The sequence below is a fragment of the Eucalyptus grandis genome, chromosome 4 (assembly GCF_016545825.1).
Source record: "Eucalyptus grandis isolate ANBG69807.140 chromosome 4, ASM1654582v1, whole genome shotgun sequence".
Lineage (NCBI taxonomy): Eukaryota > Viridiplantae > Streptophyta > Magnoliopsida > Myrtales > Myrtaceae > Eucalyptus > Eucalyptus grandis.
The window spans coordinates 6,928,854-7,000,942 of record NC_052615.1 but is presented as its reverse complement, the minus strand read 5'-3'; the positions used below and the strand labels follow the sequence as shown (position 1 = coordinate 7,000,942).

At 37.7% G+C, this 72,089-nt stretch overlaps 1 protein-coding gene and 1 pseudogene across 1 annotated transcript; both read left to right on the top strand.

The window, feature by feature from the left end:
* The first annotated feature begins 15,332 nt into the window (after window positions 1-15,332).
* On the top strand, window positions 15,333-16,603 carry LOC104442551 (purine permease 21). Its single transcript, XM_010055967.2, is given in 2 exon segments — window positions 15,333-16,170; window positions 16,173-16,603. Coding segments are annotated over 2 exon segments (1,149 nt in total). The 3' UTR covers window positions 16,484-16,603.
* A 3,806-nt stretch (window positions 16,604-20,409) lies between these two features.
* On the top strand, window positions 20,410-43,348 carry LOC104442550 (annotated as a pseudogene).
* The last annotated feature ends 28,741 nt before the right edge of the window (window positions 43,349-72,089 follow it).

Sequence of the window (72,089 nt, the reverse complement as noted above, 5' to 3'; positions counted from 1 at the left end):
TATTTATTGGAGAATAATATTGAAGATGGCTATTCAATTGTGGACCCAAACTACTGTGGTTTGCTCTAGTGGGCACGCTGTCCACATACAGGGAGGTGGGGGTTTCACATCCCCTACTTTTTGCAGGGGGAGGGGGGATGTTAGGATGCGGGCAATTTAGTTTTAGATGTAGGTTTCGACCTCCGCGCTCTGCAATAGTACATGACAAAAGTATAAAAGTGAACATTACAATAAGAGTATAGAAGGACTGACAAAAAAAAAAAAATACTAACACAGAATTCGGGGAAGTGATTGAAAAAGTGCATTTCATGTCTTTCCCTGTGTCCTTTTCTAAGTTTCAACCTTTTTTTGTCTCTTCAACTTTTGGAGGGGAAGGATTTGACCTAGATCTCTCCCTCCCCTCCCTAATTTTCATTTGTCTCTCTCTTATATTCTTTTTTTACTCTCCCAATCTAGTTTTAGATCTAGGACTCCCAATTTTATATCTGGAAGCTTTTCTCTTTAATCTTATTCTAGATTTAGGAGTATTAATGAATGAATGCTCCACCTCCAATTTCAATGGTGCTTACAACAATATGGTGTGCTTGTTCAATGTGTTTTTGTTAAAAACTTTGGTAGCTCGCACTTATTAAAGGACTTGCTCTCATAGGTGACAGATTTGAGCTTGTTCAATATATTTGTATTTATGTTGTCTTTGTACGATAATGGTGTTGGGATGCCGAATCTAGGTGCACACTGTCTAAAGGTAAAGTTGTAACTACAATTGGAGGCCTTGGCATGTGCTTATCACTAATAATGATGCGTGATTCGCTGATCGGCTGTCGATCTTTTCACTTGGATACAATCACAAATTTATTCATGAAGGACAAGTGTATGATGATCTTTGCTAGCCATGATTTGATGATGTACCTTGATTTCTAGGAGCTCTACTTGTTTGTCTTGTTAGGTTGACTTTTGAGATTTCCTATAAATCGTGTCATATATTATTTTGGCAATGAATGGAAATTTTTTTGACAAAATAAAATTGCTGTAGAGACCGATAGAAAAAGAAAAGAATTGGCTGATGCAAGCCATCGCCCTCATATTACGCAATGAGATGCGAACCGGTCAATCCGATGTGACATTATCGTTAGAACCCTAAAAGGGATGACGTGGGATTGCCATAGAATTACCAGTCTTAGAGACTAGCTCAGAGGCCGGCGATCCCCATGCGCCTCATACATAGCTGAAGGGTATCGTATACAAAAATTGAAAATTGATTTCCTTCATAAATTAACATCCGTTTATTTGGCAAAGTATGCGTAGCGAATTCGATATCTTTTATCCCGAATATCATCCGTGCAATGCGCGCGCAACTCCTGTGCAGCTTACACGTGCGAACACAGTCTCATTACATGTAGAATTGATGGGCAAGGCGGTGCGAGCGGAGCACAAGCCCTTTCTACTTTGATCAGAAGGAGAATCCCCGTGGTGGCTACCTGAAAATCTTTGAGAAGACGTCGGCTGTGCGGTCTATTGTCATCGTGCCCTTCCCAGTCCATAGGAATTTGGATTTTGTTAGCATAACAGTTTTTAGGTACCATGAGAATAATAGTTTACTCTGAATCACAAATTCCATCGTTTATTCACCAGTGAATTGAAATTCGGCCATTACTTTTTCCATCGATGATTGGGTCCTCTTCATTTTTAGCGACTCTCATCGGAGAGGCTCTGAATTCAATTGGCAATCTAGCTTGGACCATATTAGAAAACTTGCCGTCATTTTGAACCTTATCCTTTTGACAACCGGCTCCTTCGGCTTCTTTACTTTTTTCTCGGGTGTTGATTGGTCTTCGGGTTGACTCCTCCAAACCAAAATTTTCGATCTAAATTTCTTGAGATTTAAAGTTGCTGTCTGAAATTGATTCATTTGATCAGCTTGATATAACTATTTGAGCATTTGTCTTTTCCTCTGCATCCTCCTCCTCTTCTGGGTCACTGTGAGGTTCCCCGTTAGCTTCTCACTGATCGAAATCTACTGCTCCTCTGGTGATTTTGAGGCACTTCGGTGTTGCGATAGATTCAAGAAATAATGCATTATCAGTTTAATTTTATAGAAGAGAAGATTATTTGAAAATACCGTATCTAATAATTAATTGTTGTTATTCATGAGAAATCAAAATGGTATTTTTTCCCCTGTGTGAATTTGATATTATACAACTATCCATATTTATGTTCATAAATGATAATTGATACTTTATAGGAGTGAGCATGGTTCTAGGTTCTGACAATTGGACTGGTAGGAGCCTATCCAATTTTAGGTTCCAAGATAACCCCCAACTCTTTATTGTCTTGAAAATTCAACTCCAAATTACTGGACCAGATACTTTATTCCATAACATTACCTTTACAAGATAATCTAGTCTAGTATGAAGTGATAATGGCAGATGATGATGAAGACATGGAATCATTTGTAGAAAATCATTCGGTCCATCGGAGAAGTTGTGGATGAGGCAATTGCTTTAGTTTGGGAAATGGTGCAATTAGCCTCACAAAGGAGTCAAATTGAAAGATAGATGTGTTCTAGGCATTACTGGGTAGGGCTAGTGGTCCACATTTGATGGATAGATTCCAAGTTTTAGGTTGGTGGAACCTGAAACTTAGAGCCTAGAATAAATTTTTGTATTTTTCTTGGTTTATGTCTTCGCGTGACCCTGCAATATTCCGTGGCATTCGACGATGATTGTATAATCTGGAACACTAATATGAAATTCCATTTTATGACCGAGACTTTTACTTTGTTTATTTTTATATTTTTCATGTGTCTAAATATAAGTCATGATCAGTGAATTGTAGTAGCAAATGGTAGTGATTAAATGTGATAATTCACTATAATTGTTCAAGTGGAACTTGGGTAGATCTTGGAACTAACTCTAGAATCTGTGACAACATAGATTTCAGGTTCTAGGATATGCAGAGTAGATTCTAGAATTCAAAAAATGAGGAACCTGTTCTAACGAACAGATTTCATGTAGAACCTATAAGAAACCTGAAATTGATCACCCTAATATGTTACATAAGGAATTAACAAATAAAATAATATGAAACAAGTGCAAAAAAAAAAAAATTGAAATATCTTTACCCGTTTTAATTGGTTCCCAAAGGATGATCATTTTTCCGTAATTTTGCAAGAGTGTGGGAGATGGATACTTTATAAAAAAATATGCGTGCATATTATGTAAAGTGAGAGTACTTTACTATGATGGATGCCTTTTAGCCTGGAAAAACTTTTGTTTTGTTTGGTTCTTGTTTGCCCCGTCGTGGGGTTGCGGCGTTCGGCGTAATCAGCTAAATCCAAGCAGATCCCACAAAACTTGCCTCATGATTGAATTTCGATACATCTTTTATGTTTTGCTAAGACACTCCCTAAATCCGAAAAAATTACCCGATCAATTCTAAATAATTGTTAGGATGTCAATTTAATCATAAACTTTTTAATTTGGACAATTTAGTCCTAAATTTTTGTATGATATTCTAATATAGTCCTTTCAATCATTTTTCGCTGAAAATCAATAATGTGATAGTTTAGTTATCATTGACCCTTCTACATAGCACACTAACACATCAACAATTTATTGTGAAAATTGACAGGAGACTATATTGGAATTTCGAGCAAAAGTTTTAGGACTAGATTGCCAAATTTGAAAAGTTTAGAATTGAATTGATATTCGTATAATATGTTTAGGACTGATTAGGTAATTTCCATTCCTTAATACACAATGGAATTACTCAATCCAACCCTGGCGATATGCTCTGTGATAATTATGAATACTTGAACATAATTCAACGAGGTAGGTTTTGAGTGATAATTAATGATTTCTTTTTAATAGGTGATAATATTTTTTACTTGTAATTATTTTTATTTTGATATCCAATTTATTTTTCTTTTATTATATTCATGAAAATTGATTGTGTGGGCCTTCTTACAATCTTATCTTTTAATTTAAGCTTGCAATAAGAAAACATCAAAATCAATAAAGGAAAAAGAAAAATAGGGTAAAAGATGAAACCGGTTTAATCAGCGTTTGACCGTCACTTCGTCATTTTACGTGGGAAGAAAGAGAGTGGAAGTTGCCACTCATCTTTATCGTGCCTCTTGCTGTAGAAATCTCCTCAAGCCCCACAAAAAAATACACATTCTAAGATTAACAAATAACATGTGCTTTTGTCAATCTACCGTCTTTATCTTCCATTGATGAGTTGGCAAATCTCTATTTTTTCTTAAATGATGTTGATTCAACACTTAGTAAAATCTACAATAGTTGCCGGTGATTTATTGATTTCTTTTGACTAGTTGGTTAGTGAAAGATTTTTTCATCGATAACTCAAGTTGACTGATGAAGGATTTCATTGATGACCTGTACTATGAATGAGCTTATAGCTCATTGATTGTTTTGTTCACCGATGATTTATATTTTAACCAAATTTTGATCTCATCAAATGTATAACGCAACAAGAAAAGTAACAAAGTTAAAGCAAGGTGGTGATTATAAGCATTCAGAATATTCGCTCAAGTAGTCGGCTTGAAGATTCCGCCTGTGAAGTAGGGAATTACTTAGCATTTTCCGGCAACTTTTTGTCATGATGACAAAGGGGGCGCATGAATTGCTCATCAGTCACGCGGATTATACATGACGCATATTGGTTAAATAACGACAAGTTGAAATGGACCTCGTGGAGTCAACCGAGGCGGAAGGAAAGAGAGTCAATATGGCACCTTTGTGGCAAGGAAGACCTCATGCGGAAAGAGAGTGGAAGGCACTATTTATCATATTCATGAAAATTGATTGTGTATGTTGAATTTTAGTAAGGCAATCAGAAAAGAACACAAGGATTACGAGGTTCAGCAATGTGCATACGTCCTCGGACAAAACTCTCTTATTTTTGTCATAACATTCTTTTGCAATTTGTACATAGGGTTCACTGCAACAAAAAAGGGAAATTTCAAAAATAGGAAAACTATCAATGTAGAGATTTGCCCATAATATGTCCTTTCCTTGAATAAGAGAGCAAATCTCGCCAATATCGCCAGTACTCCCCCTCAAGTTGGAGCGAAGACATTGTCAGAGGTCAACTTGTTCACCATATCCTAAAAAACTCCCTTGGGTAAAGCTTTGGTAAAGACATCAGCAAGTTGATCCCCACTACGAATATATGGTGTCTCTATTGTCTTATCTTGAACCTTTTCCCTTACAAAGTGACAATCGACCTCTATGTGTTTGGTCCTTTCATGAAAGACCGGATTTGAAGCAATGTGTGTTGCCGCTTGATTATCACAAAATAGCTTCGTAGGTTTAGACATGGCATCACAACCTAATACTTGAAGCAATAGACGAAGCCATACGATCTCACTAGTGGCAGTAGCCATGGCTCGATACTCAACTTCCGCACTAGATCTAGCCACAATTGTTTGCTTCTTACTTTTCCAAGTAACAATATTTCCACCAACAAAGGTACAAAAACCTGTGGTAGATTTTCTATCCATGGGGTTCCCAGCCCAATCAGCATCAGTAAATCCCACAATCTCTGTATTACCATTATTCTTCAACAATATTCCTCTTCCTGGAGAAGCCTTTAGATATCGAAGGAGCTAATTTAGCAACTTCATATGTCCTTGTGTAAGTTTTTGCATAAATTGGCTCACATAGCTAACATAATAAGCAATGTCAGGTCTAGTAATGGTTAGGTAAATCAATCTCCCTACCAAACGCTGAAATTGCCCAATATCCTGTAATGGTGTTTCCTTAGACATAGTCTTATTGTTGTAATCCATAGGAGTGCTAGCAGGTTTAACACCTAGCTTACCAGTATCTTTCAATAGATCTAGGATATATTTCTTTTGAGTCAAGAACATACCTTTGTTAGAACTTGCTACCTCTATCCCCAAAAAATGCCTCAATTTTCCAAGATCTTTAATGTCAAACTCCTTGCTCAACAACTGTTTAAGTTTTGCAATACCTGCTAAGTTACTGCCAGTAATAATAAGATCATCAACATAAATGATATTAACAACAATACCTTCACTAATTACTTTAGTAAACATCGAAGAATTAGCTGCACTCCTTTTGAAACCAAATCTAATGAGTGCAGAACTTAGTTTGCCATACCATGCTCTAGGTGACTGTTTGAGACCATATATTGTGGCACCCCTGAACCACCTAAGGTCACCATAGTTGCCTATTGCTACACCTAATGTTCACTAGTTACATCTCTTAGTAGAAGCATTGTAGTTCATAGTCATTTTTTTTTTTTGAAAACGAAACGGTCCCAGCGCAACGTATTAGCGGAAGCATATCTTAATGTCACCATCTCTCCCTCCAAACAATCATGATACAATGCACACCACTAAATACCATAGGAAAAGATAAAGCCGAGCCACTTTTATTTACATATTTTCATGATGGATTTTCTCGGGTCGATATAACAAAAGAAAGCCAAGATTTCTAGCTAGACTTGGCCATATCCCAAAAGGATATTTCGACCCCTAAAGTGATCACGTGTCGTTCTCCATCTAACTGTGGCGGTTATTTCCAAAAAGAAACGTCAGCTCTCTAACCCTCACGTGGCCATCACACCCATCCTAGTGCGTCGGGCGGTGGTGACGGCAACATCCCCCTAAACACTCTATCTCGGCGGATATGAACTGACAGAAACTCCTGGATGACAGGGCCCTCAACCAGGCCTACATCGTACATAACCAGCACTCGCACTCGCACAAATGTCAATCCAGGGACAGTGACGCAGTCAATCTTTGTACACTCTACCTCTACACCCGATGGAAGGCCATAGAAGGTGCCCCGCGTGACGATAGGGAGTGGCATCTTTCTAATCTGAAATGTTGGTCCTCGAAGGGGTGAGTACAGCCACTCAGCAGGTAAAAGATCCAATAACCACTCAATGCATCACACAGTTCAATCATATCATAGTACATGCCATTCATGCATCCAAGCATAACTTACCTTGCAACCATGCATATGCAATCACACTATATGTACATACATTCTCATATCATACACATATCATCATGCCATAGGTGATCATCATCATATCTCACACACATCATCATGCCATATGTGATCATCATCATATCATACATGCATGTCATCATGCCATAGGTGATCATCATCATATCTCACACACATCATCATGCCATAGGTGATCATCATCATATCATACATGCATGTCATCATGCCATAGGTGATCATCATCATATCTCACACACATCATCATGCCATAGGTGATCATCATCATATCTCACACACATGATCATGCCATAGGTGATCATCATCATATATCACACACATCATCATGCCATAGGTGATCATCATCATATCATACATGCATGTCATCATGCCATAGGTGATCATCATCATATCTCACACACATCATCATCATATCATATATGCATGATTCAATTTCCACTTTTATCTTTCAATTCGATCACCACATCTCTCTTTTCCGGGATCAGTAATTGCATCCCATACTTAATCACTCGCACCCCAACCTGGCATCGCGAGAAAACCTCCGGCACACACCACCGGGCATCCGGTACCCCCACATTCCGGGCATCTCGCATCCCAACTGGCATCACGAGGCATCCCCTCGGGCACAAACCTCCGAGGCTTCCGGCACCCAACCATTCCAGGCATCTCGAAACTCCCGAGGCCATCCGGTTATGTATCTCAATACAATCCGGGCATCCGGCACCCCCCATCCCGGGCATCCTGACACTCCCATGGCATTATCATCCGCCTCCAACAGTTTCCTCATTTAACATAATTCACTTTATGTCTCAACATCAACATGGCACATAATGCAATGGCAACCAAGATCACTTTCATCATTTTAATTCTTATATGCATTTCCAATCATCATCATACATGCAGCAAGATATAATTACTAATGACAATACAATCCATGGAATCCATACAACTTAGAATAGTCCATAAATCATGCCTTTTTGAACTTCACTAAATTTCAGCTTGTACAATTTTGGAAAACATTTAAATTAAATATCCATATCATCTTCAAAAATCACAAAATCAGAGAATATAATAGAAAAGACATAAAGATAACAATTTCATGAAGAACACATGCCCAAAAGAGCTTCACACAAAAAGATATAGTTCACATATTGCAACATGCAGAATTCGGACAAAGTCAGATTGCACAGTTTTTGAAATATTTCGATTAAAATACCCTAATGACCTCCAAAACTTCTGAAATTTTACCAGGTTATATTTGAGACTCTAAATTATATTTTTCATGAAGACATCTAGGCTATATTCGTTCTAGATAATTTTCTATAGGCGGTCGAAGCTCCTGCTTCTAGCACCAAACGGTTCAGTTTAACTATCTCCGAAAAATCGAGATTTCATCTACTTATCTTTCTTCGTTTCCTCTGAAATTTTGATATGTTTTGCTTCAAGAGGTCCCCTACAACTTTAATTAAGGGATCTAAGTAAGATTCTCAAAGAATAGTCTCCATGTAGGTCTAGGAAGTCTCGGGTATCCAGTACCGTGTTTCCAGATTTACCGTCTTCAAAGGAAAATTGTTTCACTAGGCTACACTTGCTCATTTTACCTAAAATTTGAGTATGTTAGTCTTTAAGATATTCTCTACAACTTTCATGAATAAGTAGAAGTGAGATTCTAAATAAAAAGCAACATGCAACACACAAAACCACCAAGAGGTTGACAAAACAGTTCCAGATCTAGTGTCTTCGTAGGAGGAGGGTTTCGCCCCTTAAAACTCAACCTTTTTGTCTCAAATTTTAGTATGTTATACTTTGAGATGTTGTATACAACTTTCATGCAGGAATAGAAGTAAAAATACAACTCAAAATATGCATGAAAGCCCCTACAATATTCTGGGTCGGGCGGTATACACGCAAACAGCAAACCATTTCAAAAACGAAGCATTCTAGGTTCGGTTTCTCACTCCTAATCACCCAAAAATCAACACCATTCCAAACATACATGCAAGAAACACATGCAAGAGTAGAAAGTGGATCCTAACTTGCCTCTAAGATCAAGCGAACGACGGCACACGGACGGCGACGGGCGGACGAACGGCGAGCGGCTCCTTCTTTCTCCTCTCTCGGTTTCCCTCTCTCTCTTGCAACTTCCTCTCTCTCTCTTGGCTTGGACGAAGCCCTCTCTCTCCCTCTCTTTCTCACCTTAACCGGCCACTATTCCCCCTAATGGTCTTTCCTTCCATCATTAGCAATGATTGTTAATTGCATGATCTACACTTGGCAATTTGGGAGAGACACATGGTCTTCTTCATGCAAAAATGGGCCTCATCTCTCGGCTGGGCTTGGGCTAGCAAGTGGGCTGGCGACAACTCCTCCTTGGGCTTCAATGGGCCGGCCATTTTGGCCCATCAAAGGTCCATGCTATTGGGCCTAAGGCCCAAACCTAATTAAATCCCAATTTTACTTTTAATAATTCACTTTTAATTCTTTCTTTTATAGATTTCAAGTTTTAAATTTCACATGGCCAAAATCCTGTAACATTTAATCTATAGGGATTAAATCTAAGAGGTGCATAGCCAAGAATAAATTCTTCTTATTAATTTATCCTATAATACTAATTTTAAGAACTCATGAACACAAGCATATAACACTTAGTCTTAAGAGAAAACTAATGGCAAAAGCATAAACCATAGGTAATTTCATTACCTAATCATGGGCTTTAATACATCTTAGAGCTTGTCTTGAATTTTTGGGATGCCACATATATTGCCTTCTTTAATTTGCAAACCATTCCCTTATTATTCTCTAAGGGATGTCCTGGAGGAAGATCCATATAAACCTCTTATTCTAAGTCTCATTGGAGGAAAGCATTCTTCACATCCATCTGAAACAATGGCCAGCTACAGTTAACTGCCACTGATAGAATGACACGAACAATGTTCATTTTCACTACAGGAGCAAATGTATCCTTGTAGTCTATTCCATATGTTTGAGTATACCCTTTTGCAACGAGCCGAGCTTTGTACCTCTCAACCGAACCATCACTATTGTATTTGATTTTGTAAATCCACCGACATCCAACTGTCTTTTTCCTGTTTGACAATTTAACAAATTCCCAAGTATGGTTACGGTCCAATGCTTGAAGTTCTTCTTTCATGGCATTCACCCACACACTACTTTTACATGCTTCCAAGAAGGTATTGGGTTCCTGTTGATTTTCAATGGTAGATAAGAAACTTAAATAATTATGGGAAATTCTATCATACCCAATAAAATCTTGAATAGGATGCTGAGCCATATGATATGTTACAAAATCACGGAGCCGTGTTGAAGGCCTTGGAATGCGTGATGACCTGCGGGTTGAGGCTGAGATATTAGGTATCGTATCTACTGGATCTACCTTTGTTGCATTTTCAACCTCTACTTCCAAATCAGCCCCATATGTTGTAATGGCAGCTATATTAGGAACGACATCGACATTAGGGACAAGCTGACTCCCTTGAACAACCGTTGTTGGAATTTCCTCTTGATCCAACATTGAATCCCCGATAAGTAGGATAGGAAGCCAAAATTCAGAATAGTCATCTTGCTCCCCTTGAATTTGATTCCTAGCAAAAAACATGTGAGCCTCATCAAAGACAACATCACGAGAAATATAAACACGTCTAGTACTTGGTTCATAGCATTTGTATCCTTTCTTGACATTTGAGTATCCCACAAACACACACTTTCGAGCCCGTGGATCCAGCTTGTCACCAAATTGAGAATGCACATAACACACATCCAAAAATTCTTAGGTGAGAGATACCAAATTTTCGGCCATATAGACTTTCAATTGGAACTTTATACCCCAACACTTTACTAGGCAAATGATTGATTAAGTAGCAGCTAGTAAGGACTGCATCAGCCCAATATGTCTTGGGTAAATTTCCTGAGAATAACAATGCTCGGGTAACCTCAAGTAGATGCCTATTTTTTCTTTCAGCAACTCCATTATGCTACGAAGTTCCAACGCAGGAGGTCTGATGAATGACTCCCAAGCTACGTAGGAACACTTGAAAAGCCCGATTGATATATTTAGTTCCATTGTCCGTACGAAGAATCTTCACCATAGTGTTAAATTGATTTTTCACCATATTGCAAAAATCTTGAAACACAGTCATAACTTCACTCTTGGATTTAAGCAGATAAAGCCATATAGCTTGAGATTTATCATCAATAAATGTAACAAAATACTTGAACCCCTCCTTAGAGTCAATAGGAGAAGCTCCCCAAACATCTGAGTGAACTAAATCAAAAAACTGTTCTGATTTATGTATACTATGTGGAAAAGGTAACCTATGCTGCTTAGCATAATGACAAGGATCATAGCAATTGAAATCATAACTTAAAGTCATATCAATAGCATGTAACACCCGATCAGAGGGATGACCTAGATGCCAATGCCACAACCGGGAAGTGTCAACAGTCTTCCTTTGTGCCATCAACGCTTCGTTGTTGAGGTCCACCATATACAGCCCATTCTGCAACCGCCCTTCACTAATCATCCTCCTGGTGGTTCGATCTTGAAAAAACACCTTTTGAGGAGTAAAAATAACATTGCAATTCCCCTGATTAGTATATTTGCTAACTGACATTAAATTTGAGGATAATTCAGGTACCAACAATGCTTCAAAATTATTTGAAAATAAATTAATTTGTCCAACACCACTAGTTGGAACATACCCACCATTAGCAATAGTAATAGGTGGATATGAGACACCTGAAGTAATATTGGATATCAAGTTTGAAGAACTACACATGTGGTCTATAGCCCCAGAGTCAACAATAAACTAAGTTTTGGATAAAGCTGAGTAAGCATGGACATTAGCAGGCGTCATAGCCAAATTTCCGGTTTCGATGCTAGAAGCGTTCGTTCCATTGCCATGTATCTGAAGTAATTGCTGAACTTGTTGAGACAAAGCCTCCAACTTGGATTGAAAATCGTTTGGATTTTCTTGGATTGCCACCTTAGCTTCCGAACCCCTGTCTTTGGAAAGACGCAAATGTGGATGAAGAACCCAACACCTCTCTTTGGAATGACCATCGTGATTGCAATGGTCACAATGGAACAGTGCTGGTTTCTTAAATTTTCCTTTGGCAAACCGAGCAGTGGAGTCTCCTTGCTTCGTGTTGATAGCACTATGGGCCGATTGTTCACCAAGCTTTCCTGATGTAATTGGAATTGAAGGCATGACGCGTCTCCTTGTTTCCTCACTTTGGATTATGGCACAAACTTCATTGAAAGTGGGCAATACAGGACTCATAAGAATTTGACATTTGGTGTCCTCAAATTTAGGCCTGATACTTGCTAACAATTGAAAATTTTTATCTTGCTCTTCTCGATTGACATAATCCATCACATTCTGGGTCGCAGGTCTATACTGACGAAGCTCATCCCATTGCTTCTTCATTTTTCCCAAGTGTTCAGTGAAAGATTGTGTTGCGCCTTGCTTAGAAGAAGCAAGTCCTTGTTGCAATTCAAAGATCCGAGATGCATTCCTAGCTTGACTATACATCTCGTTTATCGAATCTCACAATGCCTTGGCTGACTCTGAATATGCAAATATCTCGTAGATCTCTAGTTCCATGGAATTGAATATCCAAGACATCACACTGTGGTCATTTGCTTGCCATTCATCAAATTTGGGATCTGTCACGGGAGGGGCTCTAATCTTCCCGTTGATGTGACCAAGCTTCAATCTACCCCCGAGAGCAACAGTTATAGCTCATGACCAAGGAAGGTAATTTCTTTCATTTAGCAACAACAAAGTCAACCGCTGATTGTTTGTCTCATGCACCTTTGTTGTATTGGATGCATCTCCTGACTTCTTTGACCCATCCATGACGCTTTGCTAGTAATAACAATGATATGACAGCAACAAAGAGAGGAACAAGCACTAACTGAAGAATACAGTTGGTTGTAGAACAGGAACAGTCTCGAACATAAGCAGATCAAGACAATCAGATGTGTAGAAAACAAACCAAAAAAAAAAAAATCACAGGTTGAATCAAACCTGCTTTGATACCTTGTTGAATTTTAGTAAGGCAATCAGAAAAGACCACAAGGATTACGAGGTTTAGCAATGTGCCTACGTCCTCGGACAAAACTCTCTTATTTTTGTCATAACATTCTTCTGCAATTTGTACATAGGGTTCACCGCAACAAAAAAGGGAAATTTCAAAAATAGGAAAACTATCAATGCAGAGATTTGCCCACAATATGTCATTTCCTTGAATAGGAGAGCAAATCTCGCCAATATCGCCAATAGTGTAGACCCTTTAACGATTTTATTTCTCAATTTAAGAATGTAATAAGAAAACATAAAAATAAAAAAAAAATGAAAAATGAAAAATAAGGTAAAAGTTGAAATTGGCTGCAAAAGTCAACCAATTTCCTCAAAACCTGTGTGGTTCACATTTGACCATCACTCCGTCATTTGACGGAGGAAAGTCAATTAAGCTTTTTCCTTAAAGAAAAATAGGGTATAAGATGAAACTAGTTGAAAAGCCCGGATGGTCCACGTTTAACTGTCACTCTGTCATTTGACGGATGATGGCCATCTAAGCTTTCTCCATCAAAATATGTTCATGTTTCTAACTTTCTTGCATTCTCTGCATAATAAAAAATAATTTATGGGTTGGACATATGTTGACATGATTGCCAATTTTGTATCTTATGTAATATGCATTCATCTTGTTTAATGTTTAAATCATAAAGTCATTCAATTTTAATTGATCTGTCACATCACGTGTCACTATCATGTGATGTAACTGTAATATGAAATAATTATTCTTATATGGTGAACTCACCGGTCATTGCCACCAATTTCATTCAAGTCATGCAACACCACTAAGCGATGATCCTCCCCTCTCTATGTTCGCAGCAAACTCCTTGAATCTGAGTCGTGACCTCAAATCCAAGGTTTCTGGTCTTAGGCGACTCCAGATCAGACCGGCCCCAGTTGAGTCGGAGAGAGAGAGAGAGAGAGAGAGAGAGAGAGAGAGAGAGAGAGTTCAACCCAATAATTTGCATTAGCAGATCTAGAGTTTAACCCTATAATTTGAAGCTGTGCATGTTTCAGGGAAAGCGACTGGCAGTACGGGACAATTCTCCTATGCCAGGGAAAGTGGCATTTGGAAGAGTTTCATTTCCCCTTGAATAATAAATAACCTTTTTTCCTCAACGAAAATATATATTTATCAGGTATATATAAGTTAGAAAATGTAGCACGCGGGACGGCGTGCTTGCATAGAAACCTCCTCTTCTTCTTTCATCTCTTGTTGGTTTCTTGTTGACACTCCCTCAGCTTTTATAGCATCTATCACCCTGTTCTGGGTTCTCTCTCTTATCTCCGACATGGGAGAACTAGCTCATCATCATCCTCAGGAACTGCAACTCCACATCTCGGGTAAGTCCAATTTTCGAGGAGTTTACCAACATCTGAATAAATTGACTTATGCAATGGAATTTACGCATCGATCATGAGAACAAAAATGATGCGTCGAATAGAGATGGGCACAATAGAAGGGGGAGAATACAACCACCATGCATATATTCACTTCTCTCCTGCAGCTCTGTGTTTTGTTTTGTATTGTGTTTTGAAGATCCAGATGTTTAAATGTTTCATTTGAACAAGCTGAAACTTTCAACACTAGAAGATCCTACTCCAGGACTTTTGATGAATCCTAGGACGTTTAATTTCTGCTTCTTCGCCTGGACAAGCAACATTACAAAAGTGCCCTTTTGACCTGAAATATTTGATCATCCTTCATTTTTGTTTTTGTGAGTCTACCATATTTATAGTGAATCACGCTGTTAATGCCGACCAAAAATCAATATCTACATCAATTTGAAATTCTATGGTCCCACATGTGATTCTATATACACATCATGGTGAATCTAGTGAATATGGAATTGCATTTATCAATACTAACTGTTCTCCAAAAAAATAAAGGGTCTAGATCCTAGCGATTTCCCCAGAAAGATGAAGCTCTAGTTCTTCGCACGAAGAAAAATGAATAGAAAGTAAATGTTTAACTTAAACACGTTGTCTTGACACATGTTACTTTGTTTGCTCAAATTTAACAAGTATAAAATTAGGTAATTCATACGTTTGATATAGACACAACTTATTCGAAATTATGAAATTGGTTATAGTCGAAATAGTAGCATTTCTGATTCATTGTGACTAGTCGTTGAATTTATTTGGATTCCACCATTTTTAGTGTCATTTATGTTCTTTCTCTCTTACCAATTGAATTGCTGTCCAACATATGACAGATAATCAAGAAGCCAAAGAAGGGAATTCATTCGAGCCCACTAGCATCATCACCGATAGTCAAGCAACAATAACTTCTAAACCCAAGAACTCCTGGTGGTGGATTAGAGTGGCTCTCTACTCACTCTTTGTTCTCTCTGGCCAATCGGTGGGCACTCTTCTTGGGACGCTATACTACAAAAAAGGAGGCAACAGCAAGTGGCTTGCCGCGCTTGTCCAGCATGGGGCCTTCCCAATCCTCCTCCTCCTCTACTTGATCCCCACACCCAAACAACCATGCGACCCTAATAACCCACACATCCAAACAAACCCACAAGCTCAATCTCAAGCTCAATCACAGGAGCCATCTCTCAAGGGCCTTGCCCTTGTTTACCTCTCTCTAGGAACAATTGTGGCCCTAAATGGCTATTTATACTCAGTTGGCCTCTTGTACCTCCCTGTCTCCACCTACTCCCTCATTTGCTCCTCCCAGTTGGCCTTCAATGCCCTTTTCTCCTTCTTCCTAAATGCCCAAAAGTTCACCCCCTACATCATCAACTCTCTAGTCCTCCTCATAACCTCCTCAACCCTCCTCGTGTTCCAATCAAATTCAGAAGACCCCAAGGGGGTTTCCGCAGGGAAATATGCACTGGGGTTTGTGTGCACCATTTTAGCATCAGCTGGTTATGGGCTTCTGTTATCCTTAGACCAACTTTGCTTTAGGAGGATCATAAGAAAAGAGACGCTTAGGGCGGTTTTGAACATGATTGTGTACCCATCTTTAGTGGCTAGTGCGATTTTTGTGGTAGGGTTGTTTGGGAGTGGTGAGTGGGAGCATTTGGGGAGAGAGATGGACAGTATGAGCTTGGCAAGGTGAGCTATGTGATGAACTTGGCCGGGACGGCAATTGCTTGGCAAGTGTTCACCATGGGCACAGTTGGGTTGGTATTAGACTCGTCATCTTTGTTCTCAGACTCGATTAGCGTGGTGGGCTTGCCGATTGTGCCCATTTTTGCAGTCATGTTCTTCGGGGACAAGATGGATGGGGTCAAGGTAATAGCTATGATCTTGGCCATTTGGGGGTTCGTTTCTTATGTCTACCAATACTATTTGGATGGTGCCAGGTTGAAGGCTCAAAGGACGAGCGTTGGTGGGGATGGAAATTAGTGTGAGATCGGCACTAAATGTTCCAATTGCAAGGGTTGGTGGATGATTAAAGATGGTGGATTGTTTTAGTTTGTGTTTGGCCAAGTTTAAGTAGAGAGAGGTAATTTCTTATTGAAACCATATGGAGATAAAAAAACATGGAATAGGTTAAGAAGATTGAAGATGTTGATAATATCTGATTTCTTCACTATGTTTTGATTACAATAAAGGGCATTATGTCTTTAATGCCCAATTTGCAATTTCATTCTGTAAGTTACGTAGGTATATGTTATTTCACTAATGTGACCGTACTAGCTAATGCAAATTATTGGTGCTTACTAGGATTATGTTATCAAATAGAGGACAGGAGATACTTAAATTGCTTCACACGCAAAAAATTAAGGTTGCGTTTTGTCACGCCCCAAACCTCTACGGCCGCATGACAACCCACGCCCATCGAACCTTTACTTATCCTTTGGTCATTCAATTGTGATGTCCCAGGAGGCATCGCTGACCCAAATCGTAATAACATTAAAATGCACAAGCTGAAATGTGAGCAAATCTCCAATCATCACATAGTAGGGATAGTTAAAACATAGTCATATCTATATATAGAAAAGCTTCATGAGTCATCATCTCATACATTGTGAGTTCAAAATTAAACAACCAGCTTCACATATCCGACACACCTAATCGCTTCACCACGACCTCCTTCAAAAATGGGCCTGGGGGTATACCTACGCCTCTAATATGACAAGGGTGGTCCAAAAAGTGCGAAAACCTCTCGTTTACCTATGCCCCAATGGCCTCCAGGGTCCAAGCCTCCCACACGGCAACTAGTGCGAGGTCGATCTCGAGGTCGGACACCTCCCCATCGGGAATGTTCCCATCCTTGGCATCCCAGCTGATGCCGCCCCTAGATCCTCCAGCACTTGGGGGACCATTGAAACTACGAATGGGACCATGGCTCTCGCTGCCTACCGAAAAGTACTTGGCCACAAATCGGTGTGGCATGTGGGTAGGTAAACCCTCATCGACCCAAATGGTTGTGACATATTGTGTATAGTGTGCCTCGGCTGCTCTCACTACCAAGTACTCCATCACCACCTGACTACGCTCGATAGGGAGGCCAAAACGAATTTGACAAAATGATTAAGCCATTTTTAGGGCTTGAAAACATTTCAACAAACAAATATGAGATAAACTCAATGAGTGAACTTATTAGACTTCACATAGGGAAGTCGTTCACCTCGGAAGCGCCCTAAATGTACAATTGTCTATTGATGGAAAAACATGGCAACACACTTCTCGCTTTACTCTTATCGATTTCATAACTTGTATACCTTATAAGGTTATCAAAGAAGATGCATAGGCAATTTCATAACATGGACTTTATGTTCTCGAGCCAAACATAGGAATATACATTATGATCTACGTCATGCGCTCATGCTATGCAATAATCTGAATCTCATCACATACGAATCTCATGCACTTCCCATACACATTTGTCCAGATTATTACGGCCACTCAAGATCTAAAGAACCCGAAGGCTCGCAAATCATCCAATGTAATTGGGTATCATCTCCCCCCATCGAGCACGGCATCCCGTTGACTTGGGGTATTCTTGTAAGGAGTTTCGTTCCGAAATCCATCCGCGAATACATCCCGTTGACTTCGGCGCATCCGAACTTAATCAGGCATTGTCCCATGTGAAAAGCCTCAGGACTGGTTCACGCTCCGCGTAAAACGCATCAGGGTCTTAGGTGATCACATGGGCATACCATCACATACTCAATTTCTTATCTTTCTCATTTAACCTATGTGATGCTCATGCGATATGCAACTTCCCTTGCCAAATGCCATCATTCCATACACTTATATCACTTATATCACACACATATGCACCATTCACTTCCCAAACTCATGACGCATACATATCATGTTTACCTATTAATTCACATGGCACATATTCCATTTATCATTTTTAACCATCAACCCACATGGCACATCATCCAATTGACATGGATGACCACTAAATCGCATGTCACACAATTCAAACAACATGTTTAACCATAGAATCACATGGCACATAACCTAAATAGCATATTTAACCATAGAATCACATGGCACATAACCTAAATAGCATGTTTAACCATAGAATCACATAGCACATCATCCAAACGACATAGATTACCACTAATCCACCCTAAACTACTCCCTAAATGCAACAAAAGCCTTAAACGAAGGCTAGAAAGCCACTCACGGACGACTCGGGCTTCGGAACACGTTGAGGGGAACAAGACGGAACAACAACCGTGGGCTGCTGGTCGCACGTCCTCTATGTTGGATGATGGCTGGTCGTAGCTCCGGTGGCGGCCCGGTGATGGTTTAGTGTTGGCATAGCCTTCAGGCTTTGCAAGGGACTAGATAGGAGAAGAAATGAGCGAGAGAGAGCTTCGATGAGGGCTGAACAACATCGAACAGCCCTTGAGGAGGTTGGTCAATCGGCTTTGAGCAGTAGGGTGGTGATGCAAACGGCGGTCCGATGGCGAGGGCTCAACGGGTGGTTGCTGGTGAAAAAATGTGGGAGAAACAAGCTTGAATGAAGATGAAAATGGCTTGGGGGTTCAGCTACTCAAGGTGAGGGAGAGAAAAGAGAGTTCAAGTGAGAAAATGAGAGAGAGAGAGAGAGAGAGAGAGAGAGAGAGAGAGAGAGAGAGAGAGAGAGAGAGAGAGAGAGAGAGAGAGAGGTTGTGAGGGGGGGGGGAGGGAGGAGCGAGAGTGGTCTTGTCCCTCATTAATGCTTCGCCCCCCAAATCTTCCATATCTCTCAACCCTAGGCTTCCATTAAATGAAGATGTGACATTTTGAAGAGGGAAAAGTGAGAGTGAGGGGATGAGGAGAGATGGCCGGTGTGAGGAAGAGGAGGGAGAGAGAAAGGAGAGGTCTTGTCTCCACAAATGCCCAACAACTTCCTTGTCTCTTGTCCATCAAGGGTGGCTTGTAAAATAAGAAAAATCTTGGCATTAAATGGGAGGTAGATCACACTCAAGTACTTAGGTTAGGTCTAGATTAGACTAGATAGCCTATGATTTCCCCTTTGGGTAGCCCACTTCATGGGCTTGGGCCCTTAGGTTGCCTATTAAGGGTGTGGGCCCAATTAGGCCTTGCTCCACGGGCTTGGGCCTGTCAGGTAGCCCAACGTGGGCTTGGGCCCACTTGGGTCCTCGCTTGTGGCCCGCTTCCACTTCTCCAAGCTCGTATGCCCTTATCGAAGAAAGACCAAGTTTTTCGCCCCTAAAATAGCCTTTCCCGATGTCCTTATGGCCTATCGATTCTCAAGACACTCTCGTCTGACGATCACTTGTCGGAATAATTCCATTATGAAAAACTGGGTCAGAATGAGGATGTCACACATTTGGTGGGCTACATAGAACTCTAGCTATCCAGTGTTTGGAGTGATGCAAAATCCAAATATGACCAGATATAGCCCGGATAAAAAAAATCCCTCCTAGGGGGTGGGATGGACTCGAATAGGATATATGAGCAAGAAAACTCATGAAAAAAAAATTCACGCTTTCTTTCCCATTTCTATGCTCGCGGATCACTCTTCCTCTCTTTTGCCCAATGGCACCATCATCTCTCTCTCAATTTTGATTTATTTCACTAAAATTGCCACTTCTCCTCCCATTGGCGACAAAACTTAGTTCCCACCTTCAGCCTCTGGGAAAAGCGGTGTCGGATCTTGCTGGCTTTGCCTCTTCCTTATGTTGCTCAACTCCCTCTTGGCAAGGAACTTCGTGATCCCGATTAGAGCTTGACACCTCCTTTGTTGAAGATTATAGCCGGAGCGATAGAACTCCTCATTCAACAAAGGCATAGGGAAGATCTTAAGGTGAACGAGATTAGAGGAAGTAGCAGTGATAATGAGGGAGAAGAGGACACACATGGCGTTGGAGGCCAAGGTGATTCGATTATAGCCATCATCTCTCAAGTGTGGCCATAGGGTTATAGGTGGCGTTTACTTATGGTTTTAGTGAGATAGATTTCTATTGCTAATCAATAGGTCCACAACGACGCTGTGGTATGACAAAAAGTTGCCATGTTCTCGAATCCTCATTACTTATTTGGTTTTTGGATGGTGTATTGATTGCGAAGGAGGTTTTATTGATGAGTCCTGGTTTTGGCCTTTGTTGGCTTTTGGCAGCAATGTTGGATTTAATCAAGAGGCTTCAATGTAGTATTCATGCTTGTTGAAGCGGATGGATTCGCTGTAGAAGAGGAAGACGTCGACATCGGAAATGGTGGGACTGACAAAGAACTTGAACTCACGGTGGTCTCAAAGCGGCAAAGTCTGATGTAGAGCTGGGTAGAATTCATCAGGTTGGTTGAAGGCGGCGAAAGGGATGTCATAGAAGGAGAGGTTGTCTTTGTCATCTTCGAAGTCATGGGGAAGAGGGGTGTCTGTCAAGGATGGAGAAGCATAAAAGAATGAATAGTCTTTACGACTTCCTTGGTTTTGTTTTTAAGTTTGATCCAGCAAATCAAAATCATTTGGACTATATCTGAACATCAAGTCCTGTTCTATCTTTATCCAATATGACATTATCCAATCTAGTAAAGAAGTTCGGACTATCAAACATGGCTCAAGAGTTTACTAAAGTCATTGTCTCTAATTTTTTTTGTTTCCTTGGATTATATGGTTAAATAGCTTCCCTTCACTTTTTTCCTTTTGCAAAAATGTTCTCTTACCTTTTGAAAAGTGCCAATGATGGTCCTAGAATTGGTCTATCGATGGACATTGTTGATATGACATTAATGCCATTAAATAATTGTTGATTTGCAATTTGCCTAATGGTGACACTTTTTTATAAGTAAAGGAACATTTTTGAAAAAAGAAAAGTAAATACAATTTGGATTTTCAATCATAAATTTTGACCTTATTAGCAACATCAATCCTTTTCTTTTTCGGAGATAATAATATAAATGGTTCCTAAACTTTCATTGATATTATTTTTGTCAATGAACTCCTTTTTATCTTATTTAGTCTTGAACTTTTTAAAATTAACTCAATATAATCCTTCTATTAAATTTAAAGTGTCAAATGCTAGTTAATTTGAACACTATTACCTTTATGTGTTTTCCTTATAATCTCTCTCTCTCTCTCTCCCCCCATCATCTTCCTAGTCCTGCCCCAATTGCATATGCTTGCTAGCTCCTAGCCCACACCTTTGCTAGTACTCTTTTCCGCCTGTAACTACAAGTGTCCATCACACCCACACTCGATCACCACCACAATGAAATCAAGTGCTACCACTGACGAAATTGGCTGCCTTAACAATATCACATTCAGCAACCACCACATGCTCAATCCCCCACTAGGACTACTGAATCCCATTAACAAAGCTAAACTTCTCCACCACTACCATAAATATGACCTGTTGGCCCTAGCCAACCTAACTCATCCAATTTGAGGATGGGCCCCCAAGTCTGAGCACGCATCCTTGGATTGGAGCTTGCATGGCCTCCAATTTATGTCTAGCAACCTTAGCCATCATAGTGACCTCTATTGGGGGATGTCCAATGAGACAATTGTAATATAATGTGAAAAATAACCAAATTCTACAGTTAAATCGATGAGAAATTATAGAGAATTAAATGAAGAATAATAAATAACACTAGAAATTTACGTGATTTAATATAAGTACTGGTACCTATTCCACAAGAAGAGCTACTTGCAAAAAATTCACTATAAATCTAGAGAATATATAGTTTATAATCACTCACACACCTTAAGTGTTTTTCACACATGAGTATAGTCGAAAGTAAACTCACAACTATTATCTCACAATCTCTCACAAAGAACTCTCTTAAAAAACTCATAGGGATAAAATCGGATACTCCTCTTGTTTGCTCTATTTTATCCAATATCATAGTAGTGTATATATATATATATATATATCATTTCAAAAATAGGAAACCTTTTTTGATCTATCTCAGCTCTCCCACCACCTTAAAGGCACATATCTATCAAGGATGTTTGTTAAGCCCTAGTTGAGCTTAGACTTGTCTAGAGGAATCAAGTCGGTCCACATGACCGTAGAATCCTATACTGCAAGAAACTTCTTCATAGTCACATTCTCTTTTGACGTGGTAATTCTAACACACAAATTTCGGTCACCAATGAACTTAATTCTCTAGTGATATCTTTGACTTCTACCAAACATCACTTATTAAATCATTAGACCACACCGTCTTTTCAGCTCCTTTCATAATCTCTATGTCTCTCCATGACATCTTCCAATATATAGCACAACTAACAAAAGTGAAGGCATAACTACTTAGTAATAGACCATCTTATAAGTTCCCTACATGAACACGGGTTCACAAACTTACTTAATGCCACACTACCTAAATTACATCCTCCAAAACAAAACCCAACATCTGTCGTCCCCAATAAAATTAGGAGGATGCACTACACAACATTGTAGCATATACCTAGATTAATGATATACATTTTAATACTATCCATGGGATAACTCAGACAACCAATCTGACATGTGAAGCATGGGATAAGTGCTCCACCTCCATTTAAGTCCATAGTGACAGTCTAGACAATTTGTCATATACAACAAGTGGGGTACTTACAGAATTTCTCAACCACATGTTGAAACGCATTGACGCTTTTCTCATGTGACTCTTTCGAGTCACTCACAACATTCCAACAGTTTCTCTCTACACCTTCATAACTAAAATTGTCTCCACTGCACCCGAATTATCAATATCAATGTTGGAATATAATACGCGGAAACGACAGGATATTGCAATTTACGTCAATGTGAAATCACTAGACAAATAAACGAGAAATAATAAGGACACTAGAAATTTACTTGGTTCGGTCCGAGTATCGGTACCTACATCCACGGGTAGAACCAACAGCAAATAATCCACTATAATCAGAGAATCATAGTTTACAATCACTCGCACACTCGAGTGTTTCCCACACTTAGATTTAAGTCCAAACCTAAAGTGTTTAAAAATAAACAACTCACTTAAACGTAAACTCACGGCACAAAATCATCGCATGTTTAAGCTTAAAGTAAAACGCTCTACATATGCCAAAACAAGAACTCGGGCATCCGTCTTTTCTCCACGTATGTATAGCTTTGCGTTCTCCTTTCAAGGCTTGTGCAGCGTCTTCATAGCTTTTGTGACTCCACACAGCCATAAAAGAAACCCTAAAGTTTTGCCTTTATATGTGTGTGTGCCTGAGTCAACAATTTGACATGGGCCCACCGTGTGCTCTTCAATACAAATTTGGCTTCATCTACATGAAAAATGAAACCCTTACTCTATCTTTTATATTATTTCCTCTTTTGTCTTGTAGTGACAGATCAATTTATTTCTTTTGTAAGTCCAAAAGAAAGTCTAACAAGAACAAAAACTTCTTCATCTGATTTGTAATTTACTTGGGAAAATCTTTCTCAACAAATTCAGTTAACAAATCATTATCCGAATTCAAATTCGATACATTAATTTAACAATTCTCCACTTTAGCTCGACGTTTGAAGCCAAGTTATAGTGCTCATCATCCATGTTGCTCTCCCAACGCCCCGACGGCATTCACTCTTCACAGACGCCCATAGAGCTCAAGCAGAGCTTGAGCTTCGCCAAAGGAACATACTTAGTCATCATGTCTACCAGGTTATCTGCTGTAGCAATCTTTTTTACAACAACATTACCCTTAACTAAGACATCTCGGATGAAGTGGTACCTGATGTTAATATGTTTCATTCGCTTGTGATAAATTGGATTATATGCCAAATATATCGCACCTTGATTATTATAATGTATATCCACAATTTTCTGTTCTAACCCAAAATCCGAGAGCAAACTTTGTAACTATATCGCCTCTTTCACCACAAAGGTTAGTGCCATGTACTCTGCCTTAGTCGAAAATAAGATAACGTGATCTTGTAAAGATGCTTTCCAATTGACTACATCACTTATTAGTATAAACACGTACCTTGCTAAAGTTTTGCAATCATCCAAGTCAACGGCGTGATCTGAATCTACAAAACCATTGGTCTCATATCTATTGCTATTCCTCCGGTACACTATACCCACATCTGTTGTCCTATTTAGATATCTAAGGATCCACTTCACAACTTTCTAATGAGTTTTACCAAGACGCTTCATATAATGACTAACCACACTTACAACTTATGAAATATCAGGTCTAGTGCAAACCATAGCATACATAATACTACCCACGTCACTAAAATAAGGAACACGGGACATATATTCCTCTTCCTCCTCAGTTTGTGATGATAATTTATTTGAAATTTTAAAGTACTTCGATAAAGGTGTATTTACAGATTTTACTAATTGCATATCAAAACATGCCACGATCTTCTTAATATATTTTTTCTAAGACAGACGTAAAACTCCTATAGTCTTGTCACGCAAAATCTTTATATCCAATATTTTCTTTGTAGCACTTAACTCTTTCATCTCAAATTCAGCATTTAACTGCCTCTTCAGTACATCAATATCAGACATATTCTTAGCTGCTATTAGCATATCATCAACATATAAGAGTAGATAAATCAAAGAACCATTCTCCAATTTCTTAAAGTAAACACAGCTATCCATCTGACTTTTTGAATAGTCTTAACTAGTCTAAAAGCATCAAAACGCTTATACCATTGCCTATGAGACTGTTTTAGTCCATACAAAGATTTCTTTAATAAGCAAACATGATTTTCCTTACTTGGAATAGCAAATCCACCTGGCCGCCTCATGTAAATCCCCTCCTCCAACTCACCGTGAAGAAAAATAGTTTTCACATCTAGTTGCTCTTACTTGAGATCCTATGAAACAATTAAGGCAAGTAAAATATGAATATAAGTATATCTCATCATAGGAAAGAACACCTCATTGTAGTCAATGCCTTCACGCTGTGTATATTTCTTTGCCACAAGTTTCACGTTATACCTCGTCGTCTCGACACTAGGAATGTCCTCTTTCCGTTTAAAGAACCATTTACTTTCAATAATCTTATGGCTTTTGGGTACTTTGACCAACTTCCATGTTTGATTCCGATGGAGTGATTTCATTTATTCACTTATAGCCCCTAGCCACTGCGATGACTTCGAACTAGCCATCGCCTTAGAGTAAGACAAAGGTTCATTTGTCTCCACCTCATCACCTACAATCAATGCATAAGCAATATCTATGACCATAACGTACCGATGATTTAATTTACCTTCTCTGTCTGTTTGCAACTATAGTGTGCTGTGGCTTTGCTGGTTGTTCACTATCACAAACTTCAAGAACTGTAGCCTTATCTACAGTCTTAACTTATGTTACCTTTGAGATCTTCGGAATCTCCACCCGAAACTCCACCTCGCTAATGATACCATGATCTATTTGCTTTGTTGGTTGTCTCTCTAAACTCCTCTGTTGAAGTATTGCAGTCTCATCGAAGATCACGTCTCTATTGATTAGAAAACCGGGTGATCTGAGATTGGTGCACCACAACCAGTAGCCTTTCAACTTATGTGCATAACCTAGAAATATGCACTTCTTCACCCTTGACTCAAGCTTACCATCACTCACATGAGGATACGTCGAACATCCAAATATTCGTAATTTGGAGTAATCCATAGATTTCCCTAACCATACTTCCTCAGGAGTCTTCCACTCGATAGCATAAATGATGGAGATTAATGAACCAGATAACATGCCATGTTCATTGCTTTGACCCAAAATTCCTTACCAAGTCCTGCATGTGAAAGCATATATTGAGCTCGTTCAAGCAAAGTTATGTTCTTCCATTTTGTCATGCCATTCTACTATGGTGTCCCAGGTGTTGTGCGGTGTCTCATAATCTCTTCTTTCGCGCAAGAACTAAGTAAAATTTTTACCACAAAGTTCGATGCCATTATTAGTTCTCAAGCATTCGATTTGTTTATTTGACCGTTCTCAATCATTGCCTTAAATTACTTGAACCAATCGAACATTTCATTTTTATGCTTCAAAAAGTATATCCATACCTTCTCTGAATAATCGTTGATAAATGTTAGCATATATCGGGCACCTCCTTTCGAAGGAATCGAAGACAAGCCCTGGATGTCTGAATGAATGTATTCAACTAGTCGTTTGGTCAAATAAATAGCTATAGTAAACTTGATTTGGCACTACTTTGCATAGATGCAGTGCTCACATAAGTCCAGCTTCCCTATCTTCTGATCTTTCAACAATCCTATTTCACTTAGCATCGTCATACCTGCCTCACTCATGTGCCTTAAACGCATATGTCATAACTAAGTCAAGTTAGAGTCTGATTTACTTGATAAAATTGCAGCAGTTCCAGTCACAGTCTTTCCGAGTAGATGATAGAGAGTATTCATTTTCTTCCCCTTTATTACTGTCATGGCGCCTCGAGAGATCTTTAGCACTCCACCTTCAGAGGTGTACCTACACCTGACAAGTGTCCCCAGAGAAATAAGATTCTTCTTGAGCTCCGGTACATGCCTCACATTTGTCATTGTGCACACCACCACATCGTGCATCCAAATCCGAATTGTCCTTATTCCTACAGCCTTTTAGGCTACATTATTCCCCAAAAGAATGCTGACACCATTGGCGGTCTGGTAGATAGTAAACTAATTTTTATGAGGCGTCATATGATAAGAACACCCCAAATCTAACATTCATTCGTCTCCTGACAAAGTAATAGTCACACAAAATAGCTTTTGCATCACTAGTGCTCCCATCATCAACATTTGCCACACTACTTGTGGCATTCTACCTATCACCTTTATTCTTCCGCTTTGGACAATCTCTCCTAATGTGCCCCTCCTTGTGACACTCAAGGCACTTCACATGTCTTTTGGACTTTCTATGGCGTGATTTCAATTTGCTTTTACCTCTACTATTACTAGGCTCTTGATGTTGTTCTCTACCTCAAATTGTCAATGCTTGCGCTACTCCTTGCGCCAAACCATCATCTCGTAACTTTTTATGCCACTCCTTAGAGAACAAGGCAGATCTTACCTCTTTTGAGGTAATTGTAGTATGTCATTGCAATAGTGAATCGGTAAAGTGCTCCCATGACTTTGGTAAATAAGCTAATAACATCATGCCATGTTTTTCATCCTTAAGTATCTTACTAACGTTCTTCAAATCCATCATGAGTTTATTGAATTCATTTAGATGGGTTCTGATAGATGTACCTTCAGCATATCTAAATTGAAACATCATTTTCAACATGTACAAGTGGTTGTTCAAACCTTTCTTCACATAGAGTGCCTGAAGTTTTACCCATAATACTATTGCATCCTTCTTCTTGATAACCTCTATTAAAATCTCATCCGACAAGTCCAACAGGATTGTGCTATTTGTTTTTTTCCATTAGCTCTACTCTCTTAGAGGCTTTCATTATAATCAGCAACTCATTTTCACCATCTTGTGCTTTGGCCAAACCTTGAGTTGTCAATAACACCTGCATTTGATGCTCCATAACCCAAAGTTGTTCCTCCCGTTAAACTTTTCAATTTCATATTTCCTCTCAGATATAATTGCAGTAACATAATTTTTAGATAATGATTTGACAAGCAAAAGCTTCAAATCACAATCAAGAAATCTAATCCCAAGCTTTGATACCAATTGTTGGAATATAATATGCAGAAATGACAGGATTTTGCAATTTATGTCAATGCAAAATCACCATAGAAATAGACGAGAAATAATAAGGATACCATAAATTTACTTGGTTCGATTCGAGTATCGATACTTACATCTACGGGAAGAGTCAATAGCAAATAGTCTACTATAATTGGAGAATCAGACTTTACAATTGCTCACACGCTTGAGTGTTTTGCACACCTAGATTTAAGCTCAAATTCAAAGTGTTAAAAAAATAAACGACTTAATTGGACATAAACTTATGGCACAAAATCACCGCATGTTCAAGCTCAAAGTAAAACGCTCCATGTATGCTAAAATAAGAATTTGGGCATTTGTCTTTTCTCCATGTACGTCCAGCTTTGTGTTTTCCTTTCAAGGCTTATGCGGCATCTTTACAGCTTTTGCAGCTCCACACACCCAAAAAAGAAAACCCAAAGATTTGCCTTTATATGTGTATATGCCTTGAGTCAACAATTTGACCTGGGCCCACGTGTACTCTTCAATACGAATTTGGCTTCATATGCACGGAAAGTGAAACCCTTACTCTATCTTTTATATTATTTCCTCTTTTGTCTTGTAGTGGCAAATCAATTTCTTTCTTTTGTAAGTCCAAAAGAAAGTCTAATAAGAAGAAAAATTTCTTCATCCGATTTATAATTTGCTTGGGAAAATCTTTCTCAATAAATTCGGTTAATAAATCGTTATCCGAATTCAAACTCGAGACATTAATTTATATATACGACTATTGGCCTATCTCATTTAGCATTGAACACCTTGAAGCTTGATCAACTATGACCTCGAAACAATTGTCAGCTACTTTGGAATCTAGTGACTCTACAAAAATTGTTACATCTACTATACTTGAACATTTATAGCCTCTCCTTGAAACTCCACCTATTTCTGAACACTTTCTAAATCTTCCTCCACATTAATCTCTCACTCCTCTTTTGAAATATAGCAAATTTGTTAAAGGTAACTTCTCTGTTGAACATAAAACTGGATAAATCATCCTCAGTGCACCATAACTTGTATCTTTTCACCCCATGTGCATAGCCTAAAAATATGCAGTTCATTGCCGCTGGCTCCTACGCACAATCACTCACACGAGCATATGCTGAGTGACCAAACACTTTCACTTCGATGAAATCAATATGTTTATTTGACCATGTTTTCTTAGGAGTTTTCTAATCAATTGTTGGTGATGGTAATCTATTCTTTAACCAACAAAGTGGTATTCATTACTTCAAGCCATAAATATTCATCTAATCTGGTGTTAAAAAGCAAAGAGCAAGCTCTCTTCAATATAATTCCATCCATTAGTTTTGCAATTTTGTTCAACCATAGTGTATTGGCAACAGCGTGGTGTTTCATTATATCTTTCTCTTTGTGAAATTAGCCAAGCAAATTAGAACATCATTCCAACCCTTTATTAGTTTTAGACACATGATGTGATATCCTAAAATTTTAATTTTGTTTTCAATTAGATAAATCAGGCCTTTCATCGACGCGCCTATAGTGCTATTCTCAGAGCTGATTACTCCTAAGATAACTAGACTATCTGGGAAAATCATTAAGAGATTTTAATGCAATAGCATTGAGAATTCGACTAGGAATCGACTACTTGACTATTATGGCTCAGTTAAAAATCGATTAGAAATCAAAGATAGGTCAGTTTGACTGAGATGTATGGCTAAACGTGGATGATTCCACCAAAGTGCAAAATTCTCGTCGATCGGTACTGAACTGATTTTTCTATCATTTTGGTACCCTATGTCCGTATTTGAAACCTTGAGATTTTCATGACCACCGAGCATCGCCAATGTGTTGAAGAGGTTCATTGTGGCTCGAAGAAAATCGACCACGGGTCATTTGCACTAAAAATTTCTGAAAGCTACCTGGTAGGCTAGGTCACGCTAAATTGCGCAAGATTGAATTTTAATTGTGAATTTGAATTCGATTTTAGAAATTAAAAGTTTTGTCATGTCATGAGTCATTTTAGAAACGTCGACTCATCCTCCAAAGGTTTTTTGCAAATCAAGATTTTTGGCGAAAAGTCGATATAGGGCCGCTTTCGACCGGAAAATTCAAAGGACTGTTTTGAGTGCACATTTGGGATGCAAGTTGGTTCTATTGAAGTGGAAAAATGTCGATTTGATCGTGAGTACCTTGGTTGAATTTTTGGAAGCCGAGTTGAGTTAATTCAAGTGAGGATTGAATCCAATTTGAGGGAGATACCTTCAAATTCATAGCCCCCCCTTGCCTTAACCTTTTGGACCCTCTCATTAGCTTCCTAAGGAAGCTTTGTGGCTGCTTTCGGTTGAGGAAGATAGCCCATCCATGGTGGGGCATGGTCAAGGGGACAAAGGGGTAGGATTGAGACCAAGTAGCTCCCTCAAGCTTTGTTGTCTCCCTTCTCCCCAATTCGGTCGACCACCCCTCCATTTCCAACTGCTTGAAGCCTCTAAGAACTAGAGAAGCTGACCGAAACCCCTACCGTCGCAACCACCCGCCAAGTCGTCGGACTGCCATTCTTGCTTGTTGTGCCCAACTGCGAGCTTGCCAGCTCGTCGCGCGTCCTTCCACCATCTCACCTGTGTTTGGGCCTCCTACTCGTGTTCCCTACCATCCCAAGCCTCCTCAGGTCACTGTTGAATCTGTGCCATCGCCATTCAGCCACCAGGGTTGCCCATCCAAGCCACAGTAGCTTCCCCGGTCCAGCCTCACCACTTCAGCCAAGCCGAGCAGTCCTTTGGCCAATTTCCAAGCCCTTCCAGACCTCACTTGGTGCCCTCACTTCGAAGTTTATTGCTTCTCTCCACGTTCTCATCGTCGTGGTCCCGTTGGATCGCTAATCTAATGAGTTTACTCACTAATTCTTGCTTAGGAAGTTAATTATGCTTAGGGGTTGATTAGTTTAAATTAAGTATGGATTATGTGATTAGTTAGAATAAATTAGCAATTTAATGATTCGATATTGCATGTTAGGTGGTTAGAGTAGTGCAATTAGCAACTAGATAAGCTCTAGTATTTACCTAGATAGGTTGAGAACTTTTTTGAGCCCGTCTCGGCTTTTTATTAGGCTTTTCCGGCCTAAGTGTGCATTTTCGCTGTTTATTAATTAATTTTCTTAATTATTTAATTAATGATTATTTTCTAGAAATTAGACCGTGATAGCCAGTGATCGGAATTTTATACTGATCATAATGGTATGACTAGTTTATTTAATTAAGAGTTGGATTGTGCAAATTGAGTGTGATTTGTAATTTTGGGAATTTATCCCAAAATTTATTAATTTCAATATTTAATTAGAAAATTTCTGAGTGTCAGTTTACAGTGCCAAAAATATTTTTACCGACTATATAATTAGTGGGAGTTTATAAAGTAAAGATATTATATTTTTGGTGGAGGCCGACTGTGCACCCATGCACAATTATTTTTATCGGGTATGATAAAAGTGATGAAATGGTTAGTTGGATAGAATGATATACTATATCAGCCTAAGGGTTTTGATATATTAGCTTAGAGTGAGCAATATACCATAAGTATCGCATAGCTTTGGTGAACAATTAAGTACCGCACAACTTTGGTGAGCAATTAAGTACCACACAACTTTGGTGAGCAATTAAGTACCGTACATCTTTGGTGAACATTAGCTGTATACTATATTAGCCCAAGGGCTTTGATATATCAGCTTAGAGTGAGCAGTATACGTTGTTATCAGCTTTTGGTGAGCATTTCTATTTATCTTCAGCTTAGGGTGAGCAGTCCTTGATGTGATCGAACTTGATAGATAGTATTGAATGAGTTAACCAAGAGATGATCTTGATGACATGGAATTGACTGAGTCGATTGATTGATGACTCGATCTGATTTGATGCATTGATGTGCTGAAGTGATTCGTTGAATTTATAAATTATACTGACTTGAAGGAAGGATTTGAGGCAAAGGTAAGTCCTTTGACTCGTGTTTGTACTTAGGCAGTCCTTAGGGTGTATTTTCTTCCTAGTCGGGACTTATGGGGTGAACTTGCTGAGACGTCGTCTCACCCCGTTGTGGGATAATATTTTCGAGTCCTTAGATGGCAACTCCTCCCGAGCATTTTGGACAGTTGAAGAAGATTGCAGAGCAAGTGTCTTACATCTCGCTTCATGGGAGCCTAAGAGGATGGGTCTATGAGCTCATAAAGTCCGTGGTTTGGGTTGATGAGGCTCTACCTCATAAGGTACCCCATAAATACAGATCATGGTACTGACGTGCTTGGAATGGACAGAGAGAGGGTCTCATACCAGAATTTGAGATACCTGTGTATGTGTTGAAGGTTGCTTTTGGAAAATGGACAACTGACCCTCTGGGTGGTTCAGTGGTGGACCCATACCTGTCGGATCTAGGATCCTCGATGTATTCGGAGGAGGACTTGAATGCCTGAAGATCTTTAGCACTCTACCCCCCCTGTTTTGCAGACCTTGTATATATATTTATCGACTTGTATTGTATATGACATGGTTTGTTATGTATATATAAGTGTGGTTTGGTTTTCAAGAAAATTGTGGTCCTACTTTCATATCCCATCTTGTTGTTGTTTGTGGATTATTTATTCACTTCCGCACGCGCATTAAAATGAATGGGTTGGCGACGCGTCCTAGGACGTTGCTATTTAATCAACCACTGAGGGATGGGCACGCGCTTGGAAGATCGGGGCGTGACACATGATTTTGATTCCTATTTTTTCTAAGGATTATCTCCCTCCATGACTTGAACTGACCAAGCACCTTGCTTTTATACTTAATAAAACAAATCCATACTTTTCTCAAAATGTCATCAACAAAGGACAACACATACCTAACAACGCCTTTGCATGAAAATTGAGATGGTCTCGATAAGTTCGAGTGTACACAGCCTACAATTTTTGATGTCTAGTGAACTATTGTACTTAGCTTCACTCTATTGATTGTTCATGTTGCAATGTTCACAAAAGTTCAGCTTCTCAATTCGATGGCCTACTAGTAGACCTTTATGATTTAGAACAATCATCTCCCTCACTCATGTGTTTGAGTCTAATGTGCGACAATCATGTCATGTCCTAACTTAAGGCCTTAGAGAATCTAGCACACGAGCTAGTCATCGTCTTTCCTTGGAGGAGATACAATGTGCAATCTATTTTTCATCAACATCATATTAAACTCTCACCTTAAGACTCCTTCAAAACTCCATCTTCAGTGGAAATCCATTATATGAGTCCACCAAGAGCACTTGGTGAGATAAGGTTCTCTTTTAGCTTTGGTACATACCTTATGTCACTCAACTTCACATCACTCCATTGTGCATCTTAATTTGAACTGTTTTGATCCTTACTACATTACAAGCAGCACTGTACCACCTTTTGTGCATTGATAGACAATAAACTAGTGTTTATGAAAAGTCCCATGATAAGAACATCCAGAGTCAAGCGCCCAATTATCCAAGTGAACTTGTGATGACGGTCAATACAATATTGACATCATTAGAACTATTATTTGTTGTAGTATCAATACTACTGTCGCCTGCAAACTCCTCAACTATTTTTTACTCTTCAATAATGCCCAACCTCATCACGTAGATAACATTGATAATTCCAAATGTTAGACCTCAATTTAGAACAACTCTTCCATCTACTACCTCTAGAATCTCTATGTTCATCTATACCTTGGATAATCAAACCTTGCCCTGTATTTTGTGCTGAGTTATCTTCTGGTAAATTCTTTTGCCACTCCTTAAAAAATAAGAAATTTATCTCGTCAAAGGTAATTGTAGTGTTGTACCTTTGTAGCACTAAATTAGTGAAGTACTAAAAAATTCCAATAGAGACGTCAACAACATCATACCTTGTTTTTCATCAGACAAGACCATATTGATAATCTTCAAGTCCATCATGAGTTTGTTAAACTCATTCAAGTGGGCCTTGATGGATGTGCGGTTAACCATCCAAAACTCAAACATCTTTTTCAGTATATAAAAGTAATTATTCAAATCCTTCTTCAGATAAAGGCCTTAAGTTTTACTCATAATGCTATGGCATCCTTCTCTTCTGCCACTTCAATTAATACCTCATCCAACATATTCAATAGGATTTTACTTTTGCTTTCTCCATCAACTTTACCTAATCGGCCCCTTTCATTAGTTTTGGCTATTTATTCTTCCATCCAACTCATCCAATAAACCTTGGGTTGTTATATATTGTATAATCTTAATGCTCCACAACCCAAAGTTACTCATCCTATTAAACTTGTCAATCTCAAATATTGCTATAGACATAATTGTAAGAACAAAGTTTCCAAATAGTGACCAAACAAGCAAAAGCCCAAATCAGTACTAGAAACCCTAACTTAGCTTTGATACCAATTGTTATAATAGAACGCAGGAAGCTAACCAAAATTTGCAATTTCATCAAAGTGAAATTAACAAAGAAATAATCGAGGAATAATAAAAAATACTAGAGATTTATATGATTCGATCCAAGTATAGGTAGGTATTCCATGAGGAGAGCCAACCATAAGAAGTCCACTATAAATCCAGAGAATACGGAGTTTATAATCGCTCATACACTTGAGTGTTTCTCCCACAAAAATTAAGCCCAAAGCAAACCCACATGTATAATTTCACAATCTATCACAAAGACTCACTCAAAAAACTCTTAGAGAAAAAAGCTGATATTTCTCTTATGTGCTCTACCATATTTGATATCAAAGTAGTATATGTATATATATATTTCCGTTCGAAAACAGGATTGTTTTTTTCTTTGAAAACCTACAAAACATTAGCGAATCCGCTCAAACTAGAGACATTTTTCTCAACAGAGATAGACAATAAGGACGAGAAAGAGTTTGAGGTCGAGCACTTGCCGTGATGGTGGTAATCGACAAGTGATGGCACAACGGTGATTGAGGGGCCGCTGGTGAATTGGGCTTGGCAGGCTAGCACGGACGATGACATCCAAATTCAATGTGTGTAGTCAAGAAGGAGGAGGAAGGAGAAGAAAATGAAAGAGAAAAGATGAATAATGATTTTCGGCTACTATGGGTCTTCAAAAGGAAAGCAATCGAAACTAGGAGAAAATGCCTATGTAGGAGTGGCGTGGCAGAGATGCGCTTTTCTTTTAAATTTGAAGAAGAAAAAGTTAAGCTTCCGTAAAATGTGAAGAAAATGAGAATAAGACAAGTTCCGTCTCCGACATTCAATTTTCCCTTAAAATTGGATAATTTGATTATCTAATTTTAAGGGGAAATGAATTTTAATACATGACAGTGTGTTAAAAGAAAACTTAATGGGTTTATATAAAAATAAAAGAAAATGTATTTAATTTATGATTCAACAAATTATATTGTGTTAATTACCGGGGTTGAATGTCCCTTTTCATACTACTAGTTCGATCACATCCAAGTGTCGTTAGCTCATCATCCAATTGAGGATGGTCAATTGTGTTTGCGCGCGTCAAAATCTTTCTAAAGTCATATAGTAATTAAGTGTAAGACGTCAAACATGAATTTTTAAGTTATGGGTATATTAAGAAAGGCTATACAGCGTTTCATTTTTGTGTATTCCTAGGCCAATCAATATCGACGTTACTCTTTTATCCACTGCTTTAAGTGCATGGTCATTTCCCGTTAGTAATCCGTGGCACAGAAAATTTATATGATATGGAAGGCGAACAATAATATAAAGTCAATTAATATTTTTTTTTAAAAAAAAAAGGCAGTTTTTTAGCAGCATCAAGAAATAATGTATTATGAGTTTACATAGATTTTACTAATGAGAGACTTTTCTTAAGTTATCGCACTGACAATTAAGTTTTGTCATTCTTTGGTGTCATCTAATGAAGGATTAATATGACATTCTTTTATTGTTTAAATATGATATTGTATAATAAACAATATGCTATATAAATGAGATTGGATATGTTACATCGTGATTTGACTGATGAAATTTTCTGAAAAAAGTCAAAACTAATGAAGTATTTTCACCCGTTTAGAATTCGTTTTTCCAAACAGAGGTCATTAAATATAAACCTAAATATGCAAAGTGAAGTGGCTTTATAGTTCCCGTTTTGTGATTTTTACCTGAGCTTTTTGAAAACTGGCATCTTATAGCCGACCACTTCTTTGATCCTAACCGGAAACTATTTTCGCTAATTCTCTATACTTCATGTCAAATTAATTAATTCATTAAATATAATGCTCATGATGGACTTGGAGCAGGAACAAGTTTTACTTAGGAAAATCCGAAACATTTTTGTTTCGTTTGGTTTTTTTGTTTTGTTCCGGGGTTACAGCGTTCGGCGGAATCAGCTAGATCCAAGTAAATCCAATAGAACTTGCCTCATCATTGAGTTTCAATACATTTTGTTTTGTCTTTGGCCTCTTTTTCTGTGGCACCAATGAGTCTCACATCGATACATCTCTTCTTATATGTGAAATTCTCGCCATTATAAATATTAACACGTAAATTTATGTATTCATTTGTTATATTTGTTTAATATTTGAACAATATTTTAGATTCTGACAGGTTAGCTAAAATTGAATGGACTACACGTCGATAATATCTGCTAGAGTGTCGCCGTTTCGAGCTTACATACGTAGCGAACAAAGTACGCATTACTTTTATTAGAACATCTTCCTCTTTTTGAATTTTTTCTTTTCTGGCTCCGTGAGAGTGAGGTAGTTCGAGTGACGAAAGCTCCCTCTTAGACCGCAGGGATGAACTTTTGCCTCGTGTTCATGTGGTTTGACAATTCACTACGTAAACTTGAGACTCATCACCTAGTCAGAACCCACTTTTTTTGGAAAAGATGAATCTGTATGACATAATGACATCCCAGTTAATCTCAACTACCATGGACTAACAAGATAAAGCAATCGAATCATTTTTTTTTTTTTTTTTGGGGGAAGGGTTCCTTTTTCCTTGGTTCGAGCATGGCTTTAGGAAGATCACTCTACTCTACTGAAAATTCTACTAAAGGATCAACATGGGTTTCAAATCAAACATTATCAATGGGTCATATTAAATTAGTTTAGAGTTTGGACAATAGTGTAGTAATAGATGGAGGGAATCACTAGGCAGTAAGCTGAGACTGACCTATGATGTTAATATAGCGAAATAAAAATATATTCTTATTGGGGATTAAATATCTTCCCCTTGATTAATGTCAATCTTGTTATCAACTACATGAATGAATATTCATTATATTCATTTTATCAAATGTACTTATTATGGTACATTTGTATCATACATTCTAAGTACATCTTCTTATACAATGAATGTTCATCTCTCTATCCAATACAAGTATTATTCGATAGATTGATATTAATGATAAGTACATAATTGTTTTCTTATAAATAGAAGCTTAGTTTTTGTCATAGACATAACGGTGATATATTGGAAATAAAATTCCTTCATCTGACTTTCTCTATTATCTTTGGTGTTTACCTACTTTCTCTTCTCAATCTTTTTATTCTCTCTATTATATATTTGCAACACAATATTTTACAACACGTTATCAGCACGAAGATCTATCGACTGAGTAAGTAATTTTTGCAAGGTAGGTGTTTTTTTTATTTTTATTAATCAACTTATACTTCATATTCTTCTATCAATTCTTCATTTTTATTTTTCTTAGCCTAAAGCCAAATTTCAAATCTAAAAGTATCCTTATGCTCCTGAAGTGGCAGTGGATATTTGAAAATCCTTTTAATTAATTTAAGGATTTATTTTTGCAAGGGTTATGGAAAATATTGAAAAGCCCAAATTCCACATCTTGGAAGTGAGTGGAAAGAATTATATATCCTAGTGCATTGACATGGAAATGCACCTCCAAGGGCAAGGTCTCACTAATGCAATTATAGATAATGGAACCTTAAATGCAAAAGATAAAGCAAATGTGTTGTTTTTTATTCGTCGTTATTTGCATGAGAGCCTGCAGACTCAATATTTATCAATTTGAGATCCTCAGATCTTGTAGAGGAAGTTGAAGGATATGTATGATCATACTAAGACTGTTATCCTCCCTTAAGCACAATATGACTGGCAAAATCTCAGACTGCAAGATTTTAAATTAATGTCTGACTATAATTCTGCTTTATTTGATATTGTTTCTCAGCTTGAGTTATGCGATATTAAACTCGCTAATGCAAAATTGTTAAAGAAAACTTTCTCCACCTTCCATGCTTTGAATATTGTATTGCAATAGCAATACCGGCAGCATCAGTTTGCCACATACTCTGAATTAATTTATGTGCTTCTTACTACTGAGCAAACTAATGAATTGCTGCTAAAAAATCATGATCTTAGACCTACTAGCTCAAAAGCATTGCCTGAGGCACATGCTAACTTTGAGAAAAATACTGGCCATTTTAAGGGCTATAAGCGCAGGTAAGAACATAATTGTAGAAGGGATGGCAGAAAAATTTAACCACCCTAGGAAATCTAACTTTGGCCCAAATCATGACAAAGAAAAGAAGTCAAAGAAGGTGATTAATGAAAATATTTGTCATTGCTGTGGTATGACTGGGCATTGGTCACATACTTGTCGTGCACTAAAGCACTTTGGTGACCTATACTAGGCATCTTAAAAAAATACAGGCAAGCGTGGTGAATCTCATGCCATTGAAATCAATCACACTGCCATAACCACTGTTGAGGCCAACAATATCTCCGTTGGTGGGAATCCTTTTGCTCCTAAAGTAGCAAATGCATCCCTGGATATCTCTGATTTCTTTGAGGTCCTCTGATTACTTTGATGAGGCATTAGCTGGTGGATGATAATTTGAATTTCGAATTTTATGATTCTAATAATTTCTTTTTTAGTTGTTTTGCTTTAAATGTATTACTTTTTATTGTTCTTTAATATGGTTATGAAATACTTATGAACCCTATATAATATTTATTTTGAAATTTTATTTGACTCTATAACTAATATGCAAATTTTATGATACTTGACATTTAAAGTTGTCAATATAAATGCAAACGGAAATTACCACGAAAAAGGAAAATGTTTGTTTGCTACAATCGCATGGTGGGGGCTATTAGTAGCGATGGTGAAAACGATAATGGAGGAGCATAGGACGAGGTTGAGTCGGAGAAAACTAATAGGACAATTTATCAAAGGAGATTGACAATGTGAACGTTCATTTCTTTTCCCCTTTCAATTCTTTAATAAAAATTTATCAAATAGTTAAACATACCTAAAATACAAAAATACCTAAAATAGTCTGGTTTATAGGAGAATGTTTATTATAAAATATAATTAAAATTGAAATTAAAATAAGATTAATTAAAAATAAATTTTTATTTTCTTAAATTAGAGAAATATAATTTCAATTTTTTTAATTTAATAAGTTTGTTATTCATAACTCTTTTATGAACATTAGAGAGAAGGTCGGTTTCAATAGATTCTCCATTTTGGGTAATTGAACCGCATGGAGGTTCAAAATTGCAATTGTTTGATGCGAACACAAGCAGGTTAAGAACAATTGAGGATTCCTTGGTGGAGCAATTAGAGAGTAGAGAGACATATGCAAGTGTGTCAAGAATTGTTGGTTGGTCACTGTTGTTCGCTAGATGCGTCATTTCATCACTCCATCTTGGAAGATAACAGTGTTTGTAAATTTATTTTAAAGATTTTTTTTTAAATCCAATCTGGGGTTATCCCACTCTTATTCTGACTTTATTATCTAGCATTTTATCCAAATATATCTGGTTTGAAAGACATCATCAAACACCAGATAAGATAACATTCGGACTACCAAACGTAGCCCATTTAGGGTATTATGGGTTAACTTCACAATGTTGACATGGTGCAGTTATTCTTTAACTATAGAGGGTTTCTACCATAAGTTAATCACAGTGCATGTGCAGCTTCAATGTTTCACCTAACAATTTGGAAGCTGGGTATGTTTCCATAGAAAGCGACTAGCAGTAAAGGAGATACGTGTTTCATTTTCCCTTGACTAATTAATATCATTTTTCCTTGACGAAATAAGATATATATCACGGATACATAAACCTCCTCCTCTTCTGTCATCTCTCGTTGGTTTCTGCTTTAACCCTCTCTCAGCTTCCATAATATCTTATCGCTCTCTTCTAGGTTGTCTCTCTTCTCACCGATATGGGAGAGTTAGCTCATCATCGTCCTCAGGAACTGCAACTCCACATCGTGGGTAAGTACAACTCTTGAAGAATTAATATCTGAAAATTTGAACAAGCTAATCCTTTCAACACCATGAGGTCCTACTCCTGGACTTCTGATGAATCCTAGGACTTCTTTAGCTTCTGCTCGTTCGCCTGGACAAGCCAAAATTCAAAAGTGCCTTTTATCAACCATGTGTGCCTACTATATTGTTTCAATGTTTTTAGTTTTCGATGCAACAGATGTCTAGCTGTTGGGGATGGGTCTTAGGTAGGTTGTCCAACGAACCAATCTTTCTTTTATATCTTATCTTTTCTTTCCTTTTTGCTAATATTTTGTATGAAGTTCCGAATAAATTATTTTCAATAAATGAGTCGATGCAACAGATGTCTAGCTGTTGGGGATGGGTCTTAGGTAGGTTGTCCAACGAACCAATCTTTCTTTTATATCTTATCTTTTCTTTCCTTTTTGCTAATATTTTATATGAAGTTCCGAATAAATTATTTTCAATAAATGAGTCGACCCAACATGATTTAACTCAAAAATTGATAGGAAGTGACAAGTTTTCAGACTAGTATTGCCGACCAACCTCAACTTCTATATCAGTTCAAGAAAATTATACATGATCTATTATGGGTAGGCCATGGTAGTGATTTGATTTTGGACAACATTAATATAAATTTATTTTTGGGCCATTTTCATGGGTCTAGACTTGAGTCTTGCGTATCTATGATTTCCATTAGAAATTTCATGGTTTGAGATTTATAGAATTAAGGCGGGCTTTCTCATCGTTGAGTAAAAATTTAAACCCATTTAAAAGAGTTAGAACCATGCATGATTGACAATTTTAAAGTTACAATATGTCTAAATTGAAAGTACGTCAAATTGAATTGACACATAATCATTTGTCCATTATTTTAGTCTAAATGGATGGAACTAAGATTAACATCATAGTCTTATTAACGATCAATATTCAATATGATAATTTGATAAATACCCTTTTATGTTAGCTCTGCCAACCGATTAGAAAGTATTTTGGGGAAGTGTTTTCCTTTGCATCATCATTTCCGCAGCAAATGCCATCTTCTTTTCACAAAGACGGTTCTTATACCAAAGCCCCTAAATTTGGGGTGGCATGGCCAATAAAATTGAGTTATTCGTATAAGTAATCTTTATTATATTATTTCACTAGGGTTGAACTATATATCCTCGCTACTATATTTATTTCCAACTATAAGTAATTTTTACATAAATACATAGTACATCGACATGTCTACAATGTAGTATATATGCTTTCACTTTATTTGGCAACGATCTGAATTTTGGTAGATACATATGGTTGGCATTTGACGAGAAAGCTCGTGATCAATTACAATTATAAAGTCGATGAAAACTCTTTGTGGTGGGCAAAGTAAACACCCAAGATTGCCAACGTTGGTGGACATCACTGATAATTGGAGATGGACTTGGTTAGGGTCCCACATGAGACTCTATAGACACGTCGTGGTGAATCTAGTAAAGATGGCATTGCATTTGTCGATCCTACATGTCCTCCCAAAATTAAAAGGTCTACATCCTAGCTATTTTCCCCAAAAAATACTGAGTTTTGATCCATGTTACTTTACTTGCTCATATATTACAAGTATATGATTAAAAAATTAACACGTTTGATGTAAGATGTAATGTGCTCATCAAATAATACATCCTGGCTATAGACGGAATAGTCACGCCTTTTGATTTATTGTCACTAGTCATTAAATTTATTTGGACCCCAATTCCATTTATGTGCCATTAATCTTCTTTTTCTCTTACAGATTAAAATTCTTAATTCAATTGCTGATCAATTTATGACCAGGGGATGCAGAAAACAAAGGAGAGAATTCATCCCACCCCACAAGCATCATTACCAACAATCAGGCAACAATAACCCCTAGACCCCAGAACTTCTGGTGGTGGATTAGAGTGCTCTCTGCTCATTCTTTGTGCTTTCTGGCCAATCGGTGGGCACACTCCTTGGGATGCTCTACTATAACAAAGGAGGCAACAACAAGTGGCTTGCAACACTTGTCCCGCTAGTTGGCTTCCCAATCCTCCTCCTGCTCTACGTCATCCCCACATCTAGAAACCCCAGTAGCCCCCACATCGAAGCACACCCGCTCCCACAAGCTCAATCTCAATCCCAATCATTCTTTCTCAAGAGACTTGCTTTTGTGTACCTCTCTATAGGCATAATTTTGGCCCTAGATTGCTATTTATACTCACTTGGCCTCTTGTACCTCCCTGTCTCAACCTAGTCCCTCGTTTGCTCTTCCCAATTGGCCTTCAATGCCCTCTTCTCCTCCTTCCTAAATGCCCAAAAGTTCACCCCCTGCATCACCAACTCCCTAGTCCTCCTCACAATCTCCTCAACCCTCCTTGTGTTCCAATCAAATTCACAAAACCCCAAGAGGGTCTCCAAAGCAAAATATGTTCTGGGGTTTGTGTGCACCATCGGGGCATCGGCTGGTTCTGGTCTTTTACTGTCCTTGACTCAACTTTGTTTTCGGAGGATCATCAGGAAGGAGACATTTAGGGCAGTTTTGGACATGCTTGTGTGCCAATCTTTAGTGGCTAGTGCGGTTATAGTGGTGGGATTGTTTGGGAGTGGTGAGTGGGAGCATTTAGGGAGAGAGATGGATGGGTATGAGCTTGGGAAGGTGAGCTATGTGATGAACTTGATCGGGATAGCAATTGCTTGGCAAGTGTTCACGATCGGCACGATGGGTTTGATTTTAGATGTGTCATCTTTGTTCTCGAACGCTATTAGTGCAGTGGGGTTGCCAATTGTGCCCATTCTCGCAGCCGTGTTCTTTGGGGAGAGGATGGATGGGGTCAAGGTGATGGCTATGATCTTGGCTATTTGGGGTTTCGTTTCTTATGTGTACCAAAATTATTTGGACGATGCCAAGTTGAAGTCCCAAAGGAATAGTGTTGATGGGGATGAGGTTAGTGGGGGATTGCCCCTAAATGCTCCGATTGCAAGAGTTGGTGGATGATTAAAGTTGGTGGAGTATTCCAATTTGTGTTATGCCAAATTTAAGTTGAGAGAGTAATTTCTCGCCATAACCATATGAAGAATAAAAACAAGGAACGGAATAAGAAGATTGAAAATGTTGCTTTCTTCACTATGTTTTAGTTACAAGAAAGGGCATTCTCTCTTTAGTGCCCATTTTGTAATCTCATTCTAAAAGTCGAGTACTTACGTGTTATTCAACTAACATATATTACTAGCTAATGCATCTTATTGATGTTTATTGGAATTATAAAATTAAATATGGGACAGAGGAGATACTTAAATTGCTTTATACAAAAAAAAAGGAGTTTTTCTTGTATATTGGTGTCGTTTATCTCCGATCCTTTTATTTTCTCGCACAACAAATTCCACATGTCCTTCTCATTGATTGAACATACTATTATCAAGGGATAATTGCAAAAATAATTCATGAACTTTGGCTTTATATGCAATGTCATTTTTGAATTTTTAATTTATTAATGTGATTCTTGAACTTTTAATCTGAAGTATAATATATTTTTAAAGTTTTAATTTATTTAATATGGGCCATGAACTTTTGGTACATATTTAATTTATTCCTTAGATTATATGAAATATTTAATGAAAGGATACCATTTACCATTTTCATCCAGTAGGGACTAAATTAAATATATACCAAAAGTTTAAGAATCGCATTGGACAAATTAAAAGTTTAGAAATGACATTGTATGTTGGGGTAAAATTTAAAGATTATATTGAATAGATTAAAAGTTTATGAGTGATATTGCATTTGGACTAAAGTTGAAAGATCATGTGTATCATTTTTCCTGAAACAAAATTGTTGAAATCAAGAGACTCTCGAAGTTTTAGGACCTTCGATTGTTATTTTGGACTTCCATTCAAATGCAAGGAAAACATAAAAAGAAAGAGAAAAGAAAAAGTAAAAAAAAAAATTAATGGTACTTTACGGTTACTATTTGTCCTCAAAAGGAAAGCAGTCGAAATTAGGAGAATAAACCTACGTAGGGGTGGCATGGCGGAGAAGAACTCTCTTCCAAATTGAAAAAGAAAAAGTTAAGCTTCTGCAAAATGCATGGTAAATGAGAAAGTAACATTGGCTCCATTGCTTTTGGAGCGACGGAACCTTCTCCTCCATTATTTGAAATTAGGTAATTTGATAATACATGAACTTTGTATCAACAAAAACTAAGTGGGGTCTCTAAAAATTGTATAATTAATGTGTAACTCGACAACTTATATTGCGTTATTTACAAAGGATGGATGTCCCTTTTCAAATAACTAGGGATAATTATAAAAAAAAAATAAAAGTCATAATCATATTGTAAAGATGTCAATTTAATTATAAACTTTTTAATTTGACCAATTTAGTCTTACATTTTTAGACCATTTACTAATATATTCCTAGTAATCAATTTTGGCTATAAATCATTGTGTGGATGTCATCCGTCTTATGTAGTATGGTTAGCGATAATATAAACATTTTTTTTCACATTTTTTAATTTTCCTGAATTTTTATATTTTTATAAAATTCTTTTTCCTTTTCATTTCTTTCTTTGTTTCTTCTTTCTTCCATTTTTCCTTGGTCGGTCACTGGCCGATCGCCTAACCTTCGCAACCTACCACAGGTGAGGGTAGTGAGGGTCCACCTAGCCAATTTCAAGTGTGAAATGAATTATAATACATGAAATTTGTATTAAAAAAACTATATGAGGTTTCTCAAAAGACAAAAGAATAGTGTAAATAATGTGTAATTTATCAACTTATATTGTATTATTTACAAGGGTTGGATGTCCCTTTTCAAATTACTATATTAATCATATGTAAGCATGGATAGCTTATTATCCAATTTAGGATGATTTATTGTGTTACCGTGTGTCAAAATCTTGTTGACATTATAGAGTAGTCAAGCGCAAGATGCCAAACATGATTTTTTTTTTTTTTTGGCATATTAAAGAAGGCCGTAACTCATTTCACCGCAATCAAGCATAAAACATCGTAGAATACCGGTTTTTCAAACTTTACTACATTATACAAATGTTTAATACATTTTATCATTTTTTAATTTGCGATATTTTGCCTGTCGAAACTAAAAAGTAAAACATCTTAAAATTTGTTCTGTTATCACAGGCAAATGTGATTCTTTTATATGTGATAGCATTTTTGCCTTAAGCACGCAAACATTTGTAAAAATATTAAGTTAATTTATAATGGAAAAATTCCAAATAAGGGCTTGACGTGTTTTCATGTTCTCAAATAAGGGCATGGAGTATACCTTATTTTAAACAAGGGCTTGAAAATGATTTTGTTTCAAATAAGAGCTTGAAATAACTATGTATATTTCAAATGAAAGCTTAACTTTTCAGCTGGTAATGGACATTTTAGTAATTTACCTTCTTTTTGAATTTTTTTCCTTTTTTTTTTCCTTTTTCTGGTTTTATTTCTTTCGCCAGTGGTTGGCTGGCCACTGGTGATGTTGTAAAGGGCTAGGTGAGGTCACCCTTGCAGCCATCAATGAGGTCAACCCTCGCCAATAGCTAGCGAGGTGACCTTTGCCCTGGGTGAGGTCACCCTCACAACCATCGGCAAGGTTAGCCCCTCACTAGATCTACGTGAGGATCACCTGGCCCACGACTGGCGAGGGACTGCCTTGCCTGGGCGAGGCAAGCAAGGCGACCCTTGCCCTAGGTGAGGCCACCCTCACTAGTGGTTGACGAGGGTTGCCAAGCCCTTGTTGGCCCTAGGCAAGGTCGACTGTAGCTAGATTTGGTGAGGATGGCATCGCTCGCAGTCGGTGCGGGTTGGTAGGCCCTTGCCCACCCTTACCGATGACTAACCTTGCCGACAATTGCTAGCCCTATCCAGGCCAAAAAAAAAAAAAAGAAAGTGAAAAAGGAAATGAAAAGAATAAAATTGATTTAAAATTAACATTACTATTAGGCGAAAATGCCATTGACTATTTGGAATATTTAGTCAGCCGACAACTAGTGAGGTCAGGCTCAAATTTGAAACCATCATGGGCATTTTAGGTCTTTATGTGAAATAACTATGGCCACTTTAGGCTCTTATTTAAGGCAAAATTCACATTTGGCCCTTATTTGAAAAAAATGAGAGTATTTGAGACTCTTATTTAAAATTTTCCCAAATATTTCATAATACATGAAAAGTATCTATCATTTTAATTGTATGAAGATACTTTACGATTTCCAAAACTCTTCGTACTGTCCTTCTTTCGATTTTTATAGTGATCACAATCCCACCATTATTTATTGAAAATAACAGTACCGTCTTTCTAGCAAGGTTAATAATACCTCAGGTCGACAAAATTTAAACACTCCACCAACTTTATTGGTTTAGAAAACAACTTTTAGTGATTTACATTTCAGGTTACGAAATTAATAAACAACTTTTAAATATAACTGCTAGTACATACCCCTAAGATGTTATAAAGTTCAATGTATTAGATAGATCTAGTTTACTTCTAAGTTAGAATATTAAGCCACTCGCAATAAATCTGAACTTAATTCGTTTGACGTCTGATGAATTCATTAATTAGCATATTTCAAAAGGGTGCAAGTATTGTGAGTTAGATAAAAATAAAATGTGAGACTCGCAAGTGAAATATTAAATATAAAAGTCATAATTCATTTTAGTTCCACATGAAATTCCCCCCAAAGAAAGAAAGAAAGAAAAAAAAACTAAGAGATCTCGGCTATAAATGATCAATTCTTTGTTTAGAATTAGATAAGTAACTTTTTTTTTGGTCAAAATCTAAAATATATTTCTAATCCCAAGAAATATAGTTAACGGAAGCTTAATTTTTTTTTTTTTTTGTCAATTCTTTGTTTATAATTAAGCTTTCCGTTAACTATATTTCTTGGTATCAGATAGATTAGAAATATATTTTAAATTACGCTTCCGTTAACTTTTTTTGGTCAAATTCTAAAATATATTTCTAATCCCAAGAAAAAAACGATATTGTTTTGGTCCAAATCTAAATTAGGGACACTTGCTCAGATGTGGGGAAGGGCCTGCAAGCAATGATGGGGCGGCAACAACAAATTCCAAATCCTTTTTCTTTTCTTTTTCTTTTTAATTTAAATAAAAATTGCATTAAAAAATAGATTTAGACCAAAATAATATTGTTTCAATCGTATGATTCTTGTTTTAGCCACCTTATCGTTATTAGGAAAGAGAAAATAAAAAGAAAACCCACATTAGTATTTTCCATTAATCAAATTGGATGGAGTAAATTGGAGGACTTAATTGCACTAATTTAATAAATTTTATAATTTGATTACACTTTTATAAATCTTGAGTATTTAATTACACTTTTATGACAAATTTAAGACTTTCAGTGCTAAACTGCTAATCCCTAAAATCCACTGTTTTCAGCTTGTTTGACTATCTGAATAGTTCAAAGAGTTTTGAATTTTGAACTAGTTAGCAGGGATGGTGAAAGACGTAATTGACTGGTTTGAAATTTAACGATTTATTTTTCAAGTCAAGAAATTAATAAACACTTTTTAAATATAACACTTATTATATTCTCCTACCATATTGTATAAATTCAATGTATTTGATAGATTCATTTTATTTTTATTTCTAAGTTAGAATATAAGGCATCGTAATAAATAAAAATTTGAGGCTTTTGACATCTGACGAAGTCATTAATTAGCATATTTTAAAATGGTTCAAGTATTTTTTATTAGATTAAAAATTAAATGTGAGACTCATAAGTAAAAATAAAAAATAAAAATAAGCCATCGTTCTTTCTAATTCCGTATGAATTACAATTCAAGAGATCTGAATTATAATCGATCAATTGTTTGTTTAGACTTATAAAAACAACCTTTTTACTTCTTTTTTTGTCAGAATCTAGAATATTATTCAAATATTTAAAAATTGGAAAAAATTTACAAGCTACTTATGTGTAAACAATTGCATATAGTGAAAATTTAAGATGCTTAACTATAAAACAAAAATCAAAATATGTACAGGGCAAGATTTGAAAAGTTAAAATAAGAAAAAAGTAAAAATCATTCGCAACCTATTCACAGCACATGACACATGCAGTAGTTTGTAAAATAGATAAATGATAGGTCAGATAAATTTTTTAATATAATATAAGTTTTATCCAATCTGCTTGAGTTTTAGCTATTGCAACGAATACCGTAACCACCGAACAAAACAAACGAAACAAAACAAAATATTTCCCACCACAAGACTGCATCTACAAAAGCTGTTGGTCAATTGTAGGACCTGATTTTGTGTAAAAACAAGAAGTTTATGGACCACACACACGATAACGAGCAAATGTTTTGGATTCTTCCTTAGCAAAACTTGTTCCTACTTTGTGTCCATTATAAGTATTTTATGTACTGAATAACTAATTTAACGTGATGTATAAAGAATTAACAAGAATAATTCTAGGTTAGGATCTATTGACACTAAAAAATAATTAACTTTTGGTCATTATCAACAATATTATCGACAAGTAGCAAAGATTAGTTTATAAAAGCAAAGTTTGATCAAAACAATAAGTCATCTATGAATAAAACAGTCGACAAATTAAAAGGGATCGGCAACTCGCTAGTCAAGCGAAGGACAGTGATTAACGCAGGAGTTATCAAAATGGGCCTTCACTAGTTGATGGCGGTCATTGGCAGCCAGCTATTGAAGATTTAGCCGAGTGTTGGAAATATAATTGATTGACACGAATATATAATTGTCAGTTAATTATCCCGATGATCACAAAAGTTGTAATTCTGAATAGATAACCATTATTAGAGCATAAAGGATCGTGCTCAACCAGTGCTTATAATAACTATAAATAGCATAAGTAAGTTACACTATGTCATTTAATTTGCCTCCAATTCAAGAATGAGTTTCAGCCTTATGGAATGAACTTGGTCGGGTTGTCACATTGTACAATAATTTTGGGCTTGATTTTCCAATGATCTAGAGTTTAGAGAACCCGATTTTCCGTTTACAAGGGCGACCTCTCTCTTTCAAGAAGATGTGCAAGGGGTTCAACTTCCCAAAGGGGATAGAACACTAAAACAAATTGTTTAAGAGCTTGTTTGATCGCTTGGAGGAAACACCGAAGAGGGTATAGAGTATTGAAATGTAGGGCGACCTTTCTCTTTCAAGAAGATGTGGAAGGGATTCAACTTCCCCTAAGGGGATAGAGCACTAAAACGAATAGTTAAGAGCTTGTTTGATCCCTTAGATAAAACACCAAACCTAGACTCAATGTAAACCTCCCGTGAAAGTGGAGCACTGAGTCACGTAGGTTTTTTAGCTAATGTGGGTCACCAAGTCAGCAGTGATAGGACATAAGTGATGAGTTGGAATTTCCTCTCATTATAAATGCATCTTTTTTATTTAAAAAGAACAAACAAACAAACTTTTCCCTGCATTTCTCGGGGATTTGCATTTTGAATCTTGTTACGGAAGGTGCGGTTAATTCCTATCATTAACGATGTAATTGTGATCACTGAAATCTTTTGACCTTGCACCCTTATTTACATTTTATTATTTTGTTCTTTTGGCTCAATGAGATAGAAAATTGGGGAAGCCCAAGTGATAAAGCTTCCGCTTAGGGATGAGCTTTTGCCTAGCCTTCATGTGGTTTGGCCTTTCATAACATAACGTCTAATCTTGAGCTACTGAGATCATCTTTATATTAAAAGGATAAATCTGTTTGGCATAATGACATCCTTGTAAATCTCAATTCACATGAACTAACAAGACAACTATCAAGATCATTACATGTTTTGAGGTCCATTTCCCTTGGTTTGAGCGTGACCTCAGAAACATCACTCTACTTTACCTAAAATTCTAGTAAGGGGGTGAATGATAACCATTCTGGCTAGATATTGATTTCTTGAAGAAAAATAGATTTTTCTATTTCTATTTTTAGAAGAGTTTCTAAGCAAAAATAACCGTTTGATAATGACACAAAATTTTTACTCTAAAAATCAAAATTTGTTTGATAACACATAATATTTTTTTTTTCCTTTTGGACGGTGGTGGACCGGCGATCGGTGGTGGACTGTCGATTGGTGGCGGCGGCAACCGGCGGCGGTGGCGGTGGCCCGGGCAACCGGCGGTGGCGGTGGGCACATGGCGGCCACGGGCACTAGTGGCGGCCACCGGCGACCGGCCACCGGCGGCGGTGGTCGGTGACCAACGGACGATGGTCAACGGCAACGGATGAAGGACCGGTTGATGAACGATGAAAATAATTTTTATTTCTCATTTTTGCTCCAGAAATAGAGAAGTAGAAAATTTTTACTTTTGATTTCTATTCCAAACCTATTTCTAGAACAAGAATCTATTTCATAAATAGAAAAATGGAATAGGTTTATCAAACGGGTTTTTTTTTTTCCAAAAACAAGTCTAAAATAGAAAAATTGTTTCTGGAACAGAAATAGGTGGTTGTCATGCACCCCCTAAGTATACAAAATTTTAAATCAAACATTATAAATGGGTCCTATCAAATTAGTTCAGTGTTCGGACACTGCAACAACAGATAAAGGGAAAAGCTAGGTGGCAAGTTACGATTGACCTACCACGTTAATATACTTGAATAATTTAACAAAATTTTACTAAGGATTGATTATCATCCGCTTGTTTAATATTAACCTTTGACCCATCTTGTTATTTAACACGTCAATTCTACAGCAAAATTGTACATACACGTTCCTAGGGCTAACACTGCAACATAAAAGAGGGGTAAATGGGTTATGAAATATTTTGATAGTCTGCAGAAATTGTTAGCTACTCTTTAAGGATTAGATCAAGCAAATATTTTAAAAATATCGTGAAAGAGTTGAGTGCCAATGCAAGTAAGAGTGAGAGAAATAAGAGCGCATAACAATATAAAGTGATTTTACTTTATCCTTCAAACCTACATTTGCTATCCACACTAACAACCACAAGACGGTCTGAATTGTATTAGTAATCTACAAGACAAGTTATAATCAACAAATACCAATCCTATCAAATAATAGATTACACTATCAGGCTTTAGGTGTTGCTGTCATTGTAAACATGTGATCTTTTACACGATTATAAGCTAGTGAGATGTCACGCCCCCGATCCTCCGAGCACGTGCCCATCCATCTGTGGTCGATTGAATAGTGATGTCCTAAGACGCATCGCCGACCCATTCATTTTAATGCACATGCGGAAGCAAATAAATAATCCTCATACAACAACAAGATGAGATAGGAAAGTAGGGTCACAATTTTGAAATACTTACAAACCATATCATCCAATCAAATCAGATCGAGTTATCGATCAATCAACTCAGTCAATTCCATGTCATCATGATCACTTCTCAGTCAAAACACTCAATACTATCTATAAGGTTCTATCAAATCATGACTACTCACCCTAAGTTGAAGATAGATAGAAATGCTCACTAAAGCTGACAACCACATATACTGCTCACTTTAAGTTTATATATCTAAGCCCTCAGGCTGATATAGTATACGGCTTGTGCTCACCAACGCTGTGCGGTACTTAATTGCTCACCAAAGTTGTGCGATACTTAATTGCTGATCAAAGATGTGCGATACTTAGGATATACTACTCACTTTAAGCTGATATATCAAGCTCTCTAGCTGATATAATATACCATTCTACCCAACCAATTATTTCACCACTTGTATCATACTCGATAAAAATAATCATGTGTAGGTACACGGTCGGCCTTTGCCAAAAATACAGTATCTTTATTCTATTAAATCCCACTAATTATATAATCGATAAAAACATTTTTCGTGCTATAAACTGACGCTCGTTGATTTTCTAATTAAATACTAAAATTAATAAATTTTGGGATAATTTCCCAAAATTGCAAACAACACCTAATTTGCACAAAATAACAGTCAATTAAATAAACATATCACACCACTGCAATCAGCATAAAATTCTGGTCACTGACTACCCCAGTCTAATTTTCGGAAAATAAATAAATAAATAAATAAATAATTATGGAAAATTAATTATTAAATACCAAAAATAGCAACTTAGGTTGAAAAAGCCTAATTAAAAGCTGAGACGGGCTTGAAAAATTTCCAAACCACTTTCGATAAATATTAGAGCTTGTCTAGGCTCTAGTTATACTACTCTAACCACCTAACATGCAATAATGATTAATTAAATTGCTAATCTATTCTAACTATTCACCTAATCCATACTTAGTTTAAACTAATCAAACCTTAAACATCAATAACTTATTAAGCGAGAATTAGTGAGTTAAACTCACTTGATTAAAGATCCGCTTAGATCAAAACAATGGGGACGTGGCGAGGGTTGAGAAACTCTAAAGTGGCTAGGCCTTTCGAGGTCCGAAGGCCACAAAAACGAGCTAAACAATGGCTTGGAGACCCACTATTGTTTAGTTCTGTGGTTGGCCGAACAAGCTGGTCGATGACTTGGCTGAGGCGGAGACAGGCAGGGATGAACGGCAATGCTACAACAAAGACCAGGCGGGGCTTCATGGTGGCGGAACAGCAGCGTACGGTGGTTTGACAGCCTCAAGCAGCAACAAGGATGGACAGAGGTGCTGGGACATCGAGCAGAGATGTGGGACAATGGGCACGGACAAGCGGCTAGATTGCAAGGCGTGACGGTGACGCAACAGCTTGCAGTGGCTATCTGGCGGCTCGGCGGGTGGCTGTGACAGATGAGGGAGGAGGGAGGCTCGGTTTGCTGGAATTTTTGAAGGCTTTAGCAACTGGAATGGGGGTTGGTCAATGATGGGAGAGAGGAGGAGGGGGAGAAGGGGACAAGCTTGCTTTGAGGGGTCCCATGTGCTCTCTTCCTATCCCTTTGGTCTCCTTGAAGGGTCCTACCACCATGGCTAGCTTCCCCTCAGATTTTCCAGACCAATTGCTTCATCTAGAAGTCTTGAGTTGGTCCATAGGTTGTGGGTAAGGGGGCATACGAATTTTGAAGGCTTTTGGCTTAAATTGAACTTCAATTCTCCTTGAATCAACTCATTTCAGTTTCTATAAATTCCATTATCGAGTCATTGATCCAATTGATATTTTTCCTCACAAATTAATCCCACTAGTATCCCAATTTCACAATAAAAAACGGTCTTCTGCATTTTCTAGTAAAAAACGACCTTATATCGACTTTTTCCATCAAAACCTTGGTTTGCAGAAAAATCTTCAAAGATTGAGTTGACGTTCCTAAATAACTCATGACATGATAGAACTTTCAATTTCTAAAATTAGACTCAAATTTGTGGTTAATTTCAATCTGGCACAATTTTAGTGTGATCTAGCTATCAAGTAGCTTTCAGAAATTTTTGGTGCAAATGACCTGTGGTCAATTTTCTTCGAGCTACAATGAACCTCTTCGATACATTGGCAACTCTCGGTGGTCGTGAGAATCTCAAGGATTCAAACACGGACACATGATACAAATCAATAGAAAAATCAATTTATTACCGATTAACGAGAATTTTTCAATTTGGTGGAATCACCCACTTTTAACCATACATCTTAGTCCAACCGACTTATCTCTAATCTCTAGTTGACTTTTAATTGTGCCGTAATGATCTCTGCAGATGAGCATGGTAGAGTAATCGATTCATGGTCGAATTCTCAAGTCTATTGCATTAAAATTCCTTAATGACTTCTCCAAATAGTCTAGTTATCTCAGGAGTTCAGCTCTAAGAATAGCACTATAGGCGGGTCGATGAAAGACTCGATTTATTAAATTGAAAACAAAATTGCAAATTTCAGGATGTCACAACTCTTCCCCTTTTATAAAAATTCCATCCTCGAAATTTAAACCATTACATACTTAAGCAAAAAGGTAAGGGTATAATTATCTCATCGACTCTTCACCCTCCTAGGTTACTCCTTCAGTGCTATGGTATTGCCAAACTATTTTGACCAATGGGATTGTCTTTGTGTGCAGAACCTGCTCTTTCCTATCCAGGATTTGAACCGGGCTCTTAACATACGACACTCTGTCATCCACATCCAATTCTTCAAAATTAAGCACGTGAGTCGGGTCAGGCTCGTACTTCCTCAACATCGACACATGAAAGACGTCGTGCACTTGCACCAGTCTTGGCGATAATGCAAGATGATATGTTAGGATCCTAATTCTCTTTAGAATCTCAAATGGACCTACGTACCTCGGACTCAGTTTTTATTTCTTACCAAAGCGCGAAGCACCCCTCATTAGCAACACTTTCAGAAAAACATTATCATCAACTTGGAATTTCAATGGTCTCCGGCGCTTATCTGCATACCTTTTCTATCGACTTTGAGCGATCTTTAGTCTGCCTCTGATAACTGCAACTACATCCACTGACTGCTGAACCAACTCTAGGCCTATGATCTTCCTTTCCTCGACTTCATCCCAACATACTAGCATTCTGCACGCTCTACCATACAATGCTTCAAAATGAGGCATTTGAATGCTCCGTTGATAATTGTTGTAGGCAAACTCAATGAGATGAAGTTGTTCTTCCCAACTTCCCTTTGTGAAAGCTAGTACGAGCACCTAGAGGGGGTGAATAGGCGCGAAAACAAATTTTCCAAAGAGAAGTGAATAATTTTACTTTTGAATCAACTTAATAGATTATGAAAAGGAAATTAGACTCTAATAATCAAATAGAATTACGATTAAAGTAAAAGAGCTTAGAGAAGATAATAAGAACACAAGGTTTATAGTGGTTCGGCTTAATCCAAGCCTACGTCTACTCTTCTACACTGACAGCCCACTGGCTAGATTTCACTAAGAATCAAAATAGTTGTTACAGTATAGCTCTTCCTTGATTCCACAGTGTAGAGACTCTGCTACACTTCCTCAAGGTCTCACAGAAGTATAAACTCTCTTTTGAGTACAAGTTTTCGCTCAACAATTGAATTGACAAAGAACAAGGAGCTTCAGACTTTGGAATTCTTCTATTGCGCACACACTCGAATAACTGGAACGTCTTCCTTATATACTCTTTCATGCCATCACACCCGTTGGCACTTACCAAATGAATTCTTTCAATCTACCCGTTGGACAGAATCAATTAGGGAGATTTCGAGTTATTTAAGGAATATGATGATAGCCTACCAATCATGCTCGCCCATACAATTAGGATCTAGGTTTCCATAAGTAGAACTTTCCAAGTATACTTCACCAATCAACGGATCTAAAATCCTTGACAATCTAAATTTGAATAATGGATTCCAACATGCTATATCCAACCAAGAGATCTTCTTTAATCGATAGAATCAGATCCTTAACGAAATACTCAGTTATGGATAAGTCTTCTTTGACGATCTAGAAACTGTCAATGAGGATAGACTTTGAGTCTTGAGTCTGGCGGTCCGGCGGTCTTCAGACTTTGATGAAAGAGTCTGTAAGTCTTCAGACTAGACCGATGGAAATGTTTTGTCAACTTCAAAACACTCAAGGAAGTTTTCTCCAATAATCTCCCCATTTTTTATGGTGACAAAACTTTATTACAGATTTGGATATCTTTGACCTGTAAAACAATACTCAAGCAAACATAGATATCTCAGAAAAGATAATTGGCTTAGTAAAGATAGCATTAAAATCTGCATCCACAGGAAATAAGTTAGTCCTGTAAATGAGCAACTATCTTTGCCATGAAATACCAATAGTGCTTAAAATAAACAAACGATCAAACAATCCAAATTGAAATCCAATCACAACCAAATAGCCAAACACAAAAGTAAAGTCAATCAAAAAGTCAACATCTCTCCCCCTTTTTGTCAGTATTAAAAAAGTAGAGACGAAAAGAGAAAGGAATTACGGTTGCTTTGGAACACAAACAAGCTGGAAATCTCCTATTGATTGGACAATCTCTTCTAGCTTTTTCAAATCCTCCTTTAGTTGAGCCACATCTTCACCCTTGGCATTTGCTTGAACTTGAAGAGCAAGGGCATGAATTTGATCATGTAAAGAAACTGAAGAAGGTTGACCTGCATTTTGCAAGTTCTGAACTTCGCATCCTGGAGCATAAATTTGGCATCACATTCCAATAAGAACGTCAAGCACTTTGCGAAAGTCTGCTAAATTATCAGTCTGAGTACTGGCTTCTACACGATCAGTAAGTGTATTGGCATATGATGGCAAGTCAGCACGATCACTCAGATTTGGTGATGAAACCTCATGGCCTTCCTCAGGGAATTGAGAGTCATAAATGTCTTCTGGATCTATAGGTGAATGACTAACTCCTTCACTTGTAGCAGCAATTGAAGATGTACCTCTTTTCTCAGCATCTCCTCCTGTTTCATTGCCATCAGGCGGTGAGAAGTGCTCTTCATGCTTTGTTTCCTCTTGTTCACCTCAACCCTCTTCTTCTTCTTCTTCTGCAATCCTTTATTCCTCTACTTCTTTCTCCATTGATTCTCTCTCTCCACTCTTATGTTCAATCTCTTCCTTGTCTTGATGCTATCTCTCCTCTGTGTTTGGAACAGAACGACTTAAGTTTTTCAATGCAAGAGCAGAAATTGTGATATCATCCTTATCCTCTTCATCTTCCAAGAATGAGTGCTCTTCTTTTCTTGGATGGAGCAACTATGGGCTCCTTCCCTTTCCGTTTTGCAACCGAAGATACTGGGTGACTCTTGACAAGGGTTTTCTCCTTGAATCGCTTCCAAGCCTTGTTAAGTTCCTTCAGACGCATTTTGGAGACCATTTTCAGTCCCACCACCATTTAATCGCATGTTCGAACACATAGAATCCTAGGAGGCTGGATGTTCAAATGTCTGAATAACTTAGTGATAAATGCTAAGTAAGGAAGTTGGCCATTGCCTTTCACCATCGTTCTGTACATGTGGAACATGATAGTGTGTGGAAGAGAGAACTTTTTGCCAGCGTTAATGGCATACATCAGCTTTGCCTCCGAGTTTGAAATATCGATCTTCGAAGTCGATTTGGGTCTGAGGCAGTTAATCACTATTTTGTGAAGCAAAATATTTGAGGCATTCATTCATCCTCAAATATGAAATCTTTCCTTCCGCCATTCTATCCTGAACAAGCTCTACCGTCGCACGTCCAATAAACACACTATTGGTTGGAATTTCCCTCTTTCAACCCCAATCACATAAGCCAATGTATCCATGTCAACTACATAGTCTTGATCTCAAACACTGAAAGAGATTCTATTCGCATCTAAGAAACTTAGATTAGAATAGAAGTAAGCAATGAGTTCAGCATGAGCCTCTATCGTTTCAGAACAAAATCGTTCTAGTTGAAGAAGATTGAATTTCTTTCACGGCTTAACATTAAGAGAATCAAGAAAATCAAAGTCCACACTTCTAGGGTTAATCACACCATGCTTTAGCAACTAAGAGTACAGTAGCTTATGTTCCTCCGAGCGAAACAAATCTGTCATTTTACTTTGGATTTTCGCCGCAACACCCATTCTAGGCTTAAAATGAGTGTACATCTTATCATCATCATTCCCATCAGGTTGACTCAGCCCTCCAACACGTGGATTGTTTGGGATATTTGCAAATGCTTCTTCTGCTGACCCCGCAGGAACAATTCCCAATCGTTCTATTGTGTGTAAAAAGTGGGTTTCATTTTGATACCCTTTTTCTTTCAAAAATTCATTAATATAGTTCAAGGGAGTACCACCCTTCTTCAAAGCACAATAAAGCTTAAAAATAAAAGCGGGCTTTTGAGTTCTTACAGGTTCTGCATCTTTGATGACTTCTTCCTCTGTTCGATGATCAATATTTTGAGGTCTAGATGGAGGGGATGGATGCTACTGAGAATGTTGTGGCTCTGTTGCTGTCTAGGAGATTCCTCTTCCTCGGTGAGGTCAAAATGCGTAGGACCCTCATGCATTTGCTATGGTCCCCTGTTCGCGATCCTCGAAGACTTTCTTTGAGATGATATTCTTCATAGTCTTTGAGAGATTCCAAGCTTATTTTGCAAGAAAGGTGAAAACTTTTCGAGGATTAAACAAGAGAAGAAAAAAGAAGTTGAAGATCTATGCTTTCTTAGAGTTTTGTGTGTAGAACCTAGAAGAACCAACAGCATATAAAGCAATCGAAGCAAGGCATACGGAACAACATAAAAGGAAAAATAAATATGCCTTTTCAAAAAATAACTGTCTTTTTGAAGAAAAAAATAGATAACCGTCATTTCAAAAATAACTTCTTTTTCAAAAAGGAATGATTGCAATAATCATGAAAACTGGGGAATATAACATCAATCAATTACGGAATCTTTTGATCGTACCTTTTCGAGATTTTATCCAAGAGATAAATTTCTAAAATAGAAATAACTTACAATCGTGAATCTTGATCATTTGAGTCTGAGTGTCTTTAGACTTTTAGCCCTGAGTCTGAACTTCCTCAGACTTTAAGATATTGAGTTTGGAATGAATAACTTCAAATTGATTTTTCTCCAAAGGCTTTGTAAAAATGTCCACCAGTTGACTCTTTGAATCAATAAACTGAATCGAGACTTCTTCATTTTGAACATGATTTCTAATGAAATGATGTCGAATCTCTATATTCTTTGCTCTTGAATGAAGGATTGGATTCTTAGTGAGATTGATTGCGCTGGTGTTGTCACATTTGATCTCGGTGCATGAATCTTCAATTCCAAAGTCTCTTAGATGTTGTTTTATCCACAGAATTTGTGAACAACAACTTCCAAGAGCTACATACTCTGTTTCTACTGTAGAAAGGGCTACGGTACTTTGCTTCCTTGAAAACCAAGATACTCTCCTGTTACCAAGTAGTTGATAAGTGCCCGAGGTGCTCTTTCTATCAACTCTGCATCCTGCTAGGTCTGTGTCTGAATATCCAAGAAGAGTAAAGTCTCTTTCTTTAGGATACTAGAGACCAAGATTAGAAGTAGATGCAACGTATTTGATGATGCGTTTTGCAGCACATAAGTGAGATTCTTTGGGGTCTGATTGAAATCTGGCACAAATACAAATACTAAACAGAATGTCAGGTCTAGAAACAGTAAGATAAAGAAGTGAACCAATGATACTCCTGTATAGCTTATGGTCAACTTTCTTTCCTCCTTCATCTTTATCCAGCTTCAAGGAACTTGACATTGGTATATCAGTCTTTTTGCAATTCTCCAGTCCAAACTTTTTGATAAGTTCTTTAGCATATTTTTCTTGGTAAATAAAAGTTTCCTCCTTCAGTTGTTTCACTTGAAGCCCGAGAAAGAAGGTAAGTTCACTCATCATGCTCATTTCAAATTCATCCTGCATAGACTTAGAGAATTTTTTGCACAGATTTTCATTAGAAGATCCAAAAATAATATCATCAATATAAATTTAAACAAGTAAAAAACTTTTGCTTTTTCTTTTGATAAACAGTGTAGTATCTACTTTACCTATAACAAAGCCATTTTGAATTAAAAACTTACCTAGTCGATCATACCAAGCTCGAGGTGCTTGCTTTAAACGGTATAGTGCTTTTTTTAGTCTGAATATAGAGTCAAGTTTCCTTGGGTCTTCAAAATCGGGAGGTTGTTCCACATAGACTTCCTCTTGGATAAATCCATTTAGGAAAGTGCTTTTGACGTCCATTTGGAATAACCTGAAATTCTTATAACAAGCAAAAGGAAATAACAATCTAATTGCTTCTAACCTTGCTACTAGTGCGTAAGTCTCATTATAGTCTATCCCTTCTTCTTGCGTATATCCTTTAGCCATGAGTCTTGCTTTGTTTCTTACGACTTTTCCTTTCTCGTTCATCTTGTTCCTGAAAACCCATTTAGCTCCAATGATGGATTTACCTTTCGATTTAGGAGTCAATTCCCAGACATCATTGATTCCGAATTGCCTGAGTTTTTATTGCATAGCTTCAATCCAGCTTTCAACAGTTAAAGCTTCTTCTATGCTTTTGGGTTCTATTTCAGAAATAAGAGCCACAACACTAAACTCTTCACGCCTTTTGGATCTTGTGTGAATTCCTTCATTAATATCACCAATAATGAGATCTTTGGGATGATTGGACTTGTGCTTCTAGTTGCTGGTTGATTTATCAGACTGTTGATCATTTCCTTCATTTGAATCTTCGACGATCATTTGTTGCTGGTCTTCTGAAGTCTGAGCTGCTTCTGGAGATTTAGACTTTGTAGAGTTTGGAGCAGGTTCAGATTCTTCAGGTTGAGTCTGAATCAATTGACTTTGCATAAAGTCTTGAAATTTGATATTCATCGATTCCTCCACAGATTGAGTCTTTTTGTTGTATACTCTGTAAGCTTTGCTTGTGGTTGAGTATTCAAGGAAAATACTTTCATCTGATTTTTCTTCAAACTTACCAATTCGATCATTTTCATTTTTCAATATAAAACATTTGCATCCAAACACATGAAAATACGAAATAATTGGCTTCTTTCATTTGAATAACTCATAGGGAGTTTTCTCCAGAATACGTCTTAAGAAGACTCTATTAATAATATAGCATGCTGTAGAAATTGCTTCAACTCAAAAACAAGAATAAATGTTACTTTCAATTAAAAGAGTTCTAGCCATTTCCTGCAGTGATCTATTCTTTCTTTCCACAACTCCATTTTGCTCTGGAGTATATGGTGACAAGAACACATGCTAAAATCCAGATTCATCATAGAATTTAACAAAGTCTTGATCTTCAAATTTACCTCCATGGTCTGTCCGTATACTTGAAATAATATACCCTTTCTCATTTTGGACTTTCTTAGCAAATTTTATAAAATAAGAAAATGTTTCAGACTTACTTGCCAGGAAATATACCCAAGTGAATCGTGAATAATCATCAACAATTACTAGACAGTATTTCTTACCTCCAATGCTATGAGTTTTGGTTGGTCCAAAGAGATCCATATGCAAGAGCTGCAGTACATGATTGGTGGATACTTGGTTTTTTTGTTTGAATGAATTTCTTACCTGTTTTCCCAACACACATGGTATGCATAAATCAGACTTTTGGTATGTCAATTTGGGTAGTCCACGAACAAGCTTCTTTGAAGAGATCTTGGCTATTTGCTTCATGTTGATGTGCCCAAGTTTTCTGTGCCATAAGTTTGCTTCCTCTTGAATTGAGATTAGACATTGGGCTTTATCTAGTTTGATATCCAAGAAGTAGATATTCCCATGTCTTTGCCCTGTGAAAGTTTGAGAGGAGTCTTTACTAGTTCCTGAATATATTCCTTCTTGAAAATTGATTTTGAAACCGATGTGGCACAACTGGCTGATACTCAGCAAGTTGTAGTTGAGTCCTTCCACTAAGGAAATATTACTGATTGTGAGGCTTCCAATCTTTACAGTTCCGTATCCTACAATTCTGCCTTTGCTATTTTCTCCAAAAGAAACTTTTCCACCATTAACTTGCACAAACTTTATGAAGTAGTTTGAGTCTCCTGTCATATGTCTTGAGCATCCACTATCCAAGTACCATTTAACATTTTTCTCTATAGTGACCTACATTTAAAAAAGAAACTCAAACTTTTTTTGGTACCTATATTTTCTTGGGTCCATTAGTGTTAGTGTAATATACTACCTTTGCCCATACCTTCTTAACAGGTTTCCAAACCATAGGACATTCTTTCTCAAAGTGATATGAGCTATTGCATTTAGAACATTTAAGAGCATTGCGGCCTACAGGTTTTACAAAAAAATTTTGGAAATGATTTTTGTAAGAATCTTTTGTAGGTCTTTGTTTAATTCTTTCCTTTACCTTAGGAAAATCAATTAGAGGAATGGTTTCAGCAATCATTCCCAAACCTGATTTATTGAAGTAAGGTCTTTGTGATGAAAGAATTTTTTCCAATTTCTCAGATTCTATAGAAAACCTTTAAGAAATGCTTGAGATATCATTTTTCAAGAATACATTTTCTTTTTAAAAATTGTCTGCATTCTCTTTCAAAGTAGTAATACTTTTGTCTAAAATTTTGATCTTTTCTTTCCAAACAATTTCCTATTTCTTTAGTGCAGAATTTTCCCTTTTGAGTTCGGAAATCCTCTTAAGAGAGGTTTTGAGATTAAGACACAATTCATCAATATATTTAGAGACTTTAGTAGGAATTTTTAAATTACTTACCTCGATTTCACTGTTTGAATCTGAGTCTATCTCAGAGTCTGAATCTGATTCTGAGTGTGCCATGAGACAAATATTGGCATAATCATCATCACTTTCTTCACACTCGATATCACTCCAAGTTTCTGCTTTAAGTGCCTTTCGATATTTCTTAGCTTTTTCTTTCTTTCTCTTCAGCAGGGGACAGTTGGGTTTGATGTGTCCATTTTTCTTGCATTCAAAGCAAACTACATCCTTGTTGGATTCATCATCCTTAACTGATTTATTTTGTAACTTTTGAGAACTTTGTTTCTTTGGATTGATTCTTTTTCTCTTTTTGTTCAGTTTTCTGAACCTTTTTATCATGAGAGCAAGCTCTTCATCATCCATATCGTCTTCAGAATCTGTGATATCAGAATCATCATTAGATTTTAATGCAATGGATTTCTTACCTTTAGAATCTTCATCTTTATTGATTTGCTCCACTTCATAAGATTGAAGAGTACCAACCAATTCGTCAACAGAGAGTGGCACAATTCTTTGTGTCTCCCTTATTGAGGTCTTTATGTGATTCCAATCTTTGGATAGTACACGCAGTAACTTGTTAACCTTCATGGGTCCAGAGATCGGTTGATCTTGATACTCAAGACCATTCACTATTTCTGTAAAACGACTAAACATGTTAGTGATAGATTCTCCTGGTTTCATCTTGAATGCTTCATATAGACCGAGCAGAATGTTGATTATGGTTTCTTTCACTCGATCAGTTCCTTCATAAGTGATGTGTAATCTATCCTAGACTTCTTTAGCTATTTCACAAGAAGATATTCTATTATATTCAGTAGGAGATAATGCACAATATAATGAATAAATTGCTTTTGCATCAAGAGCTTGTTTCTTAGTTATCTCTTCTTGAGTCATTTCACTGGACTCAACAGCTTCTTTTTCTCTTTCTGAGACTGTTGTAACTTTAGGAATAATTCCTTTGTCTACCACGTCCCATTTCAGAGGATCCTTTGATTTTAGGAATGCCTTCATCTTGTTTTTCCATATATTGTATTCATTTCCATCAAAATAAGATGGTATGGTATTGCTTTGCCCTTTAACCAGACCTGGAGTCAACATACTACCCATGGATCTCTAATTCTGAAGTAAAAACACTTCAACTTAAGTGAGTACACAAGTTTTGATACCAATTGTGAAAGCTAGTACGAGCACCTAAAAGGGGTGAATAGATGTGAAAACAAATTTTCCAGAGAGAAGTGAATAATTTTATTTTTGAATCAACTCAATAGATTATGAAAAGGAAATTAGACTCTAATAATCAAATAGAATTACGATCAACGTAAAAGAGATTAGAAAAGAGAATAAGAACACAAGATTTATAGTGGTTCGGCTTAATCCAAGCCATCGTCCACTCTTCCGCACTGACAGCCCACCGGCTGGATTTTACTAAGAATCAAAAGTGTTGTTACAGTATAGCTCTTCCTTGATTCCACAATGTAAAGACTTAGCTACACTTCCTCAAGGTCTCACAAAAGTATAAACTCTCTTCCGAGTACAAGTTTTCGCTCAACAATTGAATTGACAAAGAATAAGGAGCTTCAGACTTTGGAATTCTTTTATCGTACACACACTCGAATAACTGATACATCTTCCTTATATACTCCTTCATGTCATCACACCCGTTGGCACTTACTAAAGGAGTTCTTCCAATCTACCAATTGGACAGAATCAATTAAGGAGATTTCGAGTTATTTAAGGAATATGACGATAGCCCACCAATCCTATTCGCGCATACAATCAGGATCTATGTTTCCATAAGTGTAACCTTCAAAGTATACTTCACCAATCAACGGATCCAAAATCCCTGAATCAATCTCAATTTGAACAATGGATTCTGATATGCTATATCCAACCGACAGATCTTCTTTAGTCGATAGAATCAAATCCTTAATGAAATACTCAGTTCTAGATAAGTCTTCTTCAACGGTCTAGAAACTGTCAATGAGGATTGACTTTGAGTCTTGAGTCCGGCGGTCTTTAGACTTTGATAAAAGAGTCTACAAGTCTTCAGACTAGACTGATGGAAATGTTTTGTCAACTTCAAAACACTCAATGAAGTTTTCTCCAACACCCTTGAAGTCCAATATGCAATCTCGCAGCATGTCCTCGAGGGTTTGAATTGTCCTCTCAGATTGGCCATTCGTTTGAAGATGATATGTCGTACAATACTGTAGCTTTGTACCTAAGGCACTTTGCAAGCTTTTCCAAAAAGTAGCTGTGAATCTCGGGTCTCAGTCTGAGGTGATCATCATTGGCACTCCATGCAGATGAACGATTTGATGCACGTACAACTCTACATGTCTATCTAAACTAAGGTCCTTTCGTACTACGATAAAGTGGGCCGGTCATGGAATCGTTTCCTGTCTAACTTCTAAGTAGGCCGGTCATGAAATCCATCGTGATGTGCTCCCACTTCCACTCTAGGATCTCGAGAGGTTTTAGAAGTCCTCCCGGCTTACAATGTTGTGCCTTCACTTGTTGACACGTCAGACACTTGGTGACATGCTTGGCGATGTCCACCTTCATACTAGACCACCAATAGTGTTGACGCAGATTCTGATACACTTTTGTACTGCTAGGATGAATGATGTAACAGCTTCAATGAGCTTTTGATAAATTATCCTCTCTAAGTTCTGCATCGTCAGGTATAACCAATCATCCTCGGAACCTTAGTGTTTCGTCCTTAGAAATTTGAAAGTCAGCCTTCTTCTTATCGGTGTCCTCTTGTAGGATCTTCTGAACATCTAGGTCTGTCAGCTGAAGTAATTTGATCCTGATCTGGACATCCGGTTCAATTCTAAGGGTGGCCATAAGATTCGAAAGGTGGCCTACCTCAAACTTGAACACCGAATCTCGAGCTCTCTCGATTAAGTTCCACTCTTTAACCAGCAAATGTACGACTGAAAACTTTCGACTCAAGGCATCGGTGACCTTATTTGCCTTCCAAGGGTGATATAAGATATCACAATCATAGTCCTTTAGTAGTTCCATCTAACGGCGCTGTCTCATATTCAACTCTTTTTTAGAGAATAAATATTTGAGACTTTGATGATTAGTGAAGATCTGGAATCTTTCTCCGCACAAATAATGTCTCTAGATCTTCAAAGCGAAAATAATTGCCGCGAGTTCTAAGTCACGCGTCAAGTAGTTCTATTCATGAGGTCTCAATTGACGAGAGGCGTACGTAACAACCCTACCATGTTGCATTAACACGTAACCCAGTCCTCTAAACAACGCATCATTATAGATTTTGTATCCTTTAGGACCAGATGGAATGGTCAGTATAGGTGCAGTAGTGAATTTTTGCTTAAGCTCTTGGAAACTACACTTTCACTTGTTTGTCCACATGAACTTCTCTTCCATCTTTAGTAGTCTAGTCAATGGCGACACTAATGCTCATAATCCCTCTACGAAACTTCAGTATTAACTTGCCAAACCTAGAAAACTTCTACTCTCTGTCACTATTGTCAGTCTTGGCCAATTGATTACTGCTTCAATCTTAGCTTGGTCCACGGAGATTCCTTCGCTTGAAATTACGTGACCTAGGAATGCTACACAAGTCAACCAAAACTCGCATTTGCTAAACTTGGCATATAGTCCATGAATCCTCAGAGTCTACAGTACTACTCTCAGATGATTTTCATGCTCTTCATCACACCTTGAATACACCAGAACATCATCAATGAACACGATCACAAACTGATCTAGGTATTCCTTGAACACTCGATTCATCAAATCCATAAAGGCAGCTGGAGCATTCATCAACCTAAACGGTATTACCGTAAGCTCATAATGGCCGTATTGAGTACGAAATGCTAACTTCGGTATGTCTTTCTTTTTTTATCCTTAAGAGTTGATGATATCCTGTTCTTAAGTTGATCTTTGAAAATATTGACGCTCCTTGTAACTGATCAAACAAGTCGTCGATTCTCAGGAGTGGGTACTTGTTCTTGATCGTCACCTAGTTGAGTCGACAATAGTCGATGCACAAGCGCAACAAACCTTATTTGTTCTTTACGAACAGAACTTGTGCTCCCCAAGGTGATGCACTAGGACATATGAATCCGTTATCCAACAACTCTTGCATCTGCACTTTCAGTTCTTTCAACTCAGAAAACGTCATCCAGTAAGGAGCCTTAGAGATTGGCTCTATCCCGAGTGCTAACTCAATCACGAACTCTATCTCCCTCTCTAGTAGTAAACCTAGCAATTCCTTCGGAAATACGTCTAGAAATTCTTGCACAACCAAAATGTCTTCAATTTTTAGCTCTTCAACTATCATATCCACGACAGTTGCTAGGTAACTCTGACAACCCTCGTCTAACAAACGGGTTGCTTCAAGCGATGAGATCAATGTAATCGAGGGTCTTCCTTGACTTCCAATAAACTCGAAACTCTCACCCACTAACGGGTTAAACTGAATCACTTTACGATAACAATCCATCTTAGCTTGTTGCTTGGTGAGCCAATCCATGCCAATTATCAAGTTAAATTCATACATGGTTAGGACTAACAAGTTTATCATCCCCTCTCACTCATCAATCGCTAACTTGCAACCCGAACAACCAAATGCAGTAACACCTTATCTTTTAACGATGTAGATATGCTAACCACTGACTCCAACAACTCAGGACTTAACCCTATCAGCTTAACATATTGCTCAGCAATAAAAGAGTGAGTCGCTCCAGGGTCGAATAAAGCATAAGTAACATGGTTGTTCAGCGAAACCGTACCTGTGATCACATCAGACACATCCTCAGCCTGACCTCTGGTGATAGCATACACTGTTCCCTAAGCTAGGGGTCTGATCTGTCCATCCTACGGTGCATTTTGCGGCACATATCCTCTAATCTGACTCATCGGTGGTGACGGCGGTAACTGCGGTTGTCTTCTTGGTCGTCTAGGACAATCTCTAGCTATGTGACCCTGCTGACCACATTCAAAGCAAGCACCCATCCTACGAGGGCACGGGGTTGAACCATGTCACTGTCCACAAAAACGACAAACACCATTCTAAGTTGACCATTGCTTGCTAACTCCACCCTTCCTATTAGGCGAGATTTGGAATTTTCCTCCGATCATGGGCTTCTTCCCATACCAATTCCCATGTCGGTTAGATCCGAAACACAACCCAGACATGGCGGCTTATTCATTATGGTCTCTCTTTATCATCTGGACCCGCTCATATAGGTTGTTGTAATTCATCAGGTTGATCAATATTAGCAGACTCCTTAATTCTGGCCTAAGTCCATCTCTGAATCTCTTAACTCGGTTTGCTGGATTCTCAATTAGTTTAGGAGCGTACCGCGATAGTTCAACAAACTTCGCCTCATATTGATCCACCGTCATTGAGCCTTGGCGAAGGTTCTGGAACTGTACTATCTTCAGTTCTCTAGCAGTCTCAAAGAAGTATTTGTTGTTGAAGACTTCAACAAAGGTGTTCTACTTTAGGGCTACAACTTCAAGGAATATTGTGCCTCTGGTAGCTTTCCACAGGTGTTAGCGTTGCCCTACAATTGGTAGGTTGCAAGGACAACCTTCTCCGTCTCTGTGCACATTCTCTAAGCCATGAATCCATAAGGTTGCAACTTTGGGGTCTCTTGCCCCATAAAACTTTAGTGGGTTCAATCTCATAAATTATTCGACCAACTTATGTATTGGTCTCCCAGTGACCACGTTCCCTAATGGAACCTCGGCTAGTATGGCGGCAAGTGTGACAGCAATAGCAACGTCTGCGGTGGCATTAACGGCAGCTCTGGTAGTAGCGGCTAAAGCGGCGGCACTTAGCAGCTTGGATCCGTGCTTGCTGATCCATTCTGTTTCCCATCATCTTGAGTGCTTGCATGATCCCAGCAAATCTTAGATCTTCAGGGGCTACAACCTTAGCACCAACGGGAGGTGGTGCTACTCCACTCGTGCTAGCCTGTGTTGGCGCTCTACCTCAGCCTCCTCAGGTACCGATCCTCGTTGGCATCCTACCTCGAGTAATAGGCCCAATAATCAATTTCCTAGAAGTCCTTTGCTCCTAATAGCTCACTCCTCAATTTCTACTGAAACCTGTCTTCCAATTCCACATAGAATTAGAAGTCAAGCGATCCACATAAACAAACAATTCTACCAAACAACTATCACAGACATGCGATGGTAGAATATTTCGAAATATTCAATGGGCAACAAGGAAAAGAAAGCAATCAGCATGGATTCCCGATATATTATACATGCCCAGCTATTTGGGGAAGAAAATAAGAGAGAGGTAGCAAATGGTGATGATATCTTGTGGGGATTTTCGTGAAAAGGGAAAAGATATCTATCATGGCAAGTTGGGCTCTATTGAATATTTACATGATCTGAAGAATATATTTTGAAGATCAAGTTTCCAAGAGAAGCACAGGACATCGGCTATTTAAGGAGCACACGCGGACAGAAAACGGAGGGGCCACACAATTCCATACACGGCCAGCATTAGGAGAGGACACGACACATTGAGAGAGAACACAAGTCACGAATCTCGTAGTTGTGTTGCGGTGCTCCATCACATTCTGCGGTGCCCTCACGCGACTGCCGTTCCCATATTGTTGTGGGGGTTATATCTCAAACCACCACTAGCTTCCACTACCTTCATCGAGCGTCCTCTGACGTGTACAGCTCGTTGTTCTGCATTCTTCTGTTCAACGCTCCTGTAATCTAACCTGGTGATCCTGCTGCAAAATACCAGCAAGCTCACGAGATGTCAAGACGAGATGTTGTCCAGGTGCATCTAGAAGTCTCCAGCTCTCAGCTCATCGTTGACTAGCAGATCATCAAAGATCGTGGGTTGTTTTGGCTTTTGGTCAAAACGGTGGAATTTGTCTTTTATTGTATGGTGAATGTTGAAGAATTGCTCATCAACTTTTGAGGAAGAAGCATCAGAGGGATTGGAGACAAAGGATCGTGACTTCGGAATTCTCGGTGGAGATTATTTGTCGGCAAAGTCACTCAAAATTCAACCGCTGTCTCAAGCCAACGTGAGTCGTGGCGCCTTGCTGCCGTGCCATTCACTGCAAGCGCTCGTGACGAACTCCACCAAGATAGCACTGCAAGTACACCGTGACTCACTCATCGCCGATCCATTTTTGATCCACCGTGAGTCCAAGCCGCTGATTCCCCCCAACTACGTAACGACGAGCAGCACCTGTTCCAACCAATAGCCTTGCGACAATCACATTGAGAAGCTGCTGCTTCGGCTGTCGCGACTTCAAGAGCCCCAGAAATTCACAAGCCCAGCCACGCCTGCACTTGCGCCGTGTCCTATTGTGGTTCTTGACGAAGTCGCTGTCTAGGTTTTTGTTGGAAAAATATGGCTTCGAATTGGGTAGAACAATGAAGATGGATATTCAGAGTACTCAAGTCGGACTTTGAGGCATGATATCAATTTCACTTTCTTTAAGGATTTATTTGCCCTACAACGTTGCTAATGGTCACCGGCAAAAATCCTCCAAGATACAATAAAGTCTCGGATGAGAATACTAGATAGCAATTCTAGTATTTCTCCAGGGTCTCTCTAGGAAACAATTTGAAAGAATGGCCGTAGTTTTTTTAGACAGAAAGCTCGAAAAAGATGAAAAATGATCACTCGCGTTTTCCCGGAAAATAACAAGTATATATATATAACAGTCTTGCAATTTTTCGTGAAAATTGCCAAAGAATGAACAAACACATCCTTTAGAAAAATTGTTCGGATAAACAAATGCGACTCTTTGGAAGAAGTCGAAAACCGAACAAATGCAACCCTTCGGGAAAAGTCAAAAACCGAATAGGTAATTTTCCAAAGGTTGTATCGAAAGAACACAAATAAAATTTGGAATAATTTTTTTTAAAAATAGAATTTCGAATTTTCATTTTATATATTTTATTTCCAAAATTCTCAAAATAAAGGACAACCTTTGAATTTACTAAAAATTAATAAAAAATAAAAATAAATAAATAACAAAGGGATTAGTGTTAATTAAACCGCGGGCGCGCAGGCGTGCTAAGTGCTAAGCGCGCCAAAATCACGCACCCGCACGTGGGTATGGTGGGGTCTAGCCCCACCCGATCATTCCTTGATGTACACAAGGAAACCCTTCACTTATAAATCGGCCAACTTCTTCCCACTTTTCCTATGTGGGACTAGGAAAGCACACTCATCTTGTTTTGACAAACAAACCTCCAACAATCCCCCACTTTGTTTGTAAAACAAGGATTTCAAAATTAAAATTTTAAAAATCATACAACCAAAATTTCAGTGAGATTAATATACATACATAAAGGTTTCTATCGAGTTAGACATTTACTTAGTGCAAGTATATCAAAGCTCTATCAAAGTGACAAGTAGCTCGGCTTTAAACTTGTACTTTTATGTAATAGAACCGGACATACCACCCATACACTAACCTCTTGTTTCAGCGAGAAGTTCTATATTACTCCACACTATTATGGCCTTGTGCTTGATCCTGTTTCATGAGCTCTCTAGAAAGCAACCCTAACTTCCGTAAGAAGCGGCACCACTTCTAAGCTCATATAGGTGAAGTATCTACCATATGTTTCTGTTACTACCAACACACTACAAACTTGTATTATACTTCATTAAGAATTCAATTTAGCCTACAAAACGTAACAGACGATACTAACTTCTCATATTAGGGCTACGTTAGTATCAAATAATCACATTCAATAACTTGTTCTTACCCATTAAACCTTGTAACTAGTGATGTTCTAGAAAAATGTCGGGTTACCATTATTGGTGATTTTAATTAAAGGGTTTCAGCCCCATTTCTTGTGAGGTCGTTATTACCATATGTCTTGGTAAAGCCTTCGTCAAAGGATCGGCAAGATTTTTACTTGACCTCACATTTTAAGATATGACAAATTTGGCTTTCTACCTTTCCATATTTCATAAGGGGTTATGTCATTTTTCTTGGAAGGTATTTTGTTATGAATATAGAATGCAGTAAGTAATGCTTCTCCCCAAAGATTAATTGGTAGCTTTGAATTTGAAAGCATACAATTAACCATTTCTCCAAGAGATCGATTTTTCCTTTTAGCTAAACCATTTTGTTGTGGAGTATATGGTGCTGACGCTTGATGAATAATACCATGTTATTCACAAAATGAAGAGAATTCATTTAAGAAATATTCTCCACCTCTATCTGATCGTAGAACTTTAATTTTCTTTTCTAATTGATTCTCTACTTCAGCCTTATATTTCTTAAACATGGTAAATGCTCCATCCTTCGATCTCATGAGATAAACATATAAGAACCTACTGCAATCATCCACAAAGGTAATAAAATACCTTTTACCTCCACGTGTTAGCATACCATTAAATTCACATATATCACTATGAACCAAATCCAATAAATTTGAATTTCTTTTAACACTATGAAATGGCTTCTTAGTAAATTTTGACTTAGCACATATTTCACATTTATCAAATTCGCCATTAAAATTTATCAAGTATAATTTTCTCATATTCTTCAAATAATGAATATTTATATGTGCCAACCTACTATGCCATAAAATTGAAGACTCGACAATATAAGCAGAACTAGAAATATTATTACTAATACTCAATTGATACATGCCATCATTGGCATAATCCTTTCC